This window comes from Anomaloglossus baeobatrachus, chromosome 2 (genome assembly GCF_048569485.1).
Source record: "Anomaloglossus baeobatrachus isolate aAnoBae1 chromosome 2, aAnoBae1.hap1, whole genome shotgun sequence".
Taxonomy (NCBI): domain Eukaryota; kingdom Metazoa; phylum Chordata; class Amphibia; order Anura; family Aromobatidae; genus Anomaloglossus; species Anomaloglossus baeobatrachus.
Genome location: NC_134354.1, coordinates 281,809,514 through 281,863,557, shown reverse-complemented (window position 1 = coordinate 281,863,557; position 54,044 = coordinate 281,809,514). Strand labels below are relative to the sequence as shown.

Here is a 54,044-nt window from a genome sequence, read left to right as displayed (position 1 = left end):
CACTATATACTGCCCCTGTAATACATTACAGCACTATATACTGCACCTGTAATGCATTACAGCACTATATACTGCACCTGTAATGCATTACAGCACTATATACTGCACCTGTAATGCATTACAGCACTATATACTGCACTTGTAATACATTACAGCACTATATACTGCACTTGTAATACATTACAGCACTATATACTGCCCCTGCAATACATTACAGCACTATATACTGCACCTGTAATGCATTACAGCACTATATACTGCACCTGTAATGCATTACAGCACTATATACTGCACCTGTAATACACTACAGCACTATATACTGCACCTGTAATGCACTACAGCACTATATACTGCCCCTGTAATGCATTACAGCACTATATACTGCACCTGTAATACACTACAGCACTATATACTGCCCCTGTAATGCACTACAGCACTATATACTGCACCTGTAATGCATTACAGCACTATATACTGCACCTGTAATACACTACAGCACTATATACTTCTCCTGTAATACATTACAGCACTATATACTGCACTTGTAATACATTACATCACTATATACTGCACCTGTAATACATTACAGAACTATATACTGCACTTGTAATACATTACATCACTATATACTGCACCTGTAATACATTAAAGCACGATATACTGCACCTGTAATACACTACAGCACTATATACTGCCCCTGTAATGCACTACAGCACTATATACTGCACCTGTAATGCATTACAGCACTATATACTGCACCTGTAATACACTACAGCACTATATACTGCACCTGTAATACATTACAGCACTATATACTGCCCCTGTAATACATTACAGCACTATATACTGCCCCTGTAATACATTACAGCACTATATACTGCCCCTGTAATGCATTACAGCACTATATACTGCCCCTGTAATGCATTACAGCACTATATACTGCCCCTGTAATACACTACAGCACTATATACTGCACCTGTAATACATTACAGCACTATATACTGCACTTGTAATACATTACAGCACTATATACTGCCCCTGTAATACATTACAGCACTATATACTGCACCTGTAATGCATTACAGCACTATATACTGCACCTGTAATGCATTACAGCACTATATACTGCCCCTGTAATGCATTTCAGCACTATATACTGCCCCTGTAATGCATTACATCACTATATACTGCACCTGTAATACACTACAGCACTATATACTGCACCTGTAATACATTACAGCACTATATACTGCACTTGTAATACATTACAGCACTATATACTGCCCCTGTAATACATTACAGCACTATATACTGCACCTGTAATGCATTACAGCACTATATACTGCACCTGTAATGCATTACAGCACTATATACTGCACCTGTAATGCATTACAGCACTATATACTGCACTTGTAATACATTACAGCACTATATACTGCACTTGTAATACCTTACAGCACTATATACTGCCCCTGTAATACATTACAGCACTATATACTGCACCTGTAATGCATTACAGCACTATATACTGCACCTGTAATGCATTACAGCACTATATACTGCACCTGTAATACACTACAGCACTATATACTGCACCTGTAATGCACTACAGCACTATATACTGCCCCTGTAATGCATTACAGCACTATATACTGCACCTGTAATACACTACAGCACTATATACTGCCCCTGTAATGCACTACAGCACTATATACTGCACCTGTAATGCATTACAGCACTATATACTGCACCTGTAATACACTACAGCACTATATACTTCTCCTGTAATACATTACAGCACTATATACTGCACTTGTAATACATTACATCACTATATACTGCACCTGTAATACATTACAGCACTATATACTGCACTTGTAATACATTACATCACTATATACTGCACCTGTAATACATTAAAGCACGATATACTGCACCTGTAATACACTACAGCACTATATACTGCCCCTGTAATGCACTACAGCACTATATACTGCACCTGTAATGCATTACAGCACTATATACTGCACCTGTAATACATTACAGCACTATATACTGCCCCTGTAATGCATTACAGCACTATATACTGCCCCTGTAATACATTACAGCACTATATACTGCACTTGTAATACATTACATCACTATATACTGCACCTGTAATGCATTACAGCACTATATACTGCACCTGTAATACATTACAGCACTATATACTGCACTTGTAATACATTACATCACTATATACTGCACCTGTAATGCATTACAGCACTATATACTGCACCTGTAATACATTACAGCACTATATACTGCACCTGTAATACATTACAGCACTATATACTGCCCCTGTAATACATTACAGCACTATATACTGCCCCTGTAATGCATTACATCACTATATACTGCACCTGTAATACACTACAGCACTATATACTGCACCTGTAATACATTACAGCACTATATACTGCACTTGTAATACATTACAGCACTATATACTGCCCCTGTAATACATTACAGCACTATATACTGCACCTGTAATGCATTACAGCACTATATACTGCACCTGTAATGCATTACAGCACTATATACTGCCCCTGTAATGCATTTCAGCACTATATACTGCCCCTGTAATGCATTACAGCACTATATACTGCCCCTGTAATGCATTACAGCACTATATACTGCCCCTGTAATGCATTACAGCACTATATACTGCCCCTGTAATGCATTACAGCACTATATACTGCCCCTGTAATGCATTACAGCACTATATACTGCCCCTGTAATGCATTACAGCACTATATACTGCCCCTGTAATGCATTACAGCACTATATACTGCTCTTGTAAAACTACATCATTACATTCCCATATACTACATTACTACACCCAAATATTACACCAGTTACCCCCCTCCCCCTCCCCTTCCCCTCCCCCTCCAGTTATTAGTGATCACTCACCTCTATCTCCTCAGGCACCTCCGCATGGGTCACCCGCTGAGCTGCTTCTTCCCTGGTATGAGCCCTGGCTGCGCCGCTGTTGTTCTTGTACGGCCCATGCCCCCGCCGCTTCGTCTCTCTGTCCAGGCACCGGCTGGTGCCGCTTCTCCTGCCGGGAGGGAACTTTTCAAATGACACACACGTGCTGTACTGCCGACATCAGGGCGCACGTGTGTCACAGAGAAAGCTGCCACAGGGAACAGAGGACTGATCCTGAAGCTCTGCACAGTGTAGCAGCGGAACGCAGGAATCTGTCCTTTGTTCCCTGTCCGGCAGCGTTTTCTGTGACACATGCGCGTCCTGATGTCGTCAGTACAGCACGCGTGTGTCATTTGAAAAGTTCCTGCCCGGCAGGAAAAGCAGCACCACGTCTCCATCTCCGATCTAATGGGCGGACCGGTCACAGACAGTAGGTGGGCCGGATGTGGCCCGTGGGCCGCCCATTACCCAGGTCTGCTCTAGACAGTGGTTAGGGGGCTGGGGCTATTAGTACAGTCTTAGAGTTAGGGGGCTTTTTAAAGAAGATGGTGGTCAAGGGGGCCTATTGCTGTAGAGGGGGGTTAGGGAGCCTATTGCTGTAGAATGGGGTTAATGGAGCCTGTTGCTGTAGGAGGGGGATAATTGAGCCTGTTGCTGTAGGGGGAGGGTTAATGGAGCCTGTTGCTGTAGGAGGGAGGATATTGGAGCCTGTTGCTGTAGGAGGGGGTTTAGGGAGCCTATTGTTGTAGGATGGGGGTTAATGGAGCCTGTTGCTGTAGGAGAGGGGATAATGGAGCCTGTTGCTGTAGGAGGAGGGTTAATGAAGCCTATTGCTGTAGGAGGGGGGTTAATGGAGCCTGTTGCTGTAGGAGGAGGTTAATGGAGCCAGCCTACTCTGCTGCAGAATACTGTGCTCCAGCATGGTTAAATAGCTGTCATGTAAACTTAATTGACACTCAGCTGAACAACTCTTTGCGTATAATATCTGGTGCTATTAGACCTACACCTGTTCACTGGTTACCTGTGCTGGGTCATATCGCACCCGCAAATCTAAGAAGACAAAAGCTCCTACTTAAAGAGTACACTAAAGTAGTGAATAATGAAAAACTTCCAATACACCAAAATATCAGAGATGTTACAATACAACAATTGAAATCAAGACATCCACCCATCCGAACTGCAATCACCTTGCATGAACAAAACTTCAATTTAGAGGAGAAATGGCGAGAACTTTGGGTCAATGTAGTAGAAGGTGATCCCCAAATGTTCCCTAATTTACAAAACCCTCCACCAGGCTTCAATCTACCAAGGAAAACATGGGTTACTCTAAATCGTATCAGAACAAACTTTGGCGTCTGTGCAGATTTTATGTATAAGTGGGGAAAATATGACTCTCCGACCTGTGACTGTGGAGCAGATCATCAAACTATCCAGCACATTGTTGAGGAGTGCCCCCTGAGATCCTACCATGGTGACAAGAAGGATTTCTATATTGTAAATGATAACGCTATTGCATATATAGAAAATCTTGATATTCAAATTTGATTTTTATCCTGTTGATATTTTTCAATCACTGTCTATTGTCTGGTGTTTATTTTTACATGATGGTAAGATATACGTTCATACGATTAAATAAATTAAATAAATAAATGGAGCCTGTTGCTGTAGGAGGGCGGTTAATGGAGCTTGTTGCTGTAGGAGGGGCTTTTAGTTGCCTATTGCCGTAGGAGGGGATTTTAGGGGGGCTATTGCTGTAGGAGGGGGGGTTTAGGGCAGCTTACAGAGTGAGGGGGATAGTGCAAGGGACAAAATTAATGGGGAAAAGTGCAAGTATGTTGGTGGTCTCAGTATAGAGAGGGGTAAATATAGAAACCCAAGATCAATGTGAACAGTGTTTTTTTATTGTGAAGAACCTGTAGGACCAGCACAAGCCCAGATGTTTCGGTCAAAAGACCTTCATCAGTGTATGTGCAGAGGCTCCTCAGAAAGTATACTAGTGTGGCGAGTGGCGTAGCTGGATATGACGTAATGTCCACCATGGTCTATGTGGCAATGATGTGCTTGTGCTGGTCCTACAAGTTCTTCATAATAAAAGACCACTATTCACATTGATCTTGAGCGCCAAGTTTCTACATCTACTTGAGATGGTTTTGGACCCTACTTGTGCACCAGCCCAGAAGTGCCGTGTGTATCAACTCATTAAGTATGGAGAGGGGAAGCATTAGGGCCTCCATATGGAAAAGGGGTAGCATAGGGGTTCAATATGAACAGAGGCAGTGTGAAGGCTCAGTATGGAAAGGGGGCAGCATGGGTGGGCTCAGTATGGAGCGGAGCAATGTAGGGGACTCAATATGTGAGGTAGTGTGGGGGGATTTCAGCATTAGGCATGAGGTAGTGTGGGATGATCTCAGCATTAGGCGTGAGGTAGCATGGTGGTCTCTGTATGATAAGTGGGCAGCATGGTGGTCTCTGTATGATGAGTGGGGCAGCATGGTGGTCTCTGTATGATGAGTGGGGCAGCATGGAGGTCTCATTATGCAAAAGGGGCAGGCAGCATTTGGAGTGCATTAAGAAGGGGCAGCATGGGATGCTCAGTATGGAGAAGGGCAGTGTGAGAGCTCCATATAGAGAGGGGCAGCATGCATGGGACATTGAGAGGAGGGGGCAGTATGATGTGAGGACAGTGTGCAGATCATATTTTATAATTGAGGAAGGTGTGGTGGGTATAGTTTATAAGGGAGGACAGTGTGGCATTTTAGTTTATTGGAGGCAGTTTAGCGGTCATAGTATATAAATGGGGACGGTGTGGTGAGAATATTTTATAGGAGAGGATAGTGTGGAGGCCATGTAGGTTAAGAGGGATTGTGTGGAGTAATATTCTTTTGTGGGGAGCGCAGTTAAGAGCAGTTATTTTTTTTTTTTCACTCCACAGCATAGGGCTTATATATGGCACAGCATATGTGGTTACAATAACCACATATGCTGTGCCATATATAAGCCCTATGCTGTGGAGTGAAAAAAAAAATAACTGCTCTTAACTGCGCTCCCCACAAAAGAATATTACTCCACACAATCCCTCTTAACCTACATGGCCTCCACACTATCCTCTCCTATAAAACATTCTCACCACACCGTCCCCATTTATATACTATGACCGCTAAACTGCCCCCAATAAACTAAAATGCCACACTGTCCTCCCTTATAAACTGTACCCACCATATATATATATATATGTGAAAAAAATGGTAAATTGATCCAGCAATGGCAAGGTAGAAGCAGGTTGTTGATAAAAGTAATCAAAATTTTTATTACCAAATTCCGTTAAAAATATAACAAAGACCCAGGAGGAACAGGAGCAATTGGTATCAGCAGACAAAAATGCAGATGGGACTACGCGCTACGGCGGTGACACCCGCCTTCCTTTTAACCTAGATAGTGGCATTTAAGTAAGGTACCCGGATTACAGAGATTACCTTGCCATTGGTTTGCTGGCTTACATGCATTGGCCAATACATAAAGTAAAAATCTCATTTTTTCATATAGCAGTAATTCAGTACCAGAGTTCCCTTATACATTGTTGGCTTTTTAGTGTGCAGCTGTATGTATCTTATATTTACTACGTTTTTTCAGCTAGCACCTATTCACACTTGTTGGATGCGCGGCTCAGGTTTTTTTTTTAAATATTTGCAGTCTGATGATGGCTGGTAGCAACTCCTGGTATCTCCTTACCATTGTTGCAGACCTACTAGGAGCTGTAGTTTCATGCCAGATCATTAAATGTTGGGCTGGCTTTAGGTCTGGTGATGTAGCAGTGATTTGAGGTTGGTTCTGGAGATGTTGTCAGGTACCAATGGTGGTTCTGGTGATGTTATTGTTACTGCTGTGATTTCATAACTGGGATTTATTAAGTGGGACGTCAGAAATATACCAGAAAGGTAATTCATAATATATCCTCCTGAATGCAACCAGCTCTTTTGACCTGATCATCTATCTGTTTCATCCACAGGTATGTCATATTGCTTCAACAACTGCCCTCTCCATTGAAATCTATTCTGTCCTGTATCTATATTTCTACTGGTATGTCATATTGCTTCAACAACTGCCCTCTCCATTGTAATCTATTCTGTCCTTGTTAAAAATATACCCTTAAATATATTTTTTTCTTCAAATACGTGATAAGTGCATGAAAGAAAGAACTTCAAAAAATGTAAAAATAAATGTATTTTATATCTAATAAATTGGTTGCCAAAGTTCAGTTACAGAAAGGAAAAATAGTATTCTTCGTTAGCTTACGTAAAGAGTTAATAATTAGTCCATACTAATCAATAGACATTTTCATCCATCTTTCCTTGGTTCTTGAATAGAGTCATGCTGGAGATCTGACAGGCATGTCTTGCTTCGTCTTGGGTGAATGGGCTTGATCAAAGGAACAGGCTCTCAGTAGCCTGACATGTGAGAGAGAGCGAGCGACCCCCTCCCACCTTGTTTTATATATGGCAGCTGTCCAAACCATATAGGGTAATTCGCTGAACACAGTTACACATGATGTAATCCTCTGCTCAGTATGGTGTATGTATATATATATGTATATATATATACCATACTATGTCAGCATTTATTTATATTCAATACAGATACCTTAATATTTATTCCTTATAAGAACTGTTATCAATAAGCTATGCCCTCCAATATGGACAGAACTGTGAACATATATAATATGTCCTATTATATAATGTGGACATGAAAAAGTATTCTTGAATGCAGAATCAATTTTATTAGTGCAAAAAACAAGACTAATTCATCCAACGTTTCAACCGTGTCGGTCGTTATCAAGGATAGAATTATCTAACAGAAAAATTATAGAGAATACAAAAATTGAAAATGAAATTAGTACATGATATAACAGAACCCATACAAAAAAATGTTTTTCACAATAAGCATCATAAAAAGGCTGATGCAGTGGATATACAGATCATCTTATGTAGCACATAATAATTCCTGGAGATGCATGAAGAAAGCATTACAACGTATACATGACCTATGAGGCTAGAAAAAGGCATTTTTCTAGCCTAATAGGTCATGTATACGTTGTAATGCTTTCTTCATGCATCTCCAGGAATTATTATGTGCTGCATAAGATTATCTGTATATCCACTGCATCAGCCTTTTTATGATGCTTATTGTGAAAAAAATTTTTTTGTATGGGTTCTGTTATATCATGTACTAATTTAATTTTCAATTTTTGTATTCTCTATAATTTTTCTGTTAGATAATTCTATCCTTGATAACGACCGACACGGTTGAAACGTTGGATGAATTAGTCTTGTTTTTTGCACTAATAAAAATGATTCTGCATTCAAGAATACTTTTTCATGTCCTCATTCCTCTTAGTGTGCCAAAACTATTACTATTTTGATTGACTCCTGTGAGGCAAATCCCGGGATATGAAGATGAATTATGACTTCCAGTCATAATCGCTCATCACTCCCTGGCAGTGCCCCCCTCCCTTCTTGTTCTCAATGTCCAGCATCTGTGAAGGTGTTACACCTCCATGGCCATCTCCTGTGATATGGAGATGAGATGATGTGGGAACAATGGACACAGGAGGACTCCCTGCCGTGACCCTGTGGTAGGAGCTGCTATCTAATTAGCAAGCTTGGAAGTATCCAGACAGAACGACTCCAGTAAAAAATGGTTCATATCTCGCAAGCCATATTTCCGATAAATATGGCAACCATAAAAATGGTGTCTCCGCATGCGAACGATGCTGGCACACCCTTTTTATGGGAGCGGGAGCTTGGGAAATACCCCAGGCGTGATATCAGCCAATGTGGAACTAGTAGACGAGTCATGAGTCCTCTCATTCTGTAGCTAAATTCATAGCTGTCACAATGAGAGCGTCGGCGTCCGCCTACGACGCTCCCAGGCCAAGTTATGGCCATATTCCATGTTGTGGATTTTGTCCATAACTCCAGCCAGGGGTGGAGCAGTGCTCCCTCTGAGGTCACGAAGGTAGGAGGGGACCTGGATTTGCCCAGGTTGATAACCCTACTTCGGCCATTTTCCAGTGTTCTTTCGCTGGGGGTCACGTGCAGGAAACATCTGTGGGAGTTCCTAGAAACCTGGTCTATAGCGCCCCCCTGTGGCCAGACGCACAAGGTAACTGATTGAATTGCATACCTGTTTGTAACCCATGCTTTGATTGTAACTGTACTCTGACATATGTATATTCTGTAGATTCCCTATTGTATATATTGTAGTTTCTAGTGTGCTTTAGGCTGATTAAATTATATAATTAATCTTGGGCTGTTCTGTTATCTCGATCTTGAATCCCACGTCTGTGTGTTCGGCTAATAGTTACCGTGAAGCGGTTGGTGGCAGCGAGTTGTGCCAAGGATTATTGTGGGGAGGCCAGTGAGATTCGGGGAGATTTTATATATTCCGCCCGCGGAGGTCGGGGGAATATATACCCTACTCTCACCGGGGACCCTTCAATAATCGGCATAAGCAGTATAGCGGCCTCCTTGCTTATTGTCGGGCAATTCCATAATTGGCCTGACTATAAGAGGGGCGCTAGAGAGCGCGTCACGTGCTCTGTCTGTCGGTCGGGAGGTATAAAGGAGGGGTGACCCCCACTTGTTACCCCCCGATTGTGACGTACTGGTAGCCAGCGCGGGGGATTTCTGAGTGACCCCCCCGGTGGTTTGTGACATATTGGTGGCATAGCGGTGGGATCGAGATAATAGTGTGTGTGAGTGTGAGACCCATACTCCCAGACACTAAAGACTGCCTGCAGCAGCTGTGGCTGCTGGGGTCTTCAGACTAGCTCAACACTAGAGTGTCAGAGTGCAGATACTGTAAGGTGTGTGGAGGCATCAGGTGTCAGTTCTGTGTCAGTGACTGTGTCAGTCTGCAAGAATGGCTGATGGCACCAGGAGCAGAGCTAGGCAACTGGCCAATGCTAAAGCAGGAGCCGAAGAGAGGGAGGACGGTGCTGTGGACAGTAATGAGGAGGTTGCCCACGAGTCCTCCAGGAGCTCGACGCCAGAAAACAGCTCTGCAGAGGACATTGCACAACCTGGCACTGCTGGACAAGATGAGGAGCAGCTCACCCAAGGGTCCTCAACGAGCCAGATGCCAGCCCTCCGCTCTGCAATGGACAGTGAATCACCAGGCTCTGCAGCGTGCCGCAGATCACCACTTGCCAATCCCTCCGGTCTGAGAGGTGCAGAGGCCCTCCTTCAAGCTGCCTTGGCCAGGCTTATGGCTGGAGACCGGGATACCTACGAGATACTCATGGCCGAGCGTGAGCGACAGGCAGCGCGTGACGCTGAGGCTGCGGAACGGCAAGCAGCGCGTGAGGCTGCGGAGCGGCAGGCAGCGCGTGAAGAGCGAGAGCGACAGGCAGACCGTGACTACCAGCTGCAGCTAGCTCAGCTCCGGCCCTCATCAGCCACATGTGACCTTCAAAACACCAAACTTCCAAAGGTCCGTGTTGAGGACTTCCCAGTGCTGGAGAAGGATGGAGACTTGGACTCTTTCCTGACTGCTTTTGAACGGACTTGCTTGCAGCACCATCTGGACAAGGATCAGTGGGCCAAATACCTGACCCCCCGTCTAAGGGGTAAGGCCCTGGATATCCTTGGGGACTTGCCTGCTGAGGCAGATCAGGGCTACGACACCATCAAGCGGGCCCTGATCCAACAGTACAACCTCACTCCAGAGTCCTACCGCAAGAAGTTCCGGACCCTGCAAAAGGGACCAAAGGACTCCTGGGCTGACCACCGGCGGGCACTTGCCCGAGCTGCCGACCACTGGACCCAAGGCCTGCAGCTTTCCACCGGACCGGAGATCCTGGACTTGTTCATCACGGAGCAACTCTTGTGGAACTGCCCTGAGGATCTCCGCCAGTTCATCCGAGACCAGAAGCCAAAGGGGTCCACGGCTACAGCTGCCCTGGCCGATGACTACACCAACAATCGGGCTCCTGAGGCCAGGAGAGCAGCCACCAGCAGCACCTGGAGAGGGGGTAAGATGAACTCTGCGACTGCCCCACCTGCCCCTAGACTGCAGGGGGTGTCCCCCTCAACTCCCCTCTCCAGGCCCGTGGCAGAACCAAGACGGTGGTGCCACCAGTGCAACTTACCTGGACACTTCAAGGCCATGTGCCCTCAGCGTCCCAAGGCCCCGGCTCCGTCCCCGTCCCAAGGGCCGCCCAAGGTGTATTGTGTGGGTGGGGGTGGTGGTAGGTCCCTGGACAGCTTCCAACCTGTCACCGTCGGCCGGTCTGTGACCATAGGACTGCGAGACAGCGCCTCGGAGGTGACTCTGGTGCGGCCTGACATGGTGTCCCCCCAAGACTTGATCCCGGGAAAAACCCTCGCTGTCTCCGGGATTGGAGGCATTGACCCGGCGCTGCCTGTTGCTGACATTTATGTGGACTGGGGCGCAGGGCGAGGGGTGAGGGAGGTGGGGGTAACTGATCGGATCCCTGCAAACGTGCTACTTGGGACAGATTTGGGGCAGATAACCTCCCTGTTTGGGCCCCCCCCAAGGGCTGAACCTTCAGCCCGTACTGAAATGACTCCTAACAATGTTAATGTGTTATCTATGAATGATGTAAGGGAGGAGGGAGTGAACTCTGATATTTCTGCTTGCATAGACACCATAGACACACACTCAGCTGCAGCTGTGACAGGGGAGGGGGTCAGAGAAAGGTGTGACAATGCCTCTACAAGTAACCAGCCAGTGAGCTGGGATCTGTTGCCCTCTGCAGGGATAAGCAGAGAGCAGGGTGCTGCAGGGGGAGGACCAGTGTGTGGGGTGGGGGCTACCACAGCAAATGTGGGGTCCCCAGAGATTTCACAGCGGGGTTCTGTTGCTGCAGGAGGGGAACAGGCAGGTGAGATTGGGGCCGGTCCAGGAGCGGAAGTGCTCCCAGGTAAGATCTCGGTGCATGGTTCCCCCACAACCGGGGTGTCAGGAAGCCAGGTAGGTCTGCCTGAACCGGCGACTTGGTCAGGAACGGAGGAGGAGCAGGCACGACCCACGGTCGCAGCGGCTGTGGCCGCTGTCACCCGCAGTGGGAGTGCTGGAAGCCAAGGGGCCTCCCGGAGGTCCGATAGCTCTTCCCCTTCTGACCAAGTGGCAGCCGAGTCAGGTGGAGGCCAGGACACAGGTCCCGGGGTACTGACTGAAGATGTGACAGTCTCGTCGATTCTGGCCACATCTAGTCAGGGGTTTCAGGCAGCGTTAGAAGCTGACGACAGCCTGAAAGCTCTTAAGGAGCAGGCGGCACAGCCTCCCTCGGACTCGGACCCGGAGCGAGTGGTCTGGGACCAAGGATGGCTGTACCGGGCCACGGTCCAGCAGGGTTCACCGGAGGCGTGGCCCAGGGACCGACAGTTGGTGGTACCCTACCCGTTCCGGACGGAGTTGTTGCGGATCGCACATGAGATTCCGATGGCCGGACACCTAGGGATCGCTAAGACCAAGGCCAGGTTAAACCAGCATTTCTACTGGCCAAAAATGGGGGCCGATGTTGCTGCCTACTGCCGTTCGTGTGAAACCTGTCAGAGAGTGGGGAAGGCGGGGCCACACCCCAAAGCCCCACTAGTATCTCTGCCAATCATCGATGAGCCTTTCAGGAGGGTGGCTGTGGATCTGGTTGGCCCGCTGGCCATCCCCAGCAGCTCCGGGAAACGCTTCATACTGACGGTAGTGGACTATGCCACCCGGTACCCAGAAGCAGTGGCCTTGTCGTCCATTCGGGCTGACAAGGTGGCCACCGCATTGCTGGAGATTTTCTCCCGAGTGGGTTTTCCCCAGGAAATGCTCACTGACCGGGGGACCCAATTCATGTCCCAGCTGATGGAGGCCCTCTGTAAGCAAGTCCAGGTGCGACATCTGGTGGCCAGCCCGTACCATCCACAGACTAATGGCCTGTGCGAGCGGTTTAATGGCACCTTAAAGCAGATGCTTAAGATGTTGGTCGACTCCCATGGGCGTGACTGGGAGCGGTATCTCCCACACCTGTTATTTGCTTACCGGGAGGTTCCACAGGCCTCAACAGGATTCTCACCGTTTGAGCTCCTGTACGGGCGACGTGTGCGGGGCCCCCTGGCTCTGGTGAAAGAGGCTTGGGAAGGGGATTTGGCCACCCCTGGAGTGTCGGTTATCGAGTATGTCATGCGCTTCCGGGACAAAATGCAGGCCTTGACGCAACTGGTACACGACAATATGGCTCAAGCCCAGGCCGATCAGAAGCGTTGGTACGACCAGAACGCTTGTGAGAGGACCTACCAAGTGGGTCAAAAGGTGTGGGTACTGGTCCCCGTACCACAGGACAAGCTTCAGGCAGCCTGGGAAGGCCCATACCTCGTGTACCAGCAGCTCAACCCTGTGACGTACCTGGTCACCCTGGACCCTGCCCGTGGAAGGCGGAAGCCCTTCCATGTGAACATGATGAAGGCACATCATGAGCGGGAGGCATGTGCGCTCCCCGTGTGCAACCTGCCCGAGGAGGGAGAAGCGGAAACCCTCTTGGATATGCTAGCCCAGGTTAGGGCAGGCGGATCCATTGAGGATGTGGAGGTTGGCCACCAGCTCTTGGAGGACCAACGGTCCCAGCTGTGGGCCACCCTCCTCCCCTTCCGGGGGTTGTTTACCGACCAGCCCGGAAGGACTGACTTGGCTGTCCATCACGTAGACACTGGGGATCATCCCCCGATCCGGCGTTCAGCATATCGGGTCTCCCTGGAGGTGCAGCAACACATGCGCCAGGAGATTGACGAGATGCTGAAGCTGGGGGTGATCCAGGCATCCAACAGCGCTTGGGCCTCGCCTGTAGTCCTCGTCCCTAAGAAGGACCGAACCACTCGGTTCTGCGTGGACTACAGGGGGCTCAATGCTGTCACGGTCGCCGATGCGTACCCAATGCCACGCATCGATGACCTGCTCGATCAGTTGGCCGGGGCTCAGTACCTGACCATCATGGACCTGAGCCGGGGATATTGGCAGATCCCCCTGACTCGCAAGGCCAGGGAACGCTCTGCCTTTATTACCCCATTTGGACTATACGAGTCCACGGTGATGCCATTCGGGATGAGGAATGCCCCTGCCACTTTCCAGCGGATGGTCAACACCCTGCTCAAGGGACTTGAAGGGTACGCGGCCGCGTACCTGGATGACATTGCCGTCTTCAGTCCCACCTGGGAGGACCACCTAGAGCACCTAGCACAGGTGCTCAGGCGGATCCACCGGGCAGGTTTGACCATCAAGCCGGGAAAGTGTCAGCTGGCCATGAGCGAGGTCCAGTACCTCGGTCACCGGGTAGGCGGGAGAACACTGAAGCCCGAGCCTGAGAAAGTGGAGGCCATCGCATCCTGGCCCACCCCCAGGACCAAGAAGCAGGTGATGTCCTTCTTAGGGACCGCCGGGTACTATAGGAGGTTTGTTCCACGCTATAGTAGCCTGGCAAAGCCCTTGACGGACCTCACCAAGAAGAAGCTGCCCTCTGCAGTCGATTGGACAATGGACTGCGAGACAGCCTTCCAGGCCCTAAAGGACGCCCTGTCCAGCCCGCCCGTGCTACAGGCAGCCGACTTCACGCGGCCGTTTGTAGTACAGACCGACGCCAGTGACTTCGGCCTCGGTGCGGTGCTCAGCCAGGTGGACTCTGCGAGCCAAGAGCACCCAGTCTTGTACCTGAGCAGGAAGCTGTTACCAAGGGAAGTGGCCTATTCCACGATGGAGAAGGAGTGCCTGGCCATAGTGTGGGCCCTGCAGCGTCTGCAACCCTATCTATACGGGCGCCACTTCATCGTGGAGACGGACCACAATCCCCTCAGCTGGTTGCACACCGTCTCTGGGACGAATGGGCGATTGTTGCGATGGAGCCTTGCGCTCCAGCAATACAACTTCACCATTCGCCACAAAAGGGGCCGTGACCACGGTAACGCAGACGGGCTGTCCCGACAAGGAGAGGTCGCGGACGGGCGCACGGGGGAACACCGGAGTGTGCTGCCCCCTAGCGCCCTCAAAAGGGGGGAGGTGTGAGGCAAATCCCGGGATATGAAGATGAATTATGACTTCCAGTCATAATCGCTCATCACTCCCTGGCAGTGCCCCCCTCCCTTCTTGTTCTCAATGTCCAGCATCTGTGAAGGTGTTACACCTCCATGGCCATCTCCTGTGATATGGAGATGAGATGATGTGGGAACAATGGACACAGGAGGACTCCCTGCCGTGACCCTGTGGTAGGAGCTGCTATCTAATTAGCAAGCTTGGAAGTATCCAGACAGAACGACTCCAGTAAAAAATGGTTCATATCTCGCAAGCCATATTTCCGATAAATATGGCAACCATAAAAATGGTGTCTCCGCATGCGGACGATGCTGGCACACCCTTTTTATGGGAGCGGGAGCTTGGGAAATACCCCAGGCGTGATATCAGCCAATGTGGAACTAGTAGACGAGTCATGAGTCCTCTCATTCTGTAGCTAAATTCATAGCTGTCACAATGAGAGCGTCGGCGTCCGCCTACGACGCTCCCAGGCCAAGTTATGGCCATATTCCATGTTGTGGATTTTGTCCATAACTCCAGCCAGGGGTGGAGCAGTGCTCCCTCTGAGGTCACGAAGGTAGGAGGGGACCTGGATTTGCCCAGGTTGATAACCCTACTTCGGCCATTTTCCAGTGTTCTTTCGCTGGGGGTCACGTGCAGGAAACATCTGTGGGAGTTCCTAGAAACCTGGTCTACAGCGCCCCCCTGTGGCCAGACGCACAAGGTAACTGATTGAATTGCATACCTGTTTGTAACCCATGCTTTGATTGTAACTGTACTCTGACATATGTATATTCTGTAGATTCCCTATTGTATATATTGTAGTTTCTAGTGTGCTTTAGGCTGATTAAATTATATAATTAATCTTGGGCTGTTCTGTTATCTCGATCTTGAATCCCACGTCTGTGTGTTCGGCTAATAGTTACCGTGAAGCGGTTGGTGGCAGCGAGTTGTGCCAAGGATTATTGTGGGGAGGCCAGTGAGATTCGGGGAGATTTTATATATTCCGCCCGCGGAGGTCGGGGGAATATATACCCTACTCTCACCGGGGACCCTTCAATAATCGGCATAAGCAGTATAGCGGCCTCCTTGCTTATTGTCGGGCAATTCCATAATTGGCCTGACTATAAGAGGGGCGCTAGAGAGCGCGTCACGTGCTCTGTCTGTCGGTCGGGAGGTATAAAGGAGGGGTGACCCCCACTTGTTACCCCCCGATTGTGACGTACTGGTAGCCAGCGCGGGGGATTTCTGAGTGACCCCCCCGGTGGTTTGTGACAACTCCTATTTTTTCTGGGCACCTATTTTATACACAGTGAGCCAGACATATTCACTTTCTATTATAAAATGTTTGATAACTAGATGTATTAATTTTAATGTTTTTACAATTCCTCTTGAGGTGGGTAAATTATTATTAATGAAACCCCCAAACTAAATTAATACATCATTAAAATAACAGATCTTCTTTCCTTCTTTGGCAAGAGTGGATTAATGTCAATAATGATAAAAATAATAATAATCAATTTGCATTATTCATGTTGTATGTCCATTAATATAATAATGTGGATTCATGTTATGGTAGGCCGTGACTGATAATCATATAAAAACATAATTATACTTTCCTAAACCTAAAAAAGATGCAAAACAGATCCGGTCACCATCTGATGTCCTCTGGGATGATGTCTTCTTATCTCCGATGTAATCTGGCATAAACACAGTCTTTTGAAATAGATCCTTTGATAAAAGATGATTGGTTATCAATTTGATACAGTCCCATATTGTTTATCATTGTTAGATCCATCCATAAACTTTATTCTTAATTGCAAAGTCCATATATTTAATCAAAGTCCATAATCAATGTTGGTAACCCACAGTTCATAAGTGTAGAAGAATAGCATAGGGCTTTGATATCTGTGCAGTGTAATTTACATTAGTCACCTTGGGTCCTCTGCGCTGCCTGTTGTCATTCCTGGAACAGGTGATGAGACGTTCTTGGTTAACATGATAGGGGTTAACTTTAACACTTTATTGCTCTCCTTGGTAACTGTGATGAGGTCTTAATGCACAGAACATATGTCAGGGTTATAACATCTATGGGAATTTGGTTTTCTAAACCGCACTATGCAGTTCAAACTGCAGCCTTTTTGTTGCAGAACTTTGGTCAAAAACTTTGCAGTGCAAAACCCAAGTGGCAAAAACAATTGACATGTCAATTGTTTTTGCCATTTGGGTTTTACACTGCAAAGCTGATTTTTTTGACCAAGGTTCTGCAACAAAAAGGCTGCAGTTTGAACTGCATAGTGCGGTTTAGAAAACCAAATTCCCATAGACTTTGCTTGAAAAGCAGAACACATCCATTTTGGCATTAAACGCTGCAGTTGAAAAAGCAGGTAAAAAGCAGGTAAAAAGCAAAGTGCATACTTACCCTAATACCATGTCATTGTTATTATCGTAAAAGTATTAATATAATTGATTCTTAGAATGATGAAATAATACTGCATAATGGTATAGACGATAGTATTTCATGTAATAACCTTTTTTGTCATTGGTGTAATTACCTTTCCAAACCCATAGGTGGCAATGTGTTGAATGTGACCAAATTGTAATACTAAATATGAAATAATATAATATGTACATATTATAGGTACCATATTATAAATATGAAAGGCAACAATGTGGCTTATTTAGTTAGATCATTTGTAAAATGCTAAACCAAAGCAAATAACCTTTTAGAAAAGACTGGATGATTCCATCAGAACACAATATTACTCATCATAAATATTAATTTAAATATAGGAAGATAAACCTAGATGTACCTTGATCTTCCATCTTTATTACTCTAATTTAATTTATTTGATTTGTCTATTATTTATTAAATAACCTACTATATAAGAAAATGTATAACTATAACCAATATTTCATCCTTATTGTGTTAACATACTACTAAAAGAATAATGTATTACTAGAAAGTAAATAATTGAATATACTGATGAATTAAGTGATCTTTTCTTCCAAAAATTGGAACTTTCCCTTTTTAATATGATTCATATTTAATAAAGTAATATTCTTATATTAGATATTACTTAACTAAATATTGAAGTGTTTTCCCAATTGAGATATTAAAATTTGGAAAATAAAAATTATAGAATTAAAATTTTGATTAAAAATTCGGATATTGAATAAAAATAATCAAAATAAAAAATAGGAATAAAAGGAAAAATCAAAATCGGAATAAAATAAAAATCTAAAAATTGGAATAAAAATAAGACCTTCTATGTATATGACACTTATGTCCTTAATAACACATAACCTTAGTATTACCAATATCTTGTATGATTTCCATACCTGTCATATCATTAACCTATAAAAATAATTAAGTCATGTAACCTTGCTGATAATACTCTTCTTTAGTATATAAATGCATTGTGATTACCATACTTCAAATATTTTTTTTTTATTCCCAATTTTTCCTTTGTACCTGATTAATATTGACTATTAAAGTATTGTGTAGACATGTATATTAATCAAATATAAATATGTAGTTAAAAAAAACAGCCTTTTCCTTTTAATATCATGAAATGATGTTAGAAAAATTAATATGTCAAATTAAACTAAAATTTGTTGTATATCTTAAAGACCATATTATAAATATTACCTCCATATTTGAAAAGAAAATGATTACCAATCTGTGTATCAATAAAATAAGTAACGCAAAACTATATAAAAATCAAGACATTAAAAATACTTATTCTAGAATGTGATTCTTCAGAGTAAACCTTTGATATGGGTCCTGACACATTATACTAAAGAAATATGTCTATGAATAAGATGTATTCTGTATAAATTCCTTGATTATTTATACTTATGTACTATAACTTATTTGTTCTAAATAATATATACATATCTATATATATAATTGCCTTATTCTGTCTGTCTGTCTGTCTGTCTGTCTGTCATGCTCCGAAATTGTGTCCTTACGGTGACACAAAGCTGATTGGCCGCTGGGCTCGCCATGGCCCCGCCCCCCCACACGGATTGGCCTCTCTCCCCGGCTCTCTGCAGGCCCCGCCCCCCTCACGCAATGCACGCTCGCTCTGGCCCAACTGACACGGAGCCGCGACTCCCAGGTGAGTACACACACACGCATCAGATCACACTCACTCTCACACTCACTCTCACACATCACAACATGCTGGGATATCACTTGCTTCTACACCGGCTCCGTCAGGATCCCGGCAGCGCCAGACATAACCTTGCGATGCTGGGATCTTGACGGAGGCCGTGAAAGCTGGTAACCATTATACACATCGGGTAACTAAGGTCCCTTAGTTACCCGATGTGTATCATAGTTACCAGTGTACACCGGCTCACACTCACTCTCACACACACCTCACACACACATCACATCGCATCCACACATCAAGGTCCTGCAGCGGCGGAAAATACAGACACATAACAGCACACACACACAACAGCACACACATACACACAAATCAGATCACACTCACACACACCTCACACATCACATCGCATCCACATACTCACAACATCCTGGGATATCGCTTGCTTCTCGGCGGCGGTACTGTGCTGTTAGCTTCCAGGACCTGCGGGAGGATCACATGGCCAGAAGCATGTGATACCTCCGGATGTTGTGAGTATAAGCGCGTATGTGCGATATCGTCAGTGTCTGTGTGTGTGAGTGGATGCGATCGGGTGTGTGTGAGTGGATGCGATCGGGTGTGTGTGAGTGGATGCGATCGGGTGTGTGTGAGTGGATGCGATCGGGTGTGTGTGAGTGGATGCGATCGGGTGTGTGTGAGTGGATGCGATCGGGTGTGTGAGTGTCGGCAGAGGAGCACGGCGTGCTGGAGGAGGCTGGGAGCAGAGAGGCTGATCATGGGGAAGGCTGGGAGGAGAGAGGCTGATGCTGGGGGAGGCTGGGAGGGGGAGGCTGGGACGAGGGAGGCTGATGCTGGTGGAGGCTGATGCTTGGGGAGGCTGATGCTGGGGGAGGCTGGAAGGAGAGAGGCTAATGCTGGTGGAGGCTAATGCTGGTGGAGGCTGATGCTTGGGGAGGCTGATGCTGGGGGAGACTGGGAGGGGAAGGCTGATGCTGAGGGAGGCTGGGAGGAAGGAGGCTGGGAGGAGAGAGGATGATCCTGGGGAAGGCTGGGAACGGGAGGCTGATGCTGAGGGAGGCTGGAAGGAGAGAGGCTGATGCTGGGGGAGGCTGGAAGGAGAGAGGCTGATGCTGGTGGAGGCTGATGCTTGGGGAGGCTGATGCTGGGGGAGACTGGGAGCGGAAGGCTGATGCTGAGGGAGGCTGGGAGGGGGAGGCTGGGAGGAAGGAGGCTGGGAGGAGAGAGGCTGAACCTGGGGAAGGCTGGGAAGGGGAGGCTGATGCTGGGGGAGGCTGGAAGGAGAGAGGCTGATGCATGGGGAGGCTGATGCTGGGGGAGACTGGGAGCGGAAGGCTGATGCTGAGGGAGGCTGGGAGGGGGAGGCTGGGAGGAAGGAGGCTGGGAGGAGAGAGGCTGATCCTGGGGAAGGCTGGGAAGGGGAGGCTGATGCTGAGGGAAGCTGGAAGGAGAGAGGCTGATGCTGGGGGAGGCTGGAAGGAGAGAGGCTGAGGCTGGGAGGAGAGAGGCTGATGCTGGGGAAGGCTGATGCTGAGGGAGGCTGGGAGGGGAAAGCTGATGCTGGGGAAGGCTGGGAGGACGGAGGCTGGGAGGAGAGAGGCTGATCCTGGGGAAGGCTGGGAGAGGGAGGCTGATGCTGGAGGAGGCTGGAAGGAGAGAGGCTGATGCTGGCGGAGGCTGATGCTGGGGGAGGCTGGAAGGAGAGAGGCTGATGCTGGTGGAGGCTGATGCTTGGGGAGGCTGGGAGAGGGAGGCTGACGCTGAGGGAGGCTGGGAGGAGGGAGGCTGGGAGAGGTAGGCTGAGAGAAGAGAGGCTGATGCACACACACACACACACACACACACACACGCGCGCACTGCACAACACACCACACACACACACACACACTGGGAACCACAAACAACTGCCCTACACAGACACCCACACATACAGACAACGCTGCACACACACAACACCCAACACACAAACACCGCGGCACACACAAATATACGCACATACCGCACAACACACACATTGCACAAAACATACCTCCCCCAAAACACACCACACACACACAAACCGCGCAACACACACACACAACGCTACAGACACACAGCGCTCCACAAACAACGCAACACACGCAACACACATACAACACCGCTCTCACCCCCCGCCACACCCAGACAACACCCAGAACATGTACAGCGCCTACACAAACACTTGGTAACTACACACAACAACATCTCTATATATATATATATATATATATATATAACAAAAATCATACATGAACTACACAATACGTAAATTCTAGAATACCCGATGCGTAGAATCGGGCCACCTTCTAGTATATATATATATATATATATATATATATATATATATATATATAATAACCTTGAAGTTAAAAAAAATAATGTTTCCTTTTTTTTCCTTTGGAAGCTTCAAAAGACCTCTCGAGATAGAATTTCAGTCAACAGCTGTTCAGTCAATTAGACTGCCTCACTGTATATACAAAACTATCCACATATAGACAAACATTGACAACCACATATCCCTTTTTGATTTTCAATTTTTCTATGCGCATTTCAAAGATATGATAATTGATTTGAAGTACTTCTTGAAATATACGAATAATTACATTTTATTTATCCCATATACTTTGATAGTCACATACTGTATGTTTGGCCATAGGACAATACATTCATTTATTATTAGCTCAGTAATTCAAAATCACATGCTTTTGATTAAAGACAAAAACATTCCCACAAGGCGAGCAAGTGTAAGCATTCCACTCCAAAAACTCAGATTACCCTTATTAGTTACATTCCCAAAATAGCACTAAGGAAGATATGTATTCATATTCCTAAAAGAAAGATGTTAAAAACAACTGATCTTCCTCCTGATGATTGCTACCTGAGAAAATAATAATAATAATAATTATTACTATTATTATTATTATTATTAAGCATGCTTTAGCGATTAGCCTTACACAATATAAGATATATTTTACCTGTTTGAGGATAAGAACAAATTTATAAATACAAAAATTTAATACTTAATCAATTTGCTTTCCTGAGAAATTCTGAGGGAAATAAAAGAATAAAATTATCATATTTATAATAAAAAATGAAAACTTAAAATAAGCTATACTTTTTCTTTTTCTTATTATTAAATTTTAAATATTATTATTTATATACAGAGATCAAATTATTAATTTATAAAATCTAACTATAATTTAACTAAATGAAAATAACCTTGATTTTACTATCACTACTTTTAAATATACTATATAGATAAATATATAGAAGGTATGTATTACATGGATACACTGTATATGAATAATAATGAATATCAAATAACAAAATTAATTTATCCAGAAATCCCCTTTATCCAGCTGAAAACCAACCCTCAATTTTTCTTCAAGGATTCAATCTGTTATGGTCATTTTCAACCTGTTGGAATCTCTGAAAATATTCTGTAACTCAATTTTTTACCTTAAATGAGAAAGAATGTCTCTCTCTGAAGGACCACCCAGCTGTCTCTGTCTTTCAAAGCTTTTACACATCATTTGTCTGAGGTCATCAGTATCTGATCCTGTGACCAATCCCTTCACTGGAGACAAGGGAAGCAAAGGTTTTTAATGTGAACATAATAATTGTGATGGATTGTATGATTTGTAATTTACATGCAATTTCCTACGAATTTCATACATTTTGTCACAGGACTATTTGGATCTGGGAGACACTTGATCTTTCACAGAATTTCTCCTTTTTTGGTTTCACAGAATTAATTAATTTCTGTTTTAATTGAGTTTGGTGATTTCTAACAAAATCAATAAATTGGGTACTTTCAAATAGATTCCGTTTCTTTAAAGCGATGGCACAGGTTTTAGTATCAAGAATTTTATTAAATTTCTTGACGAACAAATGTACCATTGCATTCGGTCTGACATTTGGAATGACCGCCCTATATAAACGTTCAAAAACGGACATAAAAGAGAATGTACCCTCATTCTGTTCAATTTGTAATTCCTTCAAAATCTCATAATTTGGATTAGATTCATTCCTTTCACAAAAAATAAGATTTCTCAGCCTTGTGATGTCATCATCATTTGGACAATTAAATGTATCATTGTCAGAAGATTTTTTTAAAGCCAGCTGTCTGAAAAATTGTTGGGGTATCCACATATGGAATATCTGAGTCTTCTCACTATCTGTTAAATTTAACTTTCAAATATTTCTGAATTTCTGCATACATGTATGTTGGGATCATATACTGAATTAATTTGCATAAGTCCAAAAGATTCTTCCTAAGTTTAAGTTCTAACTTTGCCTGTTCTATTTTTAGAAACTGATCGTTGCCATTTTCTCCTCTCTGCACATGTCCTTCTCTGGCTCCTCCCCCTTCTAGCTTCTCTATGTCATTTCCTTCTCTGACTCCTCCCTCTTCTGTCTTCTCTATGTAATTTCCTGCTTCTTTTCCGGTGTCCTGAAAATCACCTTCAATAGACAGCACATGTCTGCGGCCATCTTCATTAGCAACATTACAGTCAGAATTCACAGTATCACTTTCTGACATTTCAGGTTGTAAGCAGTCTTTGAATTTCTCTAACACTGACTTATGGAATCCCTGAACTAGATGCAATAAATTTCTAAGCTTCTATTTCTCTTTGTTAAAAAAATACCTTAGAATTTATTCGTGAATTTGCCATTTCACACTCAGCATACAAGTCTAACTATAAATTCGCTAAACTAGACTTCTCTAAATGCTTACTTTGTTCAGAAAAAGAATTTAAATTCATTGTCTTACCTTGACTTATAATCAGCACTTGTAGTAAGTCTTATGGACTGACTTATTTTTTCTCCTCCAAAGACACGTCAAAGGATAATCTTCTGTTGTTTGCAAACTCTTTACAGTTCATTTAAAAAAACATTCATGCGACTTGACTTATCCGTATTTTTCTTAGGTCCCGCGTAATTTATAAATTGTCAATACCCTGACACTTTGCAAGAGATATTTATTACTGCTGTCCCCGTTGTGCAAAGTGAAGGAATAAGTACAAAAATTAAAAAAAACACGAATAGCTGGCCCGCCAAATGTTAAAAATATACCCTTAAATATATTTTTTCTTCAAATACGTGATAAGCGCATGAAAGAAAGAATTTCAAAAAATGTAAAAATAAATGTATCTAATAAATTAGTTGCCAAAGTTCAGTTACAGAAAGGAAAAATAGTATTCTTTGTTAGCTTACGTTAAGAGTTAATAATTAGTCCATACTACTCAATAGAAATCTTCATCCATCTTTCCTTGGTTCCTGAATAGAGTCATGCTGGAGACCTGACAGGCATGTATTGCTTCATCTTGTGCCGCTGCCGCCCCACCACCGTGCGGAGCTGCCGCCCCACCACCGTGCGGAGCTGCCGCCCCACCACCGTGCGGAGCTGCCGCCCCACCACCGTGCGGAGCTGCCGCCCCACCACCGTGCGGAGCTGCCGCCCCACCTACACCCCACCTACTGTCTCCTCCCCATAATCCTATAGAATGTAAGCCCGCAAGGGCAGGGCCCTCTTCCCTCTGTACTAGTCTGTCTACTGTAACTTGTATATGTATTTTGTATGTAACCCCCTTCTCATGTACAGCACCATGGAATCAATGGTGCTCTATAAATAAATAATAATAATAATAATAATAATAATCTTGGGTGAATGGGCTGGATCAAAGGAACAGGCTCTCAGTAGCCTGACATGTGAGAGAGAGCGAGCGACCCCCTCCCACCGTGTTTATATATGGCAGCTGTCGAAACCATATAGGGTAATTCGCTGAACACAGTTACACATGATGTAATCCTCTGCTCAGTATGGTATATATATATATATATATATATATATATATATACACCATACTATGTCAGCATTTATTTATATTCAATACAGATACCTTAATATTTATTCCTTATAAGAACTGTTATCAATAAGCTATGCCCTCCAATATAGACAGAACTGTGGACATATATAATATGTCCTATTATAAAATGTTTGATAACTAGATGTATTAATTTTAATGTTTTTACAGTCCTGTATCTATATTTCTACTGGTATGTCATATTGCTTCAACAACTGCCCTCTCCATTGAAATCTATTCTGTTCTGTATCTATATTTCTACTGGTATGTCAAATTGCTTCAACAACTGCCTTCTGTTTGAATTTGATATTTTTTCTTTCTAACTCTTTGATCATTGTTCACACCTGTCTCTATCTCCTCTATCTTAAGTGTATAGCCATCTTGCTTTGAAGTTGTCCAAATGCTTCTATTAGTTTCTTTCTGCTAATTAACCCCTGGTGTGATTCTGTGCTCTGTCTTAGTACAACCCCTCCCTTCTGCTCACACCTGAGTCATTCTCTAGGCCTTTAGAGATGTATCAATTTGATGGTGCAGGTCTGCTATGACCATGGTCTGCTGTGATTTCATAAGTGGAATTTATTAAGTGGGACGTCCGAAATGTCCCAGAAATGACCAGAAGGTAAATTTAACTCTTTCCAACTCTGTTTGCCACTGTCACAACTAGTTTGTTTTTACAATATTTAACTCCTTACTCCAACCATGTTCACCTATGCCCTCACAGTCCTTGCCCCTCCCCTCCTTACTCTCCTTCGCTATCCCCAAACCCCAGCGCTCTCCAAACACATATTCATCTCCCCTTCCCTCCTGCCTTCTCACCTGTCCTAATCTTCTGACCTGCTCCTAAATCTCAGATCTCTCCTAATAATACGCAGACCATGCTGTCCACTCTCCTTCTCCCACCTGCTCTCCCTTTCTCTACTTCTTCTCACTGCTGGTGACATATCCCCCAATCCTGGCCCCCCACAGATAGTACACCCCTCTTTATCACCCACTTATCACTCCCCACATACTAGTAACTACCGCAACCTCTCCAATTTAAAATCCATTCCCCTCTCACCTACTCCACCGCTCCTGTGACGCCCTGGACTAGCCAGGTAGTCACAGGTAAGCCCTTGCATAACACCCGTCCCCTAAAAAGGTGTCATCTGCCACCCTTAAAACCCTAGTCACCTCCCTCAGGGTTGGATGTTCACACCAGGGGGCGTGCCCAGGCGGTTGGACACGCCCACCGAGGAGTTCACAAGTCCTGAGGCAGGAAAACACAGTGTAGAGTTAGTTCGGTGGAGTGGAGTCAAATGTTGAGGAATGAAGGAGAGTGCAGCAGGCATGTGGTGACAGGTCTGCAGTGGGAACTGACAGGTGCCAGGGTCATAGCCCTGGTACCTCGGCTAGGAGGCATATGGTGGCCTCAGCCTGCAGGAGGCGGGAAGACAGCTTGGTGGAACCATAAGGGACTGGGACAGAGTAGTGGCCCGCCGGTACCGAACCAGGGAACTGACTGGAAACCGGAGCACAGAGGGGGGTACTCAGACCCTGAAACGAGGTCCAGAAGCTACTGGACTGAGTTAATTTACTGATGGAGTTCTGGACTATAGGTCCTTTCCCACCCAAGTCCCGACTGAAGACAACAGCCCACCGAGGGGGATAGAAAGCCACCGCATAGGCAGAGAGATCCCACGGGCCAGCGTCTGCAGGCAAACGGGCTCTCCCAACATACACAACGCCGGGGAGCGGGCTCCCATTGCTGAAGCACAGGAAGCCCATAGCCACAGTACAAGGTGCAGGAGAAAGGCGGAGACCATTAACCTGAGTAGGGGGACCAGACGCAGCCAGCTGCGGGCACTGACCACCATCATCTTGGTTTACCAGAGACTCTTGTGCATCAATCATAGTGAGTACAACTGTGCCCTCGGGCCGCGCACCGCCAAGCACCGACATATGATCCTAATCGGGTCCCGGGGCCATCACCCCTGCCCACGGAGGGGTTAACACCTTTGCTGCGCAACATCTCCCCCCAGGGTGCCTAGTAAACAGCAGCGGTGGTGTCCACATTCACCACAGCCCGTGGGTGGCGTCACGAACTCAAACACGGCTCTGGCCATACACCTACCTACCACCCCCCTACGTAGCGCCAGCATCCTTTCAGAGCGAAGTGACCCCGGGTCCGGAGGTGCTCGAGCCACCCACCAATGAGCCCGGATCCGAGCGGCTCGGCTGCAGCCGAGCGCGGGGCGGTACGCTCCCTCTCTCTGGAGCGCTCTGGAATGCCCGTTCTGTCTGCAATAAACTGCACGTCATTCATGATCTCTTTACTTCTAGCAATCTATCCTTTCTGGACCTCACCAAAACATGGCTGACACCCTCCAAAACACTGCCTCCCTTACTGCGTTGTGCTACGGGGGCCTTCATTTCACCCACACTCCTCGCGCTGGCAATAGACCGGGTGGAGGAGTGGGTCTCCTTTCTAACAACTGCAGCTTTAACCCAATCCCACCTCTACCCTCCCTTGTCCTGCCTTCCATTGAAGTGCACTCTGTCCGAATCTATTCTCCCTCTAACCTCCAAGTGGCCATCATATACAGACCCCCGGGCCCTACCACTGCCTTCCTCGACCAGTTCTCTGCATGGCTTCTACACTTTCTCTCTGCTGACATTCCCACTATCATCATGGGTGACTTCAACGTCCCCACTGACAACCGCCAGTCGGCAGCCTCCAAACTCCTGTCGCTTGCTTTGTCTTTTGGTCTAACTCACTGGTCCACCTCTGCCACCCATAAAGATGGACACACACTAGACCTTATCTTCACCCATCTCTGTTCCCTTTCTGACCTCACAACGTCCCCCCTCCCCCTATCTGACCACTATCTACTGACCTTTTCAGCCCTGTCCTCCTCACCTGCCCCCCCTGTCCAGCACCTAGCACACCCCCGCAGAAACCTTGCACACCTCAACATGTACACGCCCTCTGACTCTATCCTTCCTCTGTCCTCCATATCGTCCCTCCACGACACAAACAGCACCACCATTTTCTACAACACCACTCTCACATAAGCTATTGATTCAGTCGCTCCCCTTGTGCATGGCAGAGTGAGACGAATCAATAGACAGCCCTGGCACAACAGCCTCACTAAAAAAATTTCGGCAAGTGTCTAGGGCTGCAGAGCGGTGCTGGAAGAAAACGCACTCCCAGGAAGACTTTACCACATTCAAAAATGCAATTCACACATTTCATTCAGCCCTCACCGCTGCTAAACAAGAATACTTCTGAAACCTCATATCCTCTTTAACATACAACCCCAAACAGTTATTCAATACTTTCAACTCCCTCCTTCGCCCACCATTGCCCCCTCCAACTACCCTAATTTCTGCAGAAGACTTTGCCACTTATTTCAAAGAAAAAAATCCACCAAATATGGCAAGTCTTCTCTGCTCAGTCACCACAACTCCTTCATATAACTGACCACTGCCCCTCCCCCATAAACTTCCTCCCCACCATCACCGAAGGAGAGCTTGCACATCTTCTCTCAAAATCGCACCTCACTACCTGTGCACGTGACCCCATCCCATCCCACCTCCTCCCTAACCTCACCACTATCCTTATTCCAGCCTTAACCCATTTTTTCAACCTATCTTTAATGACTGGTACCTTCCCCTCTGCCTTTAAACATGCAACAGTCACACTTATCCTAAAGAAACATTACCTCGACCCAACCTCTACTACCAGCTACCGCCCCATATCACTACTCCCATTCACCTCAAAACTCCTGGAACAGCATGTCCATGCTGAACTTTCCTCCCACCTCTCATCTAACTCGCTCTTTGACAACCTACAGTTCGGCTTCCGTCCACATCATTCGACCGAAACTGCCCTGACTAAAATCACAAATGACTTGCTTACTGCCAAAGCTAACAAGCACTTCTCCATACTCCTACTTCTAGACTTGTCCTCAGCCTTTGATACTGTTGACAACTCCCTCCTATTACAGATCCTCTCTTCCCTTGGTGTCAGAGATCTTGCCCTCTCTTGAATCTCTTCATACCTTTCCAACCACACTTTTAGTGTCTCCCACTCCCACACAACCTCTTCATCCCAGCCTCTCTCTGTTGGCATCCCTCAAGGCTCTGTCCTGGGACTTTTTACTTTTTTCTATCTATACATTTGGCCTGGGACAACTCAAAGTCCCATGGCTTCCAGTACCACCTATATGCCGATGACACTCAGATCTACCTCTTTAGTCCAGATGTCACATCTCTGCTGTCCAGAATCCCGAAGTGTCTATCTGCTATATCCTCCTTTTTCACCTCTCACTTCCTAAAGCTCAATGTGGCCCAAACTGAACTAATCATCTTTCCTCCATCTCACCTACAGTCTCCACCTGATTTATCCATTACAATAAATAACACCACACTCTCGCCAGTATCGGTGCCTCAGAGTGACCTTTGACTCTGCCTTGTCCTTCATACCACACATCCAAACCCTCACCACCTCCTGCCGTCTTCAATTCAAAAATATTTCTAGAATCTGTCCTTCATCGACCACTATTAGAATAACAACCCAGGTGGAATTACACGAAAACCACTAAAACACACCTCTATAAAAAATATATTTTTATTCAATTTATAATAGAAAATATAGATATGACACCAGATATCTGACAAAAACACAAAGACACTGTGCTCATCAAGGCCTAGTGAAGAGCAGAGGGAGCGTGCAGAGATAGATAGCTGAATAGCTCTCAGTGAACTAGGAGGGACTACGATACTCCTCAACTCCTCCTGCCTACTTGCGGAGAGTGTTATAAAGTGTTGAACACTCCCCGCTCCGGGTGGCTGTCCCTATATATCCCTATGCTCCACTGACCTACACCACCACCACCAGGTGCATTGTGAAAAGACCAGGACAACATATAATGTATTAAAATCTGTTGGTTCCTGACTCGGACTGTAGACTATGCTACAGTCCAGATACTGTAAACAGCAGTTTAGGACAGAGCTAATGGGCCCAACGAAATCGGTGCCCACAGCTCCTCCCGACGCATTTCCCCCCCTCCTAAAAAAATGTTCGGGGGTTCATCAGGGGTGATTAGCCAACATACACCTGTGAATAGACAAAAACAGACAGTTGGTGTCTTTCAATATACAGTCCAGCCAATCTCCAAGAAATCCCCTTCACATACGAGACTTACTTGGAACAGCATCCAAGTGTGGTGTAAAAGCAGCAGCAGGGTGTGCTTGTACAATATAACTTGACACCATCAACACAAGGGACTATAGATGTCCTCCTGTAATTCAATATAGTAATACACCACATAGGTCATTGTGTCTCCAAGATATCTATGCACCATGCACTAATCACACCTATCAGTGCATATCATGCCACTACCTTCTTAGGTCCACTTTTCTTTTCCTCCAAAATGTGGTATTAATGTTGCTCAGTGTCTCACATCACCATATCTACATATATATTGACAATACAAAAATATAAAAATATAAATATGTGAGTCAATGCTTCAAGATAACATCTCTCCACAGTATTATGGTATCTAATACTAGAATGAAGCATACCCATTATAGGTAAATGATGCATGATGTTCTCCAGGGACATTCAACCCTTTGGCGCCACTTCTAGGCCTTTGCTATAAGAGAAAGGAAAGCCATCTCTAAAGGCTAAGGGGGTTTACATACTTAAAGCTCACATGACCAAAAACAGGCATCAATGTCAACAAATATCAACAATACCTATGAGTCTGAAAGAAGGTTTTTAGATGATGGACGATACACAGTTTGGCACTTGAGATAAGGTGCAGCATGCACTCTCTAGCAGAAAAAAGTCTATCTGCCCTCTCTTAGGTTGTGGATCCTGCTCTCTTGGTTCGCTCCCTATAGAGAAAAACATATTGTATGGCTCATATGTAGGGCAGAGACATATTGGCTTACATTGCCATCTCCCTTGTCATTACCTGGGCACTGATATTTCCTTAGTAGAAGCCCCAGGTGTTTCCTTAGTGGGAATCCTAGGTCACTACTTCAGATCCCTCTAGTAAATGAACACGTCCTATAAAGACATAATATACAGATAGCACTAGTGCTAGGTTATTTCCCCCTAGGCGTATCCAGATACTGGATATCGTATACAGTCCTGATTAAATAAGGAGAGTCACCTACCAGCAGGAGGCTCGGTCTTCAGTGACCAAGGTACCAGGCGCTCAGACGTATGAAGTTCCCCAGGGCACAGCTAGATGGCCTCCCAGGCTAAAGATCTGAAGGTCCGTAATGTCCCTGCTGCTTGTCTGCCTCTCCACTGCCATCTGCTCTTTTAAAACGCCCGCATCCCGATATGGGGGTGGGACATCCTGTTCTCCGAGATTGACATGTTGATGGGCCAATCGGAGACGGATCCTATGTGGCCGGAAGTGACGCGTAAGGGACGGATTGACAGATCCCATATCCAATCCTTGTACCTAACGCTGCAGAGAGTGACGCCTAGCTCGATTGCAGCCACCCTCAATGGTAGTAACACATAAGCGTCCCAGCAACCGCATCGGCCTAGATGGAGACAGATCCTGCCCGGCCGGATGTAATGTAGCTCGATTAGATTGACAGCCCAATGGCCCTATCCTGGTTGCTAGCATTAAAGGGGGATGTATCACTGAATCGCATCTGCCCTCAGCGATACTGCATAGGGACGGATTGACACATCCCACATCCAATCCTAATGATTAACACTGCAGAGAGTGACGTATCACTCAGTTGCAGTCACCCTCAATGGTAGTGACACCCAGGCTTCCTAGCAACCGCATCGGCCTGGATAGAGGCAGATCATGCCTGACCGGATGTAACTTGATTAGATTGACAGCACAATAGCCCTATCCTGGTTGCTAGCGCCAAAGGGAGATGTATCACTGAATCGCATCTGCCCTCAGCGACACTGCATAGCCATACCAATTAGCTCAGTAGCCATTATATCCAAAATAAATCCACAAAAGACCAGGTGTCAGCACATGCCTATAAGCATTGTCCACTGACATTGTCCTGTGAGACTACCTCCACATGTTTTAATTAGTCAGTACATGCTGCCTGTGCCAGTTCGTTTATAAAATATTGCTAAAGCTTGAGACACAGTGATTTAACTGGTGTCAACACTCTGCGTAAATCTGTAAAGATGTCATTATATGTCTCTAAGGGTTCTTGGAGTTGCTTTATACTAAAATTAGGTAAAAATGACCCCAAAGTTGGCGAGAAGATGCCTTTCCTATCCTACACTAAAAGCCAAAAAGGGGCTTAGATAAAGCTGACAAAGCTCAAATTCTCATTAATTCCGACCGGGGATACAGAATCTAACAGAAATATCCACCTGGCTTCGCGTTGGAGGATTTTATTGTTCCAATCGCCCCCCCGAATTGGTTTCTTAACCACCTCGATCACTTGAAATGATATCATGCCAGCGTCTCCATTATGGCATGTATTGACATGTCGGGCTAAGGCCGTGTCTCTCTTATGACCAATATCCCCCAGATGCTCCCCAATTCTGACACGTAGTTCCCTTTTAGTTTTGCCCACGTACCCCATGGGGCAGCTACAGGTACAGAGATACACCACTCCCTGGGTCCTACAATTTGCAAATTCTTTAATCCTAAAGACTCTGCCTGTCTTGTTGTTATGGAATTCTTTATTTTGGTTGATTCGTGGGCAGTAGCTGCATCTACCACACCTAAATGTCCCTTGAGGCTTCCGACCCAGCCAAGTCCCTTGTCCCTCTGGGGCTACGAAATGGCTATGTGTTAACTTGTCCCTTATCGACCTCCCTCTTCTGAATGTAACACTAGCATGCGATGAAATGCATTTCCCTATATCTGGATCAGATTTAAGGATGGGCCAATAACGCCTTAGCACCTCCATTATCCTGGGATTTTGGTCATCATACGTTCCTATTAGTCGGGTGATCTGCTCATCTTTTTGTCTTTTTTGTGACCTGACAAGTTCTTTTCTTGGGGTTGATCTAGCACATTTATACGCTGGTTCAAGTATGTGCAGGGGATACCCCCTCTGTCGAAACCGACCTCCCATGTCTAAGGCCTGGGCTTCGAAGTCGGACAGGGACGAACAGTTCCGTCTAAGCCTGAGGAACTGTCCCTTAGGGATTCCCCTTTTTAGGGGTGCTGGATGGTGACTCTCCCACCTCAATAAGCTGTTCGTCGCTGTGGGTTTTCTATATATGCTAGTGACCAATCCCCCTCCTAAGTCCTTTGATATTTTCAGATCCAAAAAGGCTAGGGTCTCTGTCCCAACTTCGAATGTGAATTTTAGCCCAAGATCGTTGCTGTTAAGTCTCTCAATGAATTGAGTAAACAGGGCTTGCTCCCCCGTCCAGAGAACGAGGATGTCATCTATGTAGCGCCCCCAAAATTGTATATGGGGGGCAAAGATGACATCCTCGTCTCTGAAGACACGGGTGTCTTCCCACCAGCCCAGGAACATGTTGGCGTATGTGGGGGCACAGGGGCTCCCCATAGCCGTGCCCCTGAGCTGGTGGTACACTCTTCCATCGAATAGAAAATAGTTATGTGACAAAATATAGAGTAGGAGATCGACCACGAAGTCACTATGCTCCCGGCACTGGTTACCTCGTGTAGAGAGGTAATATCGAACAGCTTCTATCCCCTTGTCGTGTGGAATACTGCTGTAAAGCTGTTCCACATCAATTGATGCTAGAATGGTACCCGGGTCTAAAGTGATCCCGTCTAGTTTGGAGATGAGGTCATTGGTGTCTCTAATGTAAGAAGCCAAACCTGTAACAAATGGACGTAGCACTGTATCAACATAGACCCCAGGATTTTGGCCAATCGCATCAATTCCTGATACAATGGGTCGTCCTTTCAAAGGACATAACCCCTTATGTATCTTAGGAGTGGCGTAAAAGGTGGCTATTACTGGGAACTTTTGATATAGAAAGTCATATTCTTTTTCAGAAATTACCTTCATTTGAAGTCCTTTCTTCAAGAGGGTCTCAAGTTCTCTTAGATATTCAATGGTTGGATCTTTAGACAGTACTCGATAAGTTGTTCTATCAGTCAAGATACGTTTACACATTGCCGGGTAATCTTTGGTGTTCATAATAACCGTGTTCCCCCCCTTGTCTGATGGTTTTATTGTGATTTGGGTATTTTTTTCCAGATTACTCAAAGCCTCCCATTCATCCCTGTTAAGGTTCGGCTTTACAGATCGTAATTTAGGTTGGATGCTCTTAAGGTCCTTCATCACTAAATTTGAAAATATGTTAAGACTACTGTAGTCCATTGGGGGTGGTGTCTTTTTGCTCTTGGGTTTCAAATTGGTGAAAGGTCCTACACCTATACATTCTCCTCTCATCTCATCCAAATTTGATAATAGCCTAACGTCCTGAAGCATATCTGCTGGAATTCCCAGCCTAGTGCATTCGATTTCGTCATTATGGGCAAATAATTTTTTCCATTTCAATTTCCTTATGAATAACTCCAAATCCTTGGCCCATATGAACGGGTCATATCTGGTTGTGGGGACGAATGTAAGGCCAAGCTTAAGAACCCTCATCTCCACCTCCGAGAGGTGGTAACTAGATAAGTTAATGACCTGGTGATCCAATGAACTCGGGATATTTAATTTTTCAAGGTTCTGTACCCATGATTTCTCAAATTGTAGGGGTCCCGCCCCCCTAAAAAAGGGGTGGGTGCTGCGTTGTGGGGTCCCACTAGTTGGTTCCCTTGAGAAGAGAACGGAGGAGAGGGCGGGGCATTGGGCGGGGCCATGTTGTCCATCAGTCTCGGTTGTGCCCCACCTGAATATGGTGTTCCAGAGTATGAAGATGAACCATACCTTCCACCATTCCTGTCCCATTGCCAGTTCCTTCTCCCCCCTCTACCCCAGTTCTTTTGCCTTCCCTGTCGATGTCTTAACATATTTTCAAATTTAGTGATGAAGGACCTTAAGAGCATCCAACCTAAATTACGATCTGTAAAGCCGAACCTTAACAGGGATGAATGGGAGGCTTTGAGTAATCTGGAAAAAAATACCCAAATCACAATAAAACCATCAGACAAGGGGGGGAACACGGTTATTATGAACACCAAAGATTACCCGGCAATGTGTAAACGTATCTTGACTGATAGAACAACTTATCGAGTACTGTCTAAAGATCCAACCATTGAATATCTAAGAGAACTTGAGACCCTCTTGAAGAAAGGACTTCAAATGAAGGTAATTTCTGAAAAAGAATATGACTTTCTATATCAAAAGTTCCCAGTAATAGCCACCTTTTACGCCACTCCTAAGATACATAAGGGGTTATGTCCTTTGAAAGGACGACCCATTGTATCAGGAATTGATGCGATTGGCCAAAATCCTGGGGTCTATGTTGATACAGTGCTACGTCCATTTGTTACAGGTTTGGCTTCTTACATTAGAGACACCAATGACCTCATCTCCAAACTAGACGGGATCACTTTAGACCCGGGTACCATTCTAGCATCAATTGATGTGGAACAGCTTTACAGCAGTATTCCACACGACAAGGGGATAGAAGCTGTTCGATATTACCTCTCTACACGAGGTAACCAGTGCCGGGAGCATAGTGACTTCGTGGTCGATCTCCTACTCTATATTTTGTCACATAACTATTTTCTATTCGATGGAAGAGTGTACCACCAGCTCAGGGGCACGGCTATGGGGAGCCCCTGTGCCCCCACATACGCCAACATGTTCCTGGGCTGGTGGGAAGACACCCGTGTCTTCAGAGACGAGGATGTCATCTTTGCCCCCCATATACAATTTTGGGGGCGCTACATAGATGACATCCTCGTTCTCTGGACGGGGGAGCAAGCCCTGTTTACTCAATTCATTGAGAGACTTAACAGCAACGATCTTGGGCTAAAATTCACATTCGAAGTTGGGACAGAGACCCTAGCCTTTTTGGATCTGAAAATATCAAAGGACTTAGGAGGGGGATTGGTCACTAGCATATATAGAAAACCCACAGCGACGAACAGCTTATTGAGGTGGGAGAGTCACCATCCAGCACCCCTAAAAAGGGGAATCCCTAAGGGACAGTTCCTCAGGCTTAGACGGAACTGTTCGTCCCTGTCCGACTTCGAAGCCCAGGCCTTAGACATGGGAGGTCGGTTTCGACAGAGGGGGTATCCCCTGCACATACTTGAACCAGCGTATAAATGTGCTAGATCAACCCCAAGAAAAGAACTTGTCAGGTCACAAAAAAGACAAAAAGATGAGCAGATCACCCGACTAATAGGAACGTATGATGACCAAAATCCCAGGATAATGGAGGTGCTAAGGCGTTATTGGCCCATCCTTAAATCTGATCCAGATATAGGGAAATGCATTTCATCGCATGCTAGTGTTACATTCAGAAGAGGGAGGTCGATAAGGGACAAGTTAACACATAGCCATTTCGTAGCCCCAGAGGGACAAGGGACTTGGCTGGGTCGGAAGCCTCAAGGGACATTTAGGTGTGGTAGATGCAGCTACTGCCCACGAATCAACCAAAATAAAGAATTCCATAACAACAAGACAGGCAGAGTCTTTAGGATTAAAGAATTTGCAAATTGTAGGACCCAGGGAGTGGTGTATCTCTGTACCTGTAGCTGCCCCATGGGGTACGTGGGCAAAACTAAAAGGGAACTACGTGTCAGAATTGGGGAGCATCTGGGGGATATTGGTCATAAGAGAGACACGGCCTTAGCCCGACATGTCAATACATGCCATAATGGAGACGCTGGCATGATATCATTTCAAGTGATCGAGGTGGTTAAGAAACCAATTCGGGGGGGCGATTGGAACAATAAAATCCTCCAACGCGAAGCCAGGTGGATATTTCTGTTAGATTCTGTATCCCCGGTCGGAATTAATGAGAATTTGAGCTTTGTCAGCTTTATCTAAGCCCCTTTTTGGCTTTTAGTGTAGGATAGGAAAGGCATCTTCTCGCCAACTTTGGGGTCATTTTTACCTAATTTTAGTATAAAGCAACTCCAAGAACCCTTAGAGACATATAATGACATCTTTACAGATTTACGCAGAGTGTTGACACCAGTTAAATCACTGTGTCTCAAGCTTTAGCAATATTTTATAAACAAACTGGCACAGGCAGCATGTACTGACTAATTAAAACATGTGGAGGTAGTCTCACAGGACAATGTCAGTGGACAATGCTTATAGGCATGTGCTGACACCTGGTCTTTTGTGGATTTATTTTGGATATAATGGCTACTGAGCTAATTGGTATGGCTATGCAGTGTCGCTGAGGGCAGATGCGATTCAGTGATACATCTCCCTTTGGCGCTAGCAACCAGGATAGGGCTATTGTGCTGTCAATCTAATCAAGTTACATCCGGTCAGGCATGATCTGCCTCTATCCAGGCCGATGCGGTTGCTAGGAAGCCTGGGTGTCACTACCATTGAGGGTGACTGCAACTGAGTGATACGTCACTCTCTGCAGTGTTAATCATTAGGATTGGATGTGGGATGTGTCAATCCGTCCCTATGCAGTATCGCTGAGGGCAGATGCGATTCAGTGATACATCCCCCTTTAATGCTAGCAACCAGGATAGGGCCATTGGGCTGTCAATCTAATCGAGCTACATTACATCCGGCCGGGCAGGATCTGTCTCCATCTAGGCCGATGCGGTTGCTGGGACGCTTATGTGTTACTACCATTGAGGGTGGCTGCAATCGAGCTAGACGTCACTCTCTGCAGCGTTAGGTACAAGGATTGGATATGGGATCTGTCAATCCGTCCCTTACGCGTCACTTCCGGCCACATAGGATCCGTCTCCGATTGGCCCATCAACATGTCAATCTCGGAGAACAGGATGTCCCACCCCCATATCGGGATGCGGGCGTTTTAAAAGAGCAGATGGCAGTGGAGAGGCAGACAAGCAGCAGGGACATTACGGACCTTCAGATCTTTAGCCTGGGAGGCCATCTAGCTGTGCCCTGGGGAACTTCATACGTCTGAGCGCCTGGTACCTTGGTCACTGAAGACCGAGCCTCCTGCTGGTAGGTGACTCTCCTTATTTAATCAGGACTGTATACGATATCCAGTATCTGGATACGCCTAGGGGGAAATAACCTAGCACTAGTGCTATCTGTATATTATGTCTTTATAGGACGTGTTCATTTACTAGAGGGATCTGAAGTAGTGACCTAGGATTCCCACTAAGGAAACACCTGGGGCTTCTACTAAGGAAATATCAGTGCCCAGGTAATGACAAGGGAGATGGCAATGTAAGCCAATATGTCTCTGCCCTACATATGAGCCATACAATATGTTTTTCTCTATAGGGAGCGAACCAAGAGAGCAGGATCCACAACCTAAGAGAGGGCAGATAGACTTTTTTCTGCTAGAGAGTGCATGCTGCACCTTATCTCAAGTGCCAAACTGTGTATCGTCCATCATCTAAAAACCTTCTTTCAGACTCATAGGTATTGTTGATATTTGTTGACATTGATGCCTGTTTTTGGTCATGTGAGCTTTAAGTATGTAAACCCCCTTAGCCTTTAGAGATGGCTTTCCTTTCTCTTATAGCAAAGGCCTAGAAGTGGCGCCAAAGGGTTGAATGTCCCTGGAGAACATCATGCATCATTTACCTATAATGGGTATGCTTCATTCTAGTATTAGATACCATAATACTGTGGAGAGATGTTATCTTGAAGCATTGACTCACATATTTATATTTTTATATTTTTGTATTGTCAATATATATGTAGATATGGTGATGTGAGACACTGAGCAACATTAATACCACATTTTGGAGGAAAAGAAAAGTGGACCTAAGAAGGTAGTGGCATGATATGCACTGATAGGTGTGATTAGTGCATGGTGCATAGATATCTTGGAGACACAATGACCTATGTGGTGTATTACTATATTGAATTACAGGAGGACATCTATAGTCCCTTGTGTTGATGGTGTCAAGTTATATTGTACAAGCACACCCTGCTGCTGCTTTTACACCACACTTGGATGCTGTTCCAAGTAAGTCTCGTATGTGAAGGGGATTTCTTGGAGATTGGCTGGACTGTATATTGAAAGACACCAACTGTCTGTTTTTGTCTATTCACAGGTGTATGTTGGCTAATCACCCCTGATGAACCCCCGAACATTTTTTTAGGAGGGGGGGAAACGCGTCGGGAGGAGCTGTGGGCACCGATTTCGTTGGGGCCATTAGCTCTGTCCTAAACTGCTGTTTACAGTATCTGGACTGTAGCATAGTCTACAGTCCGAGTCAGGAACCAACAGATTTTAATACATTATATGTTGTCCTGGTCTTTTCACAATGCACCTGGTGGTGGTGGTGTAGGTCAGTGGAGCATAGGGATATATAGGGACAGCCACCCGGAGCGGGGAGTGTTCAACACTTTATAACACTCTCCGCAAGTAGGCAGGAGGAGTTGAGGAGTATCGTAGTCCCTCCTAGTTCACTGAGAGCTATTCAGCTATCTATCTCTGCACGCTCCCTCTGCTCTTCACTAGGCCTTGATGAGCACAGTGTCTTTGTGTTTTTGTCAGATATCTGGTGTCATATCTATATTTTCTATTATAAATTGAATAAAAATATATTTTTTATAGAGGTGTGTTTTAGTGGTTTTCGTAGAATCTGTCCTTCCCTCAATTCGCAATCTACAAAAATGCTAGTGCATACCCTAATAATCTATCGCCTCGATTACTGTAACATCCTCCTCTGCGGCCTCCCTGCTAACTCGCTCACCCCTCTCCAGTCCATCATTAATTCTGCTGCCCGACTGATCTACCTCTCGCCTCAATACCACCCCACATCTCCTCTCTGCAAGTCCCTCCACTGGCTCCCAATCTTCCACCGTATCCAATTCAAACTACTGACACTGACCTACAAAGTCCATAATCCATAATCTGTCTCCTCTGTATATCTCTGAACTAATCTCCCACTACACCCCAACACGCCACCTCTGATCCTCCCAAGATCTCCTTCTCTCCTCCTCTCTCATTTGCTCCTCATGCAACCGACTCGAAGACTTCTCCCGAGCATCCCCAGTCTTCTCGAACTCACTGCCTCAACACGTCAGACTATCTGCTAGCCTTGCAAGCTTCAAACGGAACCTGAAAACTCATCTGTTCAGAAATGCCTATAATCTACAATGAGCTCGCTGCTTCACCACCGTGTGGAGCTGCCGCCTGACCACCGTGCGGAGCTGCCGCCTGACCACCGTGCGGAGCTGCCGCCTGACCACCGTGCAAAGCTGCCGCCTGACCACCGTGCGGAGCTGCCGCCTGACCTAAACCCCACCTACTGTCTCCTCCCCAAAATCCTATAGATTGTAAGCCCGCAAGGGCAGGGCCCTCTTCTTTATGTACTAGTCTGTCTACTGTAACTTGTATATGTATTCTGTATGTAACCCCTTATCATGTACAGCACTATGGAATTAATGGTGCTCTATAAATAAATAATAATAATAATTTGAGGTTGGTTCTGGTGATGTAGTCATGATTTGAGGTTGGTTCTGGTGATGTAGTCGAGTAGATATAACAATATTTAATTTATTAGACTTGATAGTAGATCATTTTGGTCAGTGTGCCAGACTAACAATATGTCTATCTTAATGAGGCCATACATCTGCCAAACAAAGAGGAGGGGAGCCAGCACTGCTTATGAATGGCAAGCAACAATAAAAAAATAAAAAGTGTAATATTCACAAATTCATTCCTACTGTAACAATTTAATGAGATTTTGTGCAAATGATTGATCAATGATTTGAGCCCCCCTGCCACGTCATGGCAAATCTCTATAGGGGGGTCCCTACACTATGTTATAAATTATTAACATTATTTGCAAAAAATCTGATTGAATTGTTACCGTAGGAATGAATTTGTGAATATTACACTTTTTATTTTTTCATTGTTGTATGCCATTCATAAGCAGTGCTGGCTCCCCTCCTCTTTGCATCTGCCAAACAAGTATTTGACTAAAGCCCCCATACACTATAGACAGGTGTCCCATCATTCGGCTTGCAGCTGTCTCCCTGACTCTCCCATGCACTACAGACAGCTGTCCCATCATACGGCTGGCAGCTGTCTCCCTGGCTCTCCCATACATTATAGACAGCTGTTCCATCATTCAGCTGTCAGCTATCTCTCTGACTCTCCCATACACTGTAGACAGCTGTCCCATCATTCGCCTGGCAGATGTCTCCCTGACACCCCCATACACTATAGACAGGTGTCCCATCATTTGGCTGGCAGCTGTCTCCCTGACTCTTCCATACACTATAGATAGCTGTCCCATCATTCGGCTGGCAGCTGTCTCCCTGATTCTCCCATACACTATAGACAGCTGTCCCATCATTCGGCTGCCAGCTGTTTCCCTGACTCTTCCATACACTATAGACAGGTGTCCCATCATGCGGCTGGCAGCTGTCTCCCTGACTCTCCCATACACAATAGACAGCTGTCCCATCATATGGCTGGCAGCTGTCTCCCTGACTCTCCCATACACTATAGACAGCTGTCCCATCATACGGCTGGCAGCTGTCTCGCTGACTCCCCAATACCCAGGAGCTCTCACTTTGTTCAGTGCTCTGGTGCTCTCTGAGACATACACTACTATTCATCTCTGGTTGTGGCTCATCTCTTAGAGAAAAAAGGATCCACAGTCCGAAATTGCATATGCTGGGTCATCACTTCTCTGATAATCAAAATGTTGGCCGAGCGTGTCTATCACCAAGTTCTGCCAACTGTAGTCTGTGTAAGAGCACTGGGAATGTGAACAGTTAAGGTTTGTGCAACACCATGGCCTTTACACATCTGTGAACCTATTGATTTTTTTCAGGTGGAGGACAGGTTAGGAAACACTGGCATCTTTTTGAAATTGTATTAAGTGTAGAGATGAGCGAACCGGTCGTGGTTTGGCTCGAGTTCGGTTCGTCGAACGGAGGTCCCGTTCGAGTTCGGTTCGTCGAACGTTCGACGAACCGAACTCGAACCGCATAGGAAACAATGGCAGGCAATCACAAACACATAAAAACACCTAGAAAACACCCTCAAAGGTGTCCAAAAGGTGACAAACAACTCACAACACAACACAAACATATGGTAAAGTGACAAGCACATATACTCATGCGAAAACAAAAGAGCTGGACAAGGAAAAAGAGGAGGAGACACAGATATAGGCATGGCACGCCCTTCTAAAATCATGTAAAACACCGCAAGGTGACTCCAAGCGGAGTCTCCCTTTTTTCCAAAACTTGAGCCACACAGACACCCCATCAGTGGCAGCAGTTGAGCCCCAGTTGTACACTTCACAGCTAGATTTGCATCAAGCACATTCAAAAATACGCCATCCTTAACCGTCCCCAGGATGACACCGGGGTAGGTAGATAAAGTCTTTGCTGAACTATGATTTGTTCATCTTGGCTCCTTTTAAAAAACACAGCAAGCAAGGGTTATTCCAAGCGGAGTCTCTCTTTTTTCCAAAAATTGGGCCACACAGACACCCCATCAGTGGCAGCAGTTGTGCCCCAGTTGTACACTTCACAGATAGATTTGCATCAAGCACATTCAAAAATACGCCATCCTTAACCGTCCCCAGGATGACACCGGGGTAGGTAGCTAAGTCTTTCCTGATCCCAGCTCTGTTCATCTTGGCTCCTTTTAAAAAACACAGCAAGCAAGGGTTACTCCAAGCGGAGTCTCCCTTTTTTTCCAAAAATTGGGCCACACAGACACCCACCCCTTCAATGGAAGCACTTGTGCCCCAGTTGTTCACTTCACAGCTAGATTTGCATCAAGCACATTCAAAAATACGCCATAATTAACCATCCCCAGCATGACACCGAGGTAGGAAGCAAAGTCTTTGCTGAACCATGAGTTGTTCATCTTGGCTCCTTTTAAAAAACACAGCAAGCAAGGGTTATTCCAAGTGGAGTCTCCCTTTTTTCCAAAAATTGGGCCACACAGACACCCCATCAGTGGCAGCAGTTGTGCCCCAGTTGTACACTTCACAGCTAGATTTGCATCAAGCACATTCAAAAATACGCCATACTTAACCGTCCCCAGGAGGACACCGGGGTAGGTAGCTAAGTCTTTCCTGATCCCTGCTCTGTTCATCTTGGCTCCTTTTAAAAAACACAGCAAGCAAGGGTTACTCCAAGCGGAGTCTCCCTTTTTCCAAAAATTGGGCCACACAGACACCTCATCAGTGGCAGCAGTTGTGCCCCAGTTGTACACTTCACAGCTAGATTTGCATCAAGCACATTCAAAAATACGCCATACTTAACCGTCCCCAGGAGGACACCGGGGTAGGTAGCTAAGTCTTTCCTGATCCCAGCTCTGTTCATCTTGGCTCCTTTTAAAAAACACAGCAAGCAAGGGTTACTCCAAGCGGAGTCTCCCTTTTTTCCAAAAATTGGGCCACACAGACACCCCATCAGTGGCAGCAGTTGTGCCCCAGTTGTACACTTCACAGCTAGATTTGCATCAAGCACATTCAAAAATATGCCATACTTAACCGTCCCCAGGAGGACACCGGGGTAGGTAGCTAAGACTTTCCTGATCCCAGCTCTGTTCATCTTGGCTCTTTTTAAAAAACACAGCAAGCAAGGGTTACTCCAAGCGGATTCTCCCTTTTTTCCAAAAATTGGGCCACACAGACACCCCATCAGTGGCAGCACTTGTGCCCCAGTTGTACACTTCACAGCTAGATTTGCATCAATGACATTCAAAAATACGCCATAATTAACCTTCCCTAGGATGACACCGGGGTAGGTAGCAAAGTCTGTGCTGAACCATGACTTGTTCATCTTGGCTCCTTTTAAAAAACACAGCAAGCAAGGATTACTCCAAGCGGAGTCTCCTTTTTTTCCAAAAATTGGGCCACACAGACACCCCATCAGTGGCAGCAGTTGTGCCCCAGTTGTACATTTCACAGCTAGATTTGCATCAAGCACATTCAAAAATACGCCATAATTAACCGTCCCCAGCATGACACCGGGGTAGGTAGATAAAGTTTTTGCTGAACCATGACTTGTTCGTCTTGGCTCCTTTTAAAAAACACAGCAAGCAAGGGTTACTCCAAGCGGAGTCTGCCTTTTTTCCAAAAATTGGGCCACACAAACACCCCATCAGTGGCAGCAGTTGTGCCCCAGTTGTACACTTCACAGCTATATTTGCATCAAGCTCATTCAAAAATACGCCATAGTTAACCGTCCCCAGGAGGACACCGGGGTAGGTAGCTAAGTCTTTCCTGATCCCAGCTCTGTTCATCTTGGCTCCTTTTAAAAAACACAGCAAGCAAGGGTTACTCCAAGCGGAGTCTCCCTTTTTCCAAAAATTGGGCCCCACACACACCCACCCATTCAGTGGCAGCACTTGTGCCCCAGTTGTACACTTCACAGCTAGATTTTCATCAAGCTCATTCAAAAATACGCCATAATTAACCGTCCCCAGCATGACACCGGGGTAGGTAGCTAAGTCTTTCCTGATCCCAGCTCTGTTCATCTTGGCTCCTTTTAAAAAACACAGAAAGCAAGGGTTACTCCAAGCGGAGTCTCTCTTTTTTCCAAAAATTGGGCCACACAGACACCCCATCAGTGGCAGCAGTTGTGCCCCAGTTGTACACTTCACAGATAGATTTGCATCAAGCACATTCAAAAATACGCCATCCTTAACCGTCCCCAGGATGACACCGGGGTAGGTAGCTAAGTCTTTCCTGATCCCAGCTCTGTTCATCTTGGCTCCTTTTAAAAAACACAGCAAGCAAGGGTTACTCCAAGCGGAGTCTCCCTTTTTCCAAAAATTGGGCCACACAGACACCTCATCAGTGGCAGCAGTTGTGCCCCAGTTGTACACTTCACAGCTAGATTTGCATCAAGCACATTCAAAAATACGCCATACTTAACCGTCCCCAGGAGGACACCGGGGTAGGTAGCAAAGTCTGTGCTGAACCATGACTTGTTCATCTTGGCTCCTTTTAAAAAACACAGCAAGCAAGGATTACTCCAAGCGGAGTCTCCTTTTTTTCCAAAAATTGGGCCACACAGACACCCCATCAGTGGCAGCAGTTGTGCCCCAGTTGTACATTTCACAGCTAGATTTGCATCAAGCACATTCAAAAATACGCCATAATTAACCGTCCCCAGCATGACACCGGGGTAGGTAGATAAAGTTTTTGCTGAACCATGACTTGTTCGTCTTGGCTCCTTTTAAAAAACACAGCAAGCAAGGGTTACTCCAAGCGGAGTCTGCCTTTTTTCCAAAAATTGGGCCACACAAACACCCCATCAGTGGCAGCAGTTGTGCCCCAGTTGTACACTTCACAGCTATATTTGCATCAAGCTCATTCAAAAATACGCCATAGTTAACCGTCCCCAGGAGGACACCGGGGTAGGTAGCTAAGTCTTTCCTGATCCCAGCTCTGTTCATCTTGGCTCCTTTTAAAAAACACAGCAAGCAAGGGTTACTCCAAGCGGAGTCTCCCTTTTTCCAAAAATTGGGCCCCACACACACCCACCCATTCAGTGGCAGCACTTGTGCCCCAGTTGTACACTTCACAGCTAGATTTTCATCAAGCTCATTCAAAAATACGCCATAATTAACCGTCCCCAGCATGACACCGGGGTAGGTAGCTAAGTCTTTCCTGATCCCAGCTCTGTTCATCTTGGCTCCTTTTAAAAAACACAGAAAGCAAGGGTTACTCCAAGCGGAGTCTCTCTTTTTTCCAAAAATTGGGCCACACAGACACCCCATCAGTGGCAGCAGTTGTGCCCCAGTTGTACACTTCACAGATAGATTTGCATCAAGCACATTCAAAAATACGCCATCCTTAACCGTCCCCAGGATGACACCGGGGTAGGTAGCTAAGTCTTTCCTGATCCCAGCTCTGTTCATCTTGGCTCCTTTTAAAAAACACAGCAAGCAAGGGTTACTCCAAGCGGAGTCTCCCTTTTTCCAAAAATTGGGCCACACAGACACCTCATCAGTGGCAGCAGTTGTGCCCCAGTTGTACACTTCACAGCTAGATTTGCATCAAGCACATTCAAAAATACGCCATACTTAACCGTCCCCAGGAGGACACCGGGGTAGGTAGCTAAGTCTTTCCTGATCCCAGCTCTGTTCATCTTGGCTCCTTTTAAAAAACACAGCAAGCAAGGGTTACTCCAAGCGGAGTCTCCCTTTTTTCCAAAAATTGGGCCACACAGACACCCCATCAGTGGCAGCAGTTGTGCCCCAGTTGTACACTTCACAGCTAGATTTGCATCAAGCACATTCAAAAATATGCCATACTTAACCGTCCCCAGGAGGACATCGTGGTAGGTAGCTAAGACTTTCCTGATCCCAGCTCTGTTCATCTTGGCTCTTTTTAAAAAACACAGCAAGCAAGGGTTACTCCAAGCGGATTCTCCCTTTTTTCCAAAAATTGGGCCACACAGACACCCCATCAGTGGCAGCACTTGTGCCCCAGTTGTACACTTCACAGCTAGATTTGCATCAATGACATTCAAAAATACGCCATAATTAACCTTCCCTAGGATGACACCGGGGTAGGTAGCAAAGTCTGTGCTGAACCATGACTTGTTCATCTTGGCTCCTTTTAAAAAACACAGCAAGCAAGGATTACTCCAAGCGGAGTCTCCTTTTTTTCCAAAAATTGGGCCACACAGACACCCCATCAGTGGCAGCAGTTGTGCCCCAGTTGTACATTTCACAGCTAGATTTGCATTAAGCACATTCAAAAATACGCCATAATTAACCGTCCCCAGCATGACACCGGGGTAGGTAGATAAAGTTTTTGCTGAACCATGACTTGTTCGTCTTGGCTCCTTTTAAAAAACACAGCAAGCAAGGGTTACTCCAAGCGGAGTCTGCCTTTTTTCCAAAAATTGGGCCACACAAACACCCCATCAGTGGCAGCAGTTGTGCCCCAGTTGTACACTTCACAGCTATATTTGCATCAAGCTCATTCAAAAATACGCCATAGTTAACCGTCCCCAGGAGGACACCGGGGTAGGTAGCTAAGTCTTTCCTGATCCCAGCTCTGTTCATCTTGGCTCCTTTTAAAAAACACAGCAAGCAAGGGTTACTCCAAGCGGAGTCTCCCTTTTTTCCAAAAATTGGGCCACACAGACACCCCATCAATGGCAGCACTTGTGCCCCAGTTGTACACTTCACAGCTAGATTTGCATCAATGACATTCAAAAATACGCCATAATTAACCTTCGCCAGGATGACAACGGGGTAGGTAGCAAAGTCTTTGCTGATCCATGACTTGTTCATCTTGGCTCCTTTTAAAAAACACAGCAAGCAAGGGTTACTCCAAACAGAGTCTCCCTTTTTTCCAAAAATTGGGCCACACAGACACCCACCCCTTCAATGGCAGCACTTGTGCCCCAGTTGTACACTTCACAGCTAGATTTGCATCAAGCAAATTCAAAAATACGCCATCCTTAACCGTCCCCAGGATGACACCGGGGTAGGTAGCAAAGTCTTTGCTGATCCATGACTTGTTCATCTTGGCTCTATTTAAAAAACACAGCAAGCAATTTCCAAAAATTGGGCCACACAGACACCCCATCAGTGGCAGCAGTTGTGCCTCAGTTGTACACTTCACAGCTAGATTTGCATCAAGCACATTCAAAAATACGTCATACTTAACCTCCCCAGGAGGACACCGGGGTAGGTAGCTAAGTCTTTCCTGATCCCAGCTCTGTTCATCTTGGCACCTTTTAAAAAACACAGCAAGCAAGGGTTACTCCAAGCGGAGTCTCCCTTTTTTCCAAAAATTGGGCCACACAGACACCCCATCAATGGCAGCACTTGTGCCCCAGTTGTACACTTCACAGCTAGATTTGCATCAATGACATTCAAAAATACGCCATAATTAACCTTCCCCAGGATGACACCGGGGTAGGTAGGAAAGTCTTTGCTGATCCATGACTTGTTCATCTTGGCTCCTTTTAAAAAACACAGCAAGCAAGGGTTTCTCCAAGCGAAGTCTCCCTTTTTTCCAAAAATTGGGCCACACAGACACCCCATCAGTGGCAGCAGTTGTGCCCCAGTTGTACACTTCACAGCTAGATTTCCATCAAGCACATTCAAAAATACGCCATCCTTAACTGTCCCCAGGATGACACCGGGGTAGGTAGGAAAGTCTTTGCTGAACCATGACTTGTTCATCTTGGCTCCTTTTAAAAAACACAGCAAGCAAGGGTTACTCCAAGCGGAGTCTCCCTTTTTTCCAAAAATTGGGCCACACAGACACCCCATCAGTGGCAGCAGTTGTGCCCCAGTTGTACACTTCACAGCTAGATTTGCATCAAGCACATTCAAAAATACGCCATCCTTAACCGTCCCCAGGATGACACCGGGGTAGGTAGATAAGTCTTTCCTGATCCCAGCTCTGTTCATCTTGGCTCCTTTTAAAAAACACAGCAAGCAAGGGTTACTCCAAGCGGAGTCTCCCTTTTTTCCAAAAATTGGGCCACACAGACACCCACCCCTTCAGTGGAAGCACTTGTGCCCCAGTTGTACACTTCACAGCTAGATTTGCATCAAGCACATTCAAAAATACGCTATAATTAACCGTCCCCAGCATGACACCGGGGTAGGTAGCAAAGTCTTTGCTGAACCATGACTTGTTCATCTTGGCTCCTTTTAAAAAACACAGCAAGCAAGGGTAACTCCAAGCGGAGTCTCCCTTTTTTCCAAAAATTGGGCCACACAGACACCCCATCAGTGGCAGCACTTGTGCCCCAGTTGTACACTTCTCAGCTAGATTTGCATCAAGCACATTGAAAAATACGCTATCCTTAACCGTCCCCAGGATGACATCGGGGTAGGTAGCAAAGTCTTTGCTGAACCATGACTTGTTCAACTTGGCTCCTTTTAAAAAACACAGCAAGCAAGGGTTACTCCAAGCGGAGTCTCCCTTTTTTCCAAAAATTGGGCCACACAGACACCCCATCAGTGGCAGCAGTTTTGCCCCAGTTGTACACTTCACAGCTAGATTTGCATCAAACACATTCAAAAATACGCCATACTTAACCGTCCCCAGGAGGACACCGGGGTAGGTAGCTAAGTCTTTCCTGATCCCAGCTCTGTTCATCTTGGCTCCTTTTAAAAAACACAGCCAGCAAGGGTTACTCCAAGCGGAGTCTCCCTTTTTTCCAAAAATTGGGCCACACAGACACCCCATCAGTGGCAGCAGTTGTGCCCCAGTTGTACACTTCACAGCTAGATTTGCATCAAGCACATTCAAAAATATGCCATACTTAACCGTCCCCAGGAGGACACCGGGGTACGTAGCTAAGTCTTTCCTGATCCTAGCTCTGTTCATCTTGGCTCCTTTTGAAAAACACAGCAAGCAAGGGTTACTCCAAGCGGAGTCTCCCTTTTTTCCAAAAATTGGGCCACACAGACACTCACCCCTTCAGTGGCAGCACTTGTGCCCCAGTTGTACACTTCACAGCTAGATTTCCATCAAGCACATTAAAAAATACACCATCCTTAACTGTCCCCAGGATGACACCGGGGTAGTTAGGAAAGTCTTTGCTGAACCATGACTTGTTCATCTTGGCTCCTTTTAAAAAACACAGCAAGCAAGGGTTACTCCAAGCGGAGTCTCCCTTTTTTCCAAAAATTGGGCCACACAGACACCCCATCAGTGGCAGCAGTTGTGCCCCAGTTGTACACTTCACAGCTAGATTTGCATCAAGCACATTCAAAAATACGCCATACTTAACCGTCCCCAGGAGGACACCGGGGTAGGTAGCTAAGTCTTTCCTGATCCCAGCTCTGTTCATCTTGGCTCCTTTTAAAAAACACAGCAAGCAAGGGTTACTCCAAGCGGAGTCTCCCTTTTTTCCAAAAATTGGGCCACACAGACACCCCATCAGTGGCAGCACTTGTACCCCAGTTGTACACTTCACAGCTAGATTTGCATCAATGACATTCAAAAACACACCATAATTAACCTTCCCCAGGATGACACCGGGGTAGGTAGCAAAGTCTTTGCTGAACCATGACTTGTTCATCTTGGCTCCTTTTAAAAAACACAGCAAGCAAGGATTACTCCAAGCGGAGTCTCCTTTTTTTCTCCAAAATTTGGACCCCACACACACCCACCCATTCAGTGGCAGCACTTGTGCCCCAGTTGTACACTTCACAGCTAGATTTGCATCAAGCACATTCAAAAATATGCCATCCTTAACCGTCCCCAGGATGACACCGGGGTAGGTAGCAAAGTCTTTGCTGAACTATGACTTGTTCATCTTGGCTCCTTTTAAAAAACACAGCAAGCAAGGGTTACTCCAAGCGGAGTCTCCCTTTTTTCCAAAAATTGGGCCACACAGACACCCCATCAGTGGCAGCAGTTGTGCCCCAGTTGTACCCTTCACAGCTAGATTTGCATGAAGCACATTCAAAAATACGCCATACTTAACCGTCCCCAGGAGGACACCGGGGTAGGTAGCTAAGTCTTTCCTGATCCCAGCTCTGTTCATCTTGGCTCCTTTTAAAAAACACAGCAAGCAAGGGTTACTCCAAGCGGAGTCTCCCTTTTTTCCAAAAATTGGGCCACACAGACACCCCATCAGTGGCAGCACTTGTACCCCAGTTATACACTTCACAGCTAGATTTGCATCAATGACATTCAAAAACACACCATAATTAACCTTCCCCAGAATGACACTGGGGTAGGTAGCAAAGTCTTTGCTGAACCATGACTTGTTCATCTTGGCTCCTTTTAAAAAACACAGCAAGCAAGGATTACTCCAAGCGGAGTCTCCTTTTTTTTCCAAAATTTGGGCCCCACACACACCCACCCATTCAGTGGCAGCACTTGTGCCCCAGTTGTACACTTCACAGCTAGATTTGCATCAAGCACATTCAAAAATACGCCATCCTTAACCGTCCCCAGGATGACACCGGGGTAGGTAGCAAAGTCTTTGCTGAACTATGACTTGTTCATCTTGGCTCCTTTTAAAAAACACAGCAAGCAAGGGTTACTCCAAACGGAGTCTCCCTTTTTTCCAAAAATTGGGCCACACAGACACCCCATCAGTGGCAGTAGTTGTGCCCCAGTTGTACACTTCACAGCTAGATTTGCATCAAGCACATTCAAAAATACGCCATCCTTAACCGTCCCCAGGATTACACCGGGGTAGGTAGCTACGTCTTTCCTGATCCCAGCTCTGTTCATCTTGGCTCCTTTTAAAAAACACAGCAAGCAAGGGTTACTCCAAGCGGAGTCTCCTTTTTTTCCAAAAATTGGGCCACACAGACACCCACCCCTTCAGTGGAAGCACTTGTGCCCCAGTTGTACACTTCACAGCTATATTTGCATCAAGCACATTCAAAAATACGCCATAATTAACCGTCCCCAGCATGACACCGGGGTAGGTAGCAAAGTCTTTGCTGAACCATGACTTGTTCATCTTGGCTCCTTTTAAAAAACACAGCAAGAAAGAGTTACTCCAAGCGGAGTCTCCCGTTTTTCCAAAAATTGGGCCACACAGACACTCACGCCTTCAGTGGCAGCACTTGTGCCCCAGTTGTACACTTCACAGCTAGATTTGCATCAAGCACATTCAAAAATACGCCATCCTTAACTGTCCCCAGGATGACACCGGGGTAGGTAGCAAAGTCTTTGCTGAACCATGACTTGTTCATCTTGGCTCCTTTTAAAAAACACAGCAAGCAAGGGTTACTCCAAGCGGAGTCTCCCTTTTTTCCAAAAATTGCGCCACACAGACACCCCATCAGTGGCAGCAGTTGTGCCCCAGTTGTACACTTCACAGCTAGATTTGCATCAAGCACATTCAAAAATACGCCATCCTTAACCGTCCCCAGGATGACACCGGGGTAGGTAGCTAAGTCTTTCCTGATCCCAGCTCTGTTCATCTTGGCTCCTTTTAAAAAACACAGCAAGCAAGGGTTACTCCAAGCGGAGTCTCCCTTTTTTCCAAAAATTGGGCCACACAGACACCCCATCAGTGGCAGCAGTTGTGCCCCAGTTGTACACTTCACAGCTAGATTTGCATCAAGCACATTCAAAAATATGCCATACTTAACTGTCCCCAGGAGGACACCGGGGTAGGTAGCAAAGTCTTTGCTGAACCATGACTTGTTCATCTTGGCTCCTTTTAAAAAACACAGCAAGCAAGGGTTACTCCAAGCGGAGTCTCCCTTTTTTCCAAAAATTGGGCCACACAGACACCCCATCAGTGGCAGCAGTTGTGCCCCAGTTGTACACTTCACAGCTAGATTTGCATCAAGCACATTCAAAAATACGCCATACTTAACCGTCCCCAGGAGGACACCGGGGTAGGTAGCTAAGTCTTTCCTGATCCCAGCTCTGTTCATCTTGGCTCCTTTTAAAAAACACAGCAAGCAAGGGTTACTGCAAGTGGAGTCTCCCTTTTTTCCAAAAATTGGGCCACACAGACACCCCATCAGTGGCAGCACTTGTGCCCCAGTTGTACACTTCACAGCTAGATTTGCATCAATGACATTCAAAAATACGCCATAATTAACCTTCCCCAGGATGACACCAGGGTAGGTAGCAAAGTCTTTGCTGAACCATGACTTGTTCATCTTGGCTCCTTTTAAAAAACACAGCAAGCAAGGGTTACTCCAAGCGGAGTCTCCCTTTTTTCCAAAAATTGGGCTACACAGACACCCCTTCAGTGGCAGCACTTGTGCCCTAGTTGCAAACAGGATGTTTTGATTTGCATCAAGCACATTCCAAATCCACAAGCATTTACTCTCCCCATTATGACACAGGGGTTTTTAAATTCCTTGTGGATCCATGACTTGTTCATTTTGATGAACGTTAGTCTGTCCACATTGTCACTGGACAGACGCGTGCACTTATCTGTCAGCACACACCCAGCAGCACTGAAGACACGTTCAGAGATAACGCTGGCAGCTGGACACGACAAAATCTCCAAGGCGTAAGTTGAGAGCTCTGGCCATTTTTCAAGATTTGAAGCCCAAAATGAGCAAGGCTCCATTTGCAAAGTCATAGCATCAATGTTCATTTGGAGATACTCCTGTATCATCCTCTCCAGACGTTGACTCTGTGTCAGACTTGTTGTCTCTGGTGGCCTTGCAAAGGACAGTCTAAAAAAATTATGAAAATATTCCATAAAATTGCTGTTACCAGCACCAGATACGGTGCTACTGGTACGGGTAGACTGTTGAAGATGACGAGACCGTCCCATGTATGTCAAGTTACAACTGGGAGATTCACTTCCTGCACCTGCATGGTTGTTTGGTGGAAAAGCTGAGCTAAGATCGAGTAACAGCTTCTGCTGATACTCCTGCATACGTGCGTCCCTTTCTATGGCTGGAATTATGTCACAAAATTTGGACTTGTACCGGGGATCTAATAGTGTGGCAAGCCAGTAGTCATCATCACTTCTAACTTTGACAATACAAGGGTCATGTTGGAGGTAGTGCAGCAAGAAGGCGCTCATGTGTCTTGCGCAGCCATGTGGACCAAGTCCACGCTGTGTTTGTGGCATAGAGGTGCTAACCGTTCTTTCTTCCTCTGACATCTCCCCCCAACCTCTTTCAACTGAAATTTGACCAAGGTCTCCCTCATCCGCTGAGTCTTCCATGTCCATGGACAGTTTGTCATCCATTTCTTCATGTTCTCCTGCACCTTCCTCAACATTTCGCCTGCTACCATGCGCCCTTGTTGATCCCTGTCCCCCATGGTCCCATGCCTGCCGCGTTGGTGATGATGAACGTCTGGACCTTGGTGATGTTGTTGTGTCTTGCACATATGAATCCTCCTGTAGTTCCTCCCCTTCCTGTTGTCTCACCCCCTGACTCCGAATAGTGTTTAGCGTGTGTTCCAGCATGTAAATGACTGGAATTGTCATGCTGATAATGGCATTGTCAGCGCTAAACATATTCGTCGCCATGTCGAAACTGTGCAGAAGGGTGCATAGGTCCTTGATCTGAGACCAC

At 45.8% G+C, this 54,044-nt stretch overlaps 2 long non-coding RNA genes across 2 annotated transcripts; one reads left to right on the top strand and one right to left on the bottom strand.

Moving 5' to 3' along the window:
- Positions 1–30,093: 30,093 nt before the first annotated feature.
- Positions 30,094–31,375, bottom strand: LOC142289863 (uncharacterized). The gene is made up of 7 exons (XR_012750180.1): positions 31,220–31,375; positions 31,015–31,109; positions 30,794–30,934; positions 30,620–30,690; positions 30,438–30,508; positions 30,241–30,336; positions 30,094–30,152 (listed from the first exon to the last, which is right to left on the bottom strand). It is a non-coding gene; the product is annotated as an uncharacterized LOC142289863 (long non-coding RNA).
- Positions 31,376–37,942: 6,567 nt separating this feature from the next.
- On the top strand, positions 37,943–39,252 carry LOC142289862 (uncharacterized). Its single transcript, XR_012750179.1, has 7 exons — positions 37,943–38,098; positions 38,209–38,303; positions 38,384–38,524; positions 38,628–38,698; positions 38,810–38,880; positions 38,982–39,077; positions 39,166–39,252. It is a non-coding gene; the product is annotated as an uncharacterized LOC142289862 (long non-coding RNA).
- The last annotated feature ends 14,792 nt before the right edge of the window (positions 39,253–54,044 follow it).